A 72,089-nucleotide genomic window follows, 5' to 3' on the forward strand; every position below is an offset into this window, starting at 1 on the left:
TCTTTTCTTTATTTATAAAGTGAAACAAGTTAGCAAAAATGGAGAGAAGAGTAAATGTCGACTCGGCATCAATTTTCCAAGTTTAGGAACTTTTCCAAGTTGTTGAAGATGACGATAAACAGTTGTATGGTTTGAACTCAGTTTTATTGTCAATTCCTCAACTGATAAAGCAGGATTTCCTTCAAGAACTGCTTCAAGAAACTTATCATCAAACTAAACTGGACGTCCGGTTTGATCTTCATCTTTAAGAGTGAAATCTCTACTTCTGAATTTCGTAACCCATCTTTTGCAAACTCTTTCATAAACACATTCCTTTCCATAATAGAGTTAATATTTCTGATTTAATATTTCTAGTTAGGTTAAACTGAGTTAATATTTCTAGCCACTGAGTTTCCTTTCTTGAACTAATAAAGCATTATATGCCTCAAATGATTCTTAGGGACTTCCGTATTCGTAGGGTTGTAATCAAGCAAATTTAAATTTTATCGGTCTATAACAAAATATAATCAGTTAAAATGCATCTAAACATAAAAATGTAAAAGCAATACGCAATATATACAGTATTTTTTAAGTTTCGTTTAATTTAAGGATGGAATACTGCTGCCATATCTTGGCAGGAGCTGCTAAAAACAGCCTATCCTGCCTTGACAGAGTACAAAATAGACTTCGTGGCTTAGTGGGGAATGCCCTTTTCTCTTCCCTGCAACCTCTCTCCCACAGAAGAGACGTTGCGAGCCTGTCTTTGTTTTACCGTTATTTCCATGGCAAGTGCTCGTCTGAACTCCAATCTCTGGTCCCCCCTCGCCAATCTTTTACGAAAAACACTCGTCTAGCTAAAACCACTGTCAAAAATTTTTCCCACTCTATATCTGTGCCTAAATCAAAACGCAGATTCCATGAACACAGCTTGTTTCTTAGAACAGCACGCCAGTGGATCTCTGTTCCGTCTGCCTGTTTCCCACCTGACTACAACTTGAATATCTTAAAATCCAACGTAAACAAATTCCTGATGGACCGCCCCCTTAAGTAGACACTTTATGAAATCTCAACACTAACGTACAACGTACTGTACATGCAATAACCCTTATCCCTGAGTGGCTTCCGGGCCTTGATAAGTGGTGACTTCCTTGTAAAAAAAAAAAAATTTTTAAACAAAGGTAAAAATTCGTAGAGAATTGTTGGGATGACCGGAAATATAATCACATTGACACACCGGTTTTCGCCAGATCACTGAAGTTAAGCAACGATGAGCATGGCCAGTACAAAACGGGTAACGATTTGGGAAGGATAGATGTTATGTATACCGTGCAGAGTCGTAGAAATTTTCAGATTGGTATCTGGGGTAGCATTAATTCACTGCGAGAAATGCTCAGCCAGTCTTCGTTAAAACATGCATTTAGGAGAAAGAAAACTATAATGTAAAAACCTGTGATCTGCTATATACGCTATCCTGCGGCAGTCATCTGCACCGACAAAGGTTAACAGTAAAACCAAAAATGTGATTAGTTCTACACAAAGCCTTCACCACTATAAACACATTATCTGTGTGGATATCCAGGCAACTTAGTTGTCGCGGCGGGTGCTTATACTCCGAAATCGACGAAGGAGTCCATCATATATATATATATATATATATATATATATATATATATATATATATATATATATATATATATATATATATATACAAGCCTGGATGCCCGGTGTTCGGAGGTGTGTGTTGTTGAGACAAAAAAAAAACAGTGGTAGGAGGCAGGTAGGATCGAACACGTACCGCGAATGAGGAAAAGAGCGTAAAAAACGTGACGTCTTTGCTATTGCGCTCATCGCCAAACCGGAAATGACGTACGTTTAAATTAAGGCTAGACAATCGGGATGACTTTCGAAAATATCGGCGAAAAAAGCGACCCCTCCCTGTAGAAAAGTGTCCAGTGGTGATGAAATAAATATTTTTAACCAATTTTTCGATATGTGTCGCTCGAAGGGTTGTGTTTCAAACCGATTCCGATTTCATGAAAATCCGTCGCCTCTGTCAAAAGTTTTAGGCATACATACATATCTACATACATACATATATACATACATACATATATACATATATACATACACACATACATGCATACATACATACATACCTTTAAACAGACAGGTGAGATTTATAATATAGAATAGCTTGGGTGCCCGGCGTTGCCCAAATGTTTGGAGGTGTATGTTGAGCAAAAAAAAGTGGTAGTAGTAGGCAGGCAGGCTCGAACCCGTGACGCGAAGACGGAAAAGAAAGTGGAGGTGTGTGTAAGGATGTTGGTTGAGCAAACAAAAAAAAGGAGGAAAATTGCTAGTAGGCAGGCAGGCTCAGACCCGTACCGCGAAGGAGGAAAAGAAAGTGAAAAAAAATAAATGACGCTAAACCTGAACTGATGTAGGTTTAAATTAAGGCTAGAAAATCGAAAAGAGGCGATCAAGTAATTAATGTTTTTGGCAAATTTTTCGATATTTGTCGTCCGAAGTGTCGAGCTTCAAAATGATACCGATCGCATGAAAATCCGTCGCCTCTGTTGAAAGTTTTTGAGACACATACATGCATACAAAAATTTACATTTAAACAGACAGGTGAGGTTATATATATATATATATATATATATATATATATATATATATATATATATATATATATACACTAGCATTTCAGCCCGGCGTTGCCCGGGTGTTTGGAGGTGTATGTTGAGCAAAAAAAAAAAAAAACGGTCAATTTTTTTTAATTTTGACCCCTATTATGACCCCTTAACATTTATTGTTTTGGGCGCAAATTAAGTTATTAAGTTAGATCCCTGTCGAAGGAACCTATATCTAAAATTTCAAGTGTTTTGCCCCAAAATTGTCGGAGGAGTTTGGTAGAGTTCTAAAAGGTCAAATCGTTGAACTTTGAAATTTCTGGCTGAAAACTGATCCCAAAAATTTTCCCAAATACCTTGTGTATCAAATTTCGAGTCTGTAGACTTAAAATTGAGAGAGTTATTGCGTAGGGAAATGTTCGCGCGCGCACACACACACACACACACACACACACACACACACACACACACACGGGCATGTTCACTTTTATAGATATACTAGCATTTCAGCCCGGCGTTGCCCGGGTATTTGGGTATTTGTATGTTGAGCAAAAACAAAAAGCGGTCAATTTTTTTTTAATTTGACCCCTATTATGACGCCTTAAAATTTATTGTTTTGGGCGCAAATAAAGTTATTAAGTTAGATCCATATCCAAGGAAACTATATCTAAAATTTGAAGTGTGTAGACCCAAAATTGTCGGAGGAGTTCTCAAAGGTCAGATCGTTGAACTTTGACTCATTAATCGCCAAATTTCTGGCCAAAAACCGATCACATCGATTTTCCCAAATCTAAGTACCCTGTATATCAAATTTCGGGTCTGTAGACTAAAAATTGACAAAGTTATTGCGTAGGGATATGTATACAGACAGACAGACACACAGGTACACAGATACACAGACACGTTCACTTTTTTCTTTTTTTTTTACACACTGATCACAACTTATCAAGGCCCGGAAGCCACTCAGGGATAAGGGCTTTTATAGATATACTATCATTTCAGCCCGGCGTTGCCCGGGTGTTTGGATGTGTATGTTGAGCAAAAAAAAAAAAAAAGTGGTAGTGGGAAGGCAGGCTCGAACCCGTACCGCGAAGGAGGAAAAGAACGAGCTAAAAACCTAACGTCAATGCCGTTACGACCACCGCCAAACCGGAAGCCACAGTTTTTTTTTAAAATTAAGCAAGACAATCTAAAGGAGAGAATAACTTTCAAAAATATCGGCGAAAAAAGTGACCCCCCCCCTGTAGAAAATTGCCTAGTTGAAGGGGAAGATATTAATGTTTTTAGCCAATTTTTCGATATTTGTCGTATGAAAGGTCGAACTTCAAAACGATACTGATCTTGGAAAAATCCGTCGCCTCTCTTGAAAGTTTAAGGCAGACACGCAAACAGACATACATACATTTATATATTAGTAACTAAAAATTTTCGACTCAAACTGATGAAAAAGCTTGCCCTATCTCTGAATACCCTTTATGTAAAATTTCAAATATTTAGACCAGAAATTGTCTGAGTAATTTGGAAGAGACCGCAGAGGTCAGTTTTTTTAAAACTTTAACCCCTATTATGACGCCTTAAAATTTATTGTTTTGGCCTCATAAAAAAGTTATTACGTTAGATCCATGTCCAAGGAACCTATATCTAAAATTTCAAATGCGTAGACCCAAAATTGTCTAAGCAGTTTGGTAGAGTTCTAAAAGGTCAAATCGTTGAACTTTGACCCCTTAATCGCCAAATTTCTGGCCGAAAACTGATCACATCGATTTTCCCTAATCTCAGTACCCTGTATATCAAATTTCGAGTCTGTAGACTAAAAATTGACAGAGTTATTGCGTAGGGAAATGTACACGCACAGACACACACATATACAGACACTTTCACTTTTATAGATAGATAGATATGGGTATATATATATATATATATATTTATATATATATATATATATATATATATATATATATATACTATATATGTGTGTGTGTCAATGTCTTTCTATATGTATTTACTATAAAATAAAGGTAAGAGAATCTACTAGAAACTAAAAAACGAAAGTGATCCCAAGTCTGTACGTGTTACCTTTGGTTGCGATGCGGTTCGAACCCACTTAAAATTTTAAATATATCATATTTTGATGAAATATTTATAAAACTCTCCGTCAATACAATGGAAGTGATTCCGCATCTCTAAGGATTCTCCTAAGGACGCCATTAGAAGGGGTAAACCTTCCTTAAAACTGTAAATATATCCCATTTGATATTATATAATATTTATAAAACTCTCCCAGAAGATGAAAGAAGGGGTTTAGAATTTCTACGTGTACCTCCATGCGCTGAATACGTATCTTCCTCCTCAAAATTGCAAATAGGTACATCCGATTTTAAAGAAATTTAAACCCATGTACAGGGTGACCCAATAAAAACGGGTCCCAACTCTAATTATGCCTCATTTCTTAATGTTTTGTCCGAATGAAATGAAACTTTGATCATAACTAGTTTATTATATTCAAAACATCACATCAAAACACTAGGGGCTTTGGCCTTTTTTTCTCCGTGGACTGTAAAATGCTCAGAAAACCAATTGAACGTCCTCTGTTTTTTGGGGACCCCTTGTATAAGAAGCCGATTTCAGAGAGTTTTCTAAAATTGCAGTTTCTTCCGACTATACGAGGGGCGTTCAATAAGTAATGACCCTGACCCACTTCCTATAGCAGTAGAGCAACGAAACTAGGCACAGCTATTAGTCTTTCTCGACATAGGAACCATCCAGAGTTATGCATTTCTCCCATCGTTTGATGTAGCTCAGGAGACCGTTTTTGTAGAACACCCCAGGTTGGTCTTCCAACCACAACGTGACTTCAGAAATCAAGGCTGCACCATCTGGGAAACGCTTTCCTTTCAAAAACAACTTCATGGCTGGGAAGAGGTGGAAGTCAGAGGGTGCAAGGTCAGGAGAGTAGGGAGGATGGGGAAGGATTTCATTACCACACGCCCGTGCTTCTGACCTGGCGACATGCGAGTTGTGGACCGGATCGTTATCCTGCAGGATGAGGGTACCTTTGCTGATCTTGCCCCGCCTCTTAATTTTGATAGCTTCCCTTAATTTCCTCAAAAGTGAAGCATAATAGGCTCCTGTAATCGTGGTACCCTTTGCCAGGAAATCTGTCATCACTACTCCGTCCTCGTCCCAGAAGACTGTGAGCATGACCTTGCCAGCCGAGGGCTGCACCCTTGCCTTCTTTGGAGCGGTGAGTTCAAGTGCTTCCACTGCATTGACTGGGCTTTGGTCTCTGAATCATAATGATGGACCCCGGTTTCATCCTGTGTAATCGGTCTTTTGAAAAACTTTGACTCATCTTCTTGGCACATCTCCAAATTCATCCTTGAGCACTTGACGTGTTCTCGCTTCTGGAATGGTGTGAGCAACCTGGGAATCCATCTGGCAGACACCTTATGCGTATGCAAATGGTCAGGAATGATAGTTTTCACAGACCCTTTACTAATCTTGACATCTTGGGCTATTTGGCGAATAGTAATGCGCTGATCTTCCAAAATGGCAGCTTCAACTTGACGGACAGATGCCTCATCAATGGCAGAAGGGGGGCGACCAGGTCTGGGAGCTGTTTCCACAAATTTCCGGCTATGTTTGAATTCACGATGACAGTGTTTTACAAGGTCATATGATGGGGCATTATCGCCATAAGTTTCTTTCATTTCATCAAATGTTTCCTGTGGTGTGCGTCCTTTCAAATACAAAAATCGAATCACTGCTCGACATTCAACAGACTCCATTTCACACCTGACTCAATTCAAACACCTGTAAAACAGAAACCACAATTAGTTCAGAGCTGTAACCTGTAAAGATATATATCATTGCACATGCAAATTTTCAGCTAGATCAGACAACTGGAAGTGGGTCAGGGGCATTACTTATTGCACGCCCCTCGTATTAGGGGATAATCGAGTCGATGGCTCCGTCCAGTCTCGAAAGACAAAGTGAGCCCCCTGTAGGGGCAGCTGTGCGTGTAATTGTGAGGCAAGGGTTGCGCAATGCCCAACCACACCTCTCCTGATTCGGCACTGCTTGAGTGCAGGGGCAAGGAGAAGTCCAGGACGACTGGAACCAATGCATAGATAAGCGGAGAGCACATTCAGCATCTGAAATGTCAAATGGTCACCCATATGATACTGGCCAGGCTCATTGTTGCTTAATTTTGATCTGGTGGGAACCGATGTGTCAAACGTGATTAGGGGATAATACAGTTGAGATGAATCTTTCAACAAAAAAAAGTAATATATATATATATATATATATATATATATATATATATATAACTACTTCATTTACTCACATAATTGATAGATTGATAGGAAGTGGCGCGGTGGATACTAGAAAGCTGATTGGCTAACTAAAATCCTCAACAGAAGAGGGCCATATAAAAACGAGAAACAACCACAGAATTCGCGCATAAGCCTGACGAATCCTAGAGTGGATGAAACGCCGAATATTCAGTGTAGCTTAATCGCCATATATATTTTATAAATTACTATATATATATGTATATATATATGTGTGTGTGTGTGTGTGTGTGTGTGTGTGTGTGTGTGTGTGTGTGTGTGTGTGTGTGTGTGTGTGTGTGTGTGTGTCACAAAAGTCAGTAGAACCCTCACATTTCTTCAAATATTTAAGTATATCTCTTCATGGGACAACACTTAAAAATGATTTTATATATATATAGTTTTCGTAGTGAAAAAGTGTAACGAATGACCAAGCCGTGACTCGAGCGTAACATTACAGTGGGATCGGAGGGAGAGGAAGGAGGAAAAAAGAGGTAAAAGCGCGTGGCGGAAAAAAAGGATGAAAAGCACTTGGCTGAGAGAGAGAGAGAGAGAGAGAGAGAGAGAGAGAGAGAAAGCGAGAGAGAGAGAGAGAGAGAGAGAGACTTTTAAGCACGTGTTGACCCTACAGAGCGTTTTTAACCAGGTGGCAACACGACAGGAAGTTTTAAACAAGATGCATGATTCATTTATCTTCAGAAATTTTAGCAAGACTTTCGGACGACCGTATATAGTGGAACGAATTACAGACATAATAGCTGATTATAGCTGTAGACTAAGAAATTGTTTATTGACTATGAGAGAAAAATCAGGAATGCGACGATATTGTCGTTGACTTGGGAAATCTGTCAGGCGGCTTGCTGATGCAACGATCGGCAATAAATGCCTTTTCTTTTAACTGTAAAAAAAATCGTGACGAATTTCTTTCTTTTTTTTTTTTTTTTTTTTTTTGCGAGACTTTCAGGAAGACCGTCGGGTCCGTGCTAAAATATAACGACCACATTGGGAAAGCACATAGTAATGTTCCATATTAAATTCCTGGCAACGTCGGATATTTCTACTCGTATGCATATGATTTCGAAAGTTATGAACATCTTTGTATGCTGCTCAGTTGAAATTCGAAGCTATCAAATCAAGTCTTTATCATACAAAGCTGTAATCATTAACAAGAAGATAAATTTAAAAACAAAACAGCAAAAAAAATCAATTCTTAATCGGGCGTGTTTATTAGGAACAAAAGAATGTTTCAAAGAAATCAAGAAATCCGAGTTGAGTTTGATCTTCCTCAGTGTTTGACAATCAAAAGTGTTGGTGCGATTTCATTTGGTTGGTTCTTTAAGTTCGTTATGGACTGACTTTTTTCTTGATGAGTTTCTTCAAATGTAGATGTACAGTTCATTCTATCTGTAACAGAGCGCGGACCCGCGTATGGCAGCTGTATGCAAATGACCGAGACGGGTTCGAGATGACGCCACGGCAAGAAAGAAAGAAAAATATTTTTTAAAAAACTTGTCGGCAGACCGGGAATCACGTCAGAGAAGGGGAGCGGTACTCGAAAAGTTTTCAAGGATCACGTCAAAGAAGAACAAAGATAGATGCGTTACACACGGTAGCTGAGGGCGACAGGAAAAGATCTGCAAATAAATATCTATAAATAAATGTCGATTGTTTCACAAAGGAAAAAAGTGAGTCGTGTTCAATTTCTTGCCTTGGTTCCTTGCGACAGTGTCTACATATTAAACGCGTGTGTAACGTTACATAGCGTTTTGATTGGGCATACGTGAGTAACGTTACATAGCGTTGATTGATTGGGCATATGTTGGAGAATTTGATAGGATATATATATAGTCATCCACATACAGTACTGTTTCGCTGTTTCACAACTCATCAGTGCGGCTAGACAAGCAACTACTTCAAGCCAGGATCGAAACCTGATCGACAGTCGGAACTTCTAGCGATTTCCCTATACGGCTGCTGCTATGCGGGCAGTGAATTAACAATGTTTTGACATTGTCCAAAGTATCTAAGCTCAATTTGTTTTCACAAAGAGCATCGCTTCATACGCTAATGGTAATTTGTATATCACTTCCCAAATGCTCAACCTAAGATAAGGAGCATATATATATATATATATATATATATATATATATATATATATATATATATATATATTGTGTATATTTAGGCAGCATATTCTCCTTTAAGCATATGTTGTTAAACAGCACAGCATTTTCTTGTTTGACAATTTTCCGTTTTATTTTTTCCAGTTTTCGAATAATCCTTCTTGTGTTATATGTAAAATGGTGTAAAAGTGTTCCGTAGTCTGCGAGCGCTTTCGGCGTTTCCGCCATCGTCTGGCTGGTTATATAAAAAGTCGTTTTAAAAAAAAAAAAAAAAAAAAAAAAAACACTGTCCAATAAATTTGTATATAAATAGCCCACATAAGCCAAAAACGATCTTATAGTACGATGTAATTTTAAAACACGACCTTATCATTCGACGTAATTTTAAAACGACTTTTTATATAACCAGCCAGACGATGGCGGAAACGCCGAAAGCGCTCGCAGACTACGGAACACTTTTACACCATTTTACATATAACACAAGAAGGATTATTCGAAAACTGGAAAAAATAAAACGGAAAATTGCCAAACAAGAAAATGCTGTGCTGTTTAACAACATATATATATATATATATATATATACACAACTCCCTATTCTAAAATAGCTATAATTTATTCAAATGATGTAATTGTTTGTGTGTATGTTACTTAATGTGTGTATGTTACTTAATGTGTGTATGTTACTTAATGTGTGTATGTTACTTAATGTGTGTATGTTACTTAATGTGTGTATGTTACTTAATGTATGTATGTTACTTAATGTGTGTATGTTACTTAATGTGTGTATGTTACTTAATGTGTGTATGTTACTTAATGTGTGTATGTTACTTAATGTATGTATGTTACTTAATGTGTGTATGTTACTTAATGTGTGTATGTTACTTAATGTGTGTATGTTACTTAATGTGTGTATGTTACTTAATGTATGTATGTTACTTAATGTGTGTATGTTACTTAATGTGTGTATGTTACTTAATGTGTGTATGTTACTTAATGTGTGATAATTAAGTCTATGCTTTTCTTTTCTTTTCAGATCTGGAATTTGGTTTTTAATCTTGAAGGGAGAATACGTGATTATTAGTTCCATCCCGTAAGAGTTTCTTGTAAAATCAGTTGATGCGGTTTATGGTCGACTTGAAAAGCCGACGGCGAATGGTAGCGCCCATATTGAATTTTAAATTAAAGTCTATGTAAGGTACTTCTCGTATTCATTAATTCGGGGAAATTATACTTCAAAAATAAATTACAGTTATTTTAGAATAGGGAGTTACTTTCGGATCACCCTGTATATCTATATATTGTGTGCATCTATTTAGGCTAGTGTTGGGACGATTGATCGGAATCGGGAATGGCAAAAGTCGGAACTTTTTGGGGTATCGGAATCGGTATCGGATTCGGAAAGATTTTTCCAATGCCAAAACCGTTTCCTTTTTTATCTTTTTTATCTTTTTTATTTCTTGGAGTAATAATAAATATTTATTGATTTAAACTTCCAGTAAAATTAAAATCTCTAGAACGTCTCCTCACAAATGTGTTTTTTACGTTTGAAAAAATATATGCACATTTAAAATGTGTTTTTACAGTAATCGGGACAAAATAAAACTTTTATTATTAAATATTTAGAGGTTTATAAAGAATAGGAATCGGTAATTGTATTGGAATCGGGAATTTAGTACAGAATCTGTAATTGTATTGGAATCAGGAAAAATATTGGAATCGTCCCATCACTAATTTAGGCGGAATATATATATATATATATATATATATATATATATATATATATATATATATGTATATATATATATATATATATAATTTTAGCAAGCATTGTTAAAAATAACATGATCTTTTCTTTTCAGTTTTTCTAATGCTATTTCTTATGTTAACACAAAATAAATCCCAAATTAGTGTATGTTCCATATGCGTTATGAGCGTTTTTGCCTTTTCATCTTCAGGGGCAAAAGCATTGGAGCAAAAAAAAAAATTATAGTAAAAAATATAATTTCAAAATATGGAAAAAAAAAAACGCGTACGTGAAGTCAGTTAGACGCCAAAAGAGCATTAATAATAAACTCCTAAAACCAGCTAAAATTTCAGTTGTTTTTTTTGTTTTGTTTTGTTTTGTTTTTTTGTTGTTTTTTTTGTTTGTTTTTTTAACTAGAACAGCTAATACACGCACTGCTACAAAATAGCCATTCTTAAAGACCTACTAAACCCTGCAAAAGCAATCTCATTGACCGAAAAACACTGTTAACTGAATTAAAAAATATATATATTAATAAAACAATTATTGGCGCTTATGCATTTTTGTTACCGCACTATTTTTTTTCTTTTTTCAGGTTAAATTCAAGTTTCACGATATCTTTTTTTTTATTATTAAATTGTTAAGTGGAGGCACAGAATAGTTACAAAACACCCTCCCCTCCACTTGTTAAAAATGGCTTTCAAAGTAATAACGCTATTATTTCAGCACGGTAACAAAAGTGCATAAGCACCCAATTATTTATTAAAGGAGATTCCATGATAATATAGTCGATAAACAAATAAAATGATCCATTCAGAACTTTAAAATATTACAAATAATAATACCCTACATCACAATATAAACTATATCATATTTCATTGTATTTTCGATCTTTCTATCCTGCGTTAACTATGGAGGCCATTTCATACTTACCTGACGTAAGTCAGGCCCGGGCTTTCGGGGCCTGGGCAACAAGTGTCAAGCAAAGACCAGCAAAGACCTTGGTCAATGTACGGGCAACCCTTCATACCAATTGTCACTATCCAGCTCCCCTACTCCCCCGGGGAGTTGGTCCCCATTTCCCCTTCACTCCTCACTTTAAAAATCGGCCTTGTGCCTAATTTGCTCGGTGGGGGAGCAAATAAATACTTACCTATGGAGGCCATTTTCTGTGATGGCCACGTTGACTGGTACTAAGGTGTGTGTGTGTGTGTGTGTGTGTGTGTGTTTTGAGATATCCCAGTTTTAAAGATGCTTGAGATCATCATCATCATCATCATCACCATCATCATCATCATCATCATCATGTGTTTCATTATATAACTCGAAAAGAGCCGCAAAATAAACAACCCAAATCTCGGAAAGTATTAGTTCGTAAAGGTATATTTAAGTCATAAAAAATATATATATTGGATGCGTGAAAGAACAAAATCAGACCAATATAACTACTTTGGATGAAGCACAGTGGGACTAAGGATGGCATGGAAAGAGAATAATCACCCCTGCCGCTGTTTACACGAAGTTTTAGATATAATAACCACACAACCAGCTCAGCGCCAGGGGACGCTTTCGCTGCTTCACCAAACCGCGTTAATTATGTAAGGTTCCCGTTGTTGTTGTTTTTTTGTTTTGTATTTTTTTGTTTTTTGTTTTGTTTGTTTTTTTTTCAACTTCTCACCTTAACACCATTTTTATTTGTTTATGTTTTGTTTCTCTGCGCGCTGCTGTGACTAATATCTATTTTCCAGCGGTGCAATTTAGTCTCTAAGGAATCCATATTGTTCTATTCCTGGCCCATGTACGTTGGCAGGTAAGAAAGAACATGGTGATGAAGATCTTCAAAGATTTATATCGAGTATATCTCAGGCTATTAGTTAAAAGCCTAAATAAATCAGAATGGCACTCAGATAAGCGCATACCTCCACCAAAGCATATTAGTCACCATTATTTCAAATCAAACGCGTAGTCATGTAAGCATGATTTAAATTTACTAAATTTGTAACACTAACCAAACTGTAATGGCATCCAGTAAAGAGCATTCATCTACCTACGTAAAACTTATTATTCCTAATATTCATAAATGACCTCCCTGATAAAATTGTTTCGGAGATGGGTATATTTGCTAATGATACCACTGTCTATAACAGGCACGAGGGGAAAACAAAGGAACACATATCTAAGGAAATGACAGAAACACGAGAGGATGACCCCCAATCTGTACTGGAATGGGGACAAAAATGTATGGTGACATTCAATGCTATCAAGACTAAGCTTGTTTCCTTCAATAATTACAAAAACCTTCTCTACCACCAATAGCAATGGCCAAGAACACATTACCCGAAAGTACTTCCTTTAAACTCTTCGGCCTAACGTTTACCGGGAACATGAATTGGAATAGATACATTGAAAGCATTGCCAATGCTGCTGCAAAGAAGGTGGGCTCTTTCTACCGTGCTAGAAAGCTACTTACGCCTGACAGTATCGTATACATCTATAAGGCCACCATTCGCCCATGTATGGAGTACTGTTGTCACATCTGGGCTGGTGCATCTGCTGCTTGTCTCTCGCTGCTGGACAGGGTTCAAAAGAGAGTCGCCAACCTGATAGGTCCTGAACTGTCATCTAGGCTCCAGCCTCTGTCCCATAGACGAAATATTGCATTCCTCTGCCTGTTCTACAAGTACTTTAATGGTGAATGCTCTGACGAACTACAAGCACTTGTACCCCCTTGACGTGAATAACCCCGACAAACACAACAAGCATTTAAATCCCACCCCTTCACAGTAGAGATCCCTAGGTGTAAGAAAGCCTTCTACTCCAATAGTTTCTTCCCCAGAACTGCTAGACTTTGGAACTCCTTTCCGGGATTCTGCTTTCCCAACTGTACTGACATGAAGAAGTTTAAGTGTAATGTGAACAAACATCTTGCTACTCATCTCCCTTCATAATACCCTGCAGCTTATGACCCCGATAGTAGCCCCCTACTTCAAAGTGGCACTGTGCTTTGTTTGGGGTGAAAATGGAATTAAAAAAAAAACTTTGTTAATCCAGCCAATTCTATTAGCTTTGTAACAGTCAACAACACTAGGATACCATTATTGGTGTCAAACAGCGACTAGCACTATTATGTTTTGTTTCCTATGCGCAACGATTTTAAATAAATGGGATTGAGTATCTAAGAAAACAGTGTTGAAGGACCGTTTTTGATATATGAACTTTTAAAGGTTCAACTTGAGTTATGTGGCGAAGACCGGGATGGGTATATGAAAGATATTTTTTAGGTAGAAGACCAGTAGCTAGCTGTTATGACTTTGTTTAAGGGCTCGTAGAGAAAAGAGAACACGATAATAGAGTAACAAAATGTATTAAGGGGAATATATAAAAGTGAGGCGGGTTTGTCCAGCCGACGAACAACGTTAGTTAGTTCACCGGGTAGATATTTGTTTGGTGTCCACCATACAAAAGTGTGACACAATGTCGGAAGGTGGAAAATAGGTAAGCTCCCCTAAAGAGGGGGCACTCTTGCCTAAAAAAATTGCCTGTGAACCCCCGTCGGCATTCCTCGGTAGGGGTGCCTCTGGCGACAACAATAAACTTGCCTCACCCGAAAGCCGGGTGGCAAGGTCTGGGAAGGTGGACCTCCTGGGTGAAACCCAAGCGGTGTACCTCAGTCTAACAGGCACAGGGCCGGTTCCCTGCTCCGCACCTGTCAGGATGAGTGTCAAGAACGGATCCTTGATGTGTACTCTACCCAGTCTCCCTCCAGCCAAAGCCGCTAGGAGACTCATCACCATCACGAGTAATGAGGGTATTGGTTGGTTCACTGGGTAGATATTTATTTGCTGCCCACCACAGAAAAATGTGGCACAAGGCCGGAAGGTGGAGAACAGCCAAGCTCCCCTAAAGAAGGGGCACCCTTGCCTCAACAAAAATTGCCTGGACACCCCCGTCGGCATTCTCCCGTATGGGCGCCTCAGGCGACAAGCAATAAACTTGCCCCACCAGAAAGCCCGGTAGCAAGGCCTGGGAGGGTGGACCTCCTAGGTAGTACCCAAACGGTGTACCTCAGTCTGACAGGTGCTGGGCCGGTTCCCGGCCCCTCACCTGTCGAGCTGAGTGTCAAGAACGGATCCTTGACGAGTAATTCTACCCTGTCTCCCTGCAGCCGAAGCCGCTAGGAGACACATCCCATCATACCAGAGTATCGACTCCCGCAATTTGTCTTCCAGTATTTATTATGTATGGACGAGTTCATTCATAGGTAACACAGGTAGTACAGCTTCCTATTATGACACTATTGGTGTCATGAATGCATGTAGCGAGGTGCATATTGCAGTGAGAGGGGGTGTTTGACCGGACGGGGTTATGTGAGGGAGTGCAGAGAGATGCAAAACCTTAGCTAGGAAAATAGGACCAGCTGCCAATGTGTCATTGTAAGCTTGTTAGACGCAAAGCAGATGTTGTGTTGCATCAAAAAAGAAAGACAGATTTGGAATTATCTACATGTCAAAAGAGATGGTCTTGTTTTTCAAATAGAGGAATAGAGGGCAGAAGAGGGGGTGTTGATGTCTGATTGGGACAAAACAGAAATGTCTATGGGATTTTGTCAGAAAGAGAAAAAAAACAAATAATAATAATAGGATAAAAGGGAGAGAGAGAGAGAGGTGCTGAGTGCACAAGACGAAGGGTAAGCTCTAAGAGGAAGAAAGGAAGGGTGTTTGTAACCACTCTCTGAAAGAGGTGGAAAAGGGGGTTGGACTTAGAAAAAGGAATTCTAAAAAGAGAAGAGTCGTAGCCAGCAAACTGAACGGCTGGGCTGGTCCAGCGCTCCCGATTTGGGAGCCCTCGGGGCCTGATGTCATGATGTTAACTAGCCTGTGTTAATGGAAAATCTGTAACTTTACTGGTCTGGTCTTACATCGTTTCACTGCTATAGTCAGTCACCTCAATTTAGACAATAGCTGTTATGAAGTAATGAAAACAATAAATAGTTTGTTATTGTTATAAACCGGAGTTCTGTTTGTTTGTGGTGAGGACTCTTCATTTTGCAGCAAGCCGCAAGGACCAGCAGAGTGATTGATGTACCCGGAGATTACCTACACGGGGTAGGAGACGAATCGATCGAGAGTCAATCCCTCACCATGAAAACACAGTGGATAAGGACGATCAACAGGCCAACTTATGACGTGACAATGTATGATCGAAAGAACACCTGTCACATCGGGTGGAATCCGACGAGGTTAAGGACACCCGGTGGGAATGCTGCGGTATCGGTACCGCGTTATACTATTCCAGTAGCTACTTTCCAAGAAGCACAGGCTTGTGGAACTCGCTTCCTGCTGACTGTTTTCCTTCCTCCTATAGTATTGGTCCTTTTAAGACTAAGGTGAATAAGACACTCTCGTCTTTGCAAAAATCATCTTTCGTTTTTGCTAGCTCTTTATATTATAGCGAATTTCCTTATGCTGTGGCTCGAAACAGGGAAAAAGTTGCAACCAGTTGCCCTGTTGCGACCTTTAAGGCTTTGATGCGTTCAACCTCTCCCACTGCCGAAATGCTAATGCAAAAAAAAAAATACACGCCTCTAATCGTTATTCAGCCGCTTTAAATAGCAAGTGGGGGGTGAGCATAAGGCAAAATCACGTTTACACGTGAATTATGCATGCCCAAGAATTAAAAGATGGCACCTCAGATACCCAGAGAGGTCGACACTTAAAATTATTTTTCACAATCTCAAGTGGCTTCATGCCTTATCTGGAGCGATTTTCATGAGGTGCAGAAACGTATCCGTAACTTGATTAACCCCACGTTTTCTTTTTCTCAACACTCTCTCATAGACGCAATGTTGCTAGTCTCAATTTTTTTATAAATACGATTATAGCACGTGTTCTTGAAAATTGCCTGCTCTATTCTGCGCTTCTTTTATTCCAGCTCGTTTGACTCGTTGATCTAGTGGTCTTCATCAATTCGCTATTCTGATATTCATTGTAATTGTTGTGACCCTGTTTAAGGGCTCGTAGGAAAACAGAATGCGGAAATGGAATAACAAAAATGTATTGGCAGGAACATGTAAAAGTGAGGAAGGTTGTCCAGCCGACAAACAACCTTGATTGGTCCTCCGGATATTGACCTCCACCTTACAATTTTTTCGTCCGATATTTATTGTGTACTAGCGGCCGTGCCCTGCCCGGTGTTGGCCGAGTGTTTGGAGCAAAAAAAAAAAGTGGTAGTAGGCAGGCAGGCTAGAACCCACGATACGAAAGCGGAAAAGAAAATGAAAGAAAACTTGAAATCCTACTGCTATGCTACGATGTGAGAGGAAGTGATAAGCGTTCAAATTTATCGATGTTAATCAAAAAGTTCACTTGCAGAAATAAGTTGAGAATCACGCAGGCGCAGATATGAACGTTGGCTAAAGGCCAGTTAAGCTTTCAGCTTTCTGCCGTATTTTGCTTCCCCACGATGTTGAGGAAAACCAGCTCCTCACAAAAAGGGGGAGTTCTCCAAATGAATAGTAATTGGCTGATATGAAATGTTTTCCCCACATTGATCAAAGCTAATTGCTTTTCTGGAGGTCCCGGCCGGAAAGCCAGGCGATCCACTTTGCTTCGGTTAGTTTCTCTTTATTTATACGAAAAAGACGAACAAACATGCAAAAGGACGGAATAGAGAGAATTTTTAAAAAGTCGGTCAAAATAGATGTAGAGACAACGTCCGTTCGCAAATCGTAGATATTATGATCTAGAAAATATATAAAAAGTTAGATATTATGATCTAGAAAGTATATAAAAAGTTAGATATTATAATCTAGAAAATATATAAAAAGTTAGATATTATGATCTAGAAAATATATAAAAAGTTAGATATTATGATCTAGAAAATATCTAAAAAGTTAGATATTATAATCTAGAAAATATATAAAAAGTAAGATATTATGATCTAGAAAATATATAAAAAGTTAGATATTATAATCTAGAAAATATATAAAAAGTTAGATATTATAATCTAGAAAATATATAAAAAGTTAGATATTATGATCTAGAAAATATATAAAAAGTTAGATATAATAATCTAGAAAATATATAAAAAGTTAGATATTATAATCTAGAAAATATATAAAAAGTAAGATATTATGATCTAGAAAATATATAAAAAGTTAGATATTATGATCTAGAAAATATATAAAAAGTTAGATATTATGATCTAGAAAATATATAAAAAGTTAGATATTATGATCTAGAAAATATATAAAAAGTTAGATATAATAATCTAGAAAATATATAAAAAGTTAGATATTATAATCTAGAAAATATATAAAAAGTTAGATATTATAATCTAGAAAGTATATAAAAAGTTAGATATTATGATCTAGAAAATATGTAAAAAGTTAGATATTATAATCTAGAAAATATATAAAAAGTTAGATATTATAATCTAGAAAATATATAAAAAGTTAGATTTATAATCTAGAAAATATATAAAAAGTTAGATTTATAATCTAGAAAATATATAAAAAGTTAGATATTATGATCTAGAAAATATATAAAAAGTTAGATATTATGATCTAGAAAATATATAAAAAGTTAGATATTATAATCTAGAAAATATATAAAAAATTAGATATTATGATCTAGAAAATATATAAAAAGTTAGATATTATGATCTAGAAAATATATAAAGTTAGATATTATAATCTAGAAAATATATAAAATGTTAGATATTATGATCTAGAAAATATATAAAAAGTTAGATGTTATGATCTAGAAAATATATAAAAAGTTAGATATTATGATCTAGAAAATATATAAAAAGTTAGATATTATGATCTAGAAAATATATAAAAAGTTAGATATTATAATCTAGAAAATATAAGGAAACTTTCAAATAAATGTAACCTCGTCGAGAAACCTGTCGAAAATAAACCCTTTCTTGGACATACAAAAACGCGCGCAGCCGTTTTGCGCTTTATATATATAGATGGACCAGTTCATTTGTAAGAAATACAGGTAGTTCGCAACAACACTAGCTGGAATTGAACCAAGAAGAATGTAGAATTGAAGGGTATAGTGTCGGCATCGACTATTATCACACTTGATAGTTGAGAAAGATCGAGAAGGATGCGAATAAGGAGGTAAGAAAGCACTAACCAGACCTCCACTGGATGAATGCGAAGAGGACTGGGACCTTGGGGAGGCTTATTGCCACCAAAATTTCAATGGTGACCAATGGCCAGTGACGGCGAGAAGTCAAAGGCAATCACCTGTTGCAATCATTCAAATACATTTGTAAAAGTTATCGAAAGAGGTGAAGAGTACTGGAAATCTGGGGAAACTGTTGTCACTCAGACTCCAGGAAACACCAGCGATTGATGTCAGTGAGCAATCTTTATTATAATAATTATTTTATCTGGTTGTTATTTTTCCCCAAAAAAAATTTACAAAAAGAGGAAGCTAGTTATGAATATTTGGCTTCGTTTTACTATCATAGAAGATGATTTTTTACACCATGCATATAAAAAGTTAATCTATTTACCATTTTTTTACAACAAAATTATAGAAAGCGCATATCAACAAGGCGTATAATATTAATAATAGACCACGCCTTTATATTATGGATTCATTCGAAGCTCCTCCCACGTGTGTTAACTTAATATTTTGATCAACTGACCAATCGTAAAATAGTATAAAAAATGCGAAATAATCTGTGGTTGGTTAGCCATTCGGAAGAGTCGCTTCGAGTGACAATTCACTATGAAAGAACTTTTGCAGTTCAGGAAAAGAGAAATCCGCGATCGATCGAAAACAAGGAAGTAAAAGATTAACAAGAAAATTTCTCCAATTCAATTTCAAAAGCACAAAGAAGATTCCAGTTCCTCAGCCCAGGATTAGCACCATTCAGATTCCTCAGCTCATCTTTTTCCCCCAGTCAAAAGCGTCATAAGCTTTATTTTGTATTTCTTATTGTGAAATAACTAGTTTAATGTATAATTATTATTAATGGCAAGTTTGTATTGTTTGGGAGTTTCCGACCGAATCGACCAATTACTCATGTCTCCGTCCAATTTTCGTCAATTGATCTGTTCACCACAGCGTGAACTCAGCCGTGTCCGTCATAAATACAAAGCCGTTACACTATAGTCACGTGGCCTGTTGACGTCACATAATAAGGATATATAGACGACTATTACGCAGGATGGTCATTTTCTGTTTCAATTCTGTTTCAATTCTCAGAGATTGCCGAGAAGTTTATAAAACAAGTCCAGAAATGATTGTATTTTTTTCGAATGATAAAGAATTATTTTGCATTTGGACACTTTTAATTAAAAGTAATGTTGCTGCAGAGAGTCGAAAGGCGTGTGAAGGAGCCACTCGACCGTACAACTAATGAAATACACACGCAGCAAAGAATTAACGGCAATAGAAAAAAAATATGACAAACGCAGATATTTGGTAAAAGACGATATGAATCGCGTTTTTTTTTCTTCTTTTTTTCACCAAGAAATAAATGGTAAAATGTTTAACGAACACGGACGTCTCGCAAGGTCGGGATGTTTGGGTCCTTGAGATAGGAACTTGTAGACGGACGTCATTGGGCATTGGAGCAGGTAACAAGACATCAGTGAGCATTGGAACGGATAGATGGACGTCAGTAACACTGGAGCATGTAACCGAACATCAGTGAGCACTGAAACAGGTAGCTAGACATCAATGAGAAGTGCTGGAAGCTGCAAGAGTAAGCCAGAGTCTCTGGAACCTACAGGAGTGAGCTGGAGGCGTAATAAGCTGCAGAAACTGTCCCGTTAGTTTTTTACGAGGGGTGTGAAATAAGCAGTGCCCCTGATCCACTTCCCATAGGAGTAGAGCAACGAAACTTGGCACAGTTATTAGTCTTTCTCTACATAGGAACCACCCAGAGTTACACATTTCTCCCATCGTTTGATGCAGCTCTGGAGACCGTTTTTGTAGAACACTTCAGGTTGGTCCTCCAACCACGACGTGACTTCAGAAATCAAGGCTGCATCATCTGGGAAACGCTTTCCTTTCAAAAACAACTTCATGGCTGGGAAGAGGTGAAAGTCAGAGGGTGCAAGGTCAGGAGAGTAGGGAGGATGGGGAAGGATTTCATAACCACACGCCCGTGCTTCTGATCTGGCGACATGTGAGTTGTGGACCAGATCGTTGTCCTGCAGGAGGAGGGTACCTTTGCTGATCTTGCCCCGCCTCTTAATTTTGATAGCTTCCCTTAATTTCCTCAAAAATGAAGCATAATAGACTCCTGTAATTGTGGTACCCTTTGCCAGGAAATCTGTCATCACTACTCCGTCCTCGTCCCAGAAGACTGTGAGCATGACCTTGCCAGCCGAGGGCTGCATGCTTGCCTTCTTTGGAGGTGGTGAGTCCAAGTGCTTCCATTGCATTGACTGGGCTTTGGTCTCTGGATCATAGTGATGGACCCAGGTTTCATCCTGTGTAATCGGTCTTTTGAAAAACTTTGACTCATCTTCTTGGCACATCTCCAAATTCATCCTCGGGCACTCGACGCGTTCTCGCTTCTGGAATGGTGTGAGCAACCTGGGAATCCATCTGGCAGACACCTTATGCATATGCAAATGGTCATGAATGATAGTTTTCACAGACCCTGTACTAATCTTGACATCTTGGGCTATTTGGCGAATAGTAATGCGCTGATCTTCCAAAATGGCAGTCTCAACTTGACGGACAGATGCCTCAGCAATGGGAGCTGTTTCCACAGACTTCTGGCCATGTTTGAATTTACGATGCTAGCGTTTTACAGGGTCATATGATGGGGCATTATCGCCATAAGTTTCTTTCATTTCATCAAAAGTCTCCTGTGGTGTGTGTCCTTTCAAATACAAAAACCGGATCACTGCTCGACATTCAACAGGCTCCAGTTCACGCCTGACTCAGTTCAAACAACTGTAAAACAGAAATCACAATTAGTTCAGAGCTGTAATTTGCCACATAACCCGTAAACATATAAATCATTGCATTTGCAAAATTTCAGCTAGATCAGACAACTGGAAGTGGGTCAGGGGCATTACTTATTGCACGCCCCTCGTAATATTCTTTTAGTGACTTGAAGTAACGATGGGAGTGAGTTATTATACAGATTATTGATAATTATATGTTTCTTTCACATGTTCATTAGTGAATAAGCTTTTTACATTAAGGGATGCAATGATTTCTATAGTTTGCAGAAGTTCTTATGTTAACTTTACGCTATATTCACTGGATAGATGCGCAGTAAGTTTATTTTGGGGTTTTTTGTTAATGAATATATGAGGATAGTAATTTGGAATGATAAGTTGGAGAGGAGAATTAGGTTTATGTATCTTAACTGTTCCGCGTATGTATACACGCATAAAAATATATATATTTAAAAATCTTAGAAAAAAATATATATTTGAAAATCCTAGAAACCATTTTTATTACGTTCGTGAAAGCTTCTCTTTGCAAACAAAAAGAAAAGCGATTAGGACTTAATGTGATTTCTACGTGATTCATTTCCCCGTTTATTTATTTAATAATACTTTTTTTCTCCCGCCATATTTACGACATTTTTTAATCGTAATGTTTCCTCGATTTAACTCTGTTGGGCGATGAACGAAGCCTGGTAAGCTAGCCCTTTTTATTTTTTAAATCCATCATGTCAATTGGTCTTTATTCCACTTTTTTTTTAATCCATCATGTCAATTGGTCTTTATTCCACCATTATAAATTTTGTGGCCAAAAACATATATATAGAGAGAGAGTCATCCACATACAGTACTGTTTCGCTGTTTCACAGTTCACCAGTCGGCTAGGCAGGTAACTACCTCAAGCCAGGATTGAAACCCGACCGCCTGTACGAAAATCGAGGCTCCTAACCATTAGGCATTATATATATATATATATATATATATATATATATATATATATATATATATATATATATATATATATATATATATATTACAAAAAGTCTGTATTCCTAATTCGCAGATGTTCATCTTACCATTTTTTCTGTCAGCATGTTAAAATGTTCAATACTTTACAGCACCTGTTTGATAGCGCAGAAACAATCGTATAATCATCATGTCAAATTTTTAATAAAGATTGTTTCTGAGCTACGAAACAAGTACTGTCAAGAATTGAACATTTTAACATGCTAAAAGAAATAAAGGATAAGGTTAACATCTTGGAAACTCAAATATATATTTTTTTTAATTATTTTTTTGTATATGCTCTGTAGTGATATTTAACAAACATCGAGCTTCATAAATAAAAGGATTGGTATAAATAAATGGTGAAATATGATTGAATAAGCATATTATTCCCGTAAACACACACGCGCGCGTGCGCACACACACACACACACACACACACACACACACATATATATATATATATATATATATATTAATGCTCAATTATGAAATGTGATAATTTTGTAGCTTACTCCTTAAGTCAACAATTTTTGGCTTAAAACCCATTGGTGTATGAAAATTTACTGAATTACACGAACTCAGTATATATATATATATATATATATATATATATATATATATATATATATATATATATATATATATATATATATATATACTTCGTTAAATTGAATAGACGTTTTTATCTATTAATTTTACATTGGATTCTTTCCAATTTTCGTATTGTAGTCTTTACTTTAGGTGGGAACTGGCTGGTGTAATAACCATAACTCTGATTTGTCCAAGTACTTTCAAATCCTTAATTAAACTGGTTGGACTTTTACTATTTATATTTATGCATGCTAAATTTTTATTGGTTAATAAACTATTAATTTTTTTTTGTTTTTATTTTTGTTTAATAAACTATTAATTGTTTTTGTTTTTATTTTGCTTCTGTTTTTTTTTTGTTGTCTTTTATAAACACTTAAAAAGATTAAGGCTGTTAGTAAAGTTTATTTTGCTAATGTTAGTTTTTTTTTAGTTTTTATTAGTATAGCTTCGAGTATTTTTAGTTTACGTTTATTGTTACATAGTATAAGAATGTTAGTGTTATCAACTAGATTTCTAAACTGAGACAAGGGAACGTAATACTGGTTTGTCAGGTGTTATACATGCATATATATATATATATATATATATATATACATACATATATATATACATATATATATACATATATATATATATATACGTTTTATTATACATATATATATGTATATATATATATATATATATATATATATATATATATATATATATATACATACATATATATATACATATATATATACATATATATATATATATACGTTTTATTATACATATATATATGTATATATATATATATATATATATATATATATATATATATATATATAAATATATAAAGCCGTTCCAAAAGCAATGCCTCCTATATTTTAATTGTAGTTGGACTGACGTATGACCAATATCTTCATTTGTTTCCCTGATCGATATATTTTGGTTCCATTAAATACCGAGTGTCTTCCGTCCGGTCCCTTACTGGTCCATAACACTATAAACACAATTGCTTTACATTAAGCTCTCTAAAAATGTGATAGTGTATTAATAATGACTTTCATATGTTCGATCCTTCTCTGTTTGAGACGAATAATAAGGCGACTATTATTCTTCAGCCTCGCAAAAAAAACATTCATTTCCTGCCCCCCCCCACGTTCATAGAAAGAAGAAACGGTCAAAAAAGAATTTCTTGTTTAATGACAATTTTGTTTCTTACGTTTTATTTTTATTTTTTTTTTATTTTTAAAGGTAATTGTGTTTATCATCTTACAATGAACATTTTTCCTGTTTGAGCTGGTCAGGTTTGAAAAGGTCCATTCCTAAATCGTCACCGCGCAAGATAATCCCTATGTCGAAGCGTTTTGTCCCATTTGGAGTTTATATGTTAATTATCAAAGATATATTCTTTTATTCGCAGAGTTTCTAAAACAACTATAGCAATCATTATTCCGCTTTCGTTTGGCTGGTTTTCGGCAAAGTCCATCAGTTTGGCTTTTTAGCGGAAAATAACAAAGAAAAACGATGAGGAAAAATAAGATAAAAAAAAACACACGAACGATAACAATACATCATGGCTACTTGTAATTACGCAACAAAATACTACAAATGCTACTCAGACTATTCTGTTAGAGTTAATATGTTCACCGCAGTGCTGCGGCGCAGCACTTTTTGAATACGAACGATATAGAGAAGGATGCATGTTTTTTTATTACTTTTGGTAACCCTAAACAAGGCATATTAGACCTAAGGAGTTACTATTTAAGACAATGTCTTCAGGGGACTATGTAAGAAGATGAGCGAGATGTTTGTTCACATTACATTTAAGCTTCTGCATGTTAGTACATTCAGGGAAGCAGGTAGGGATTTCCAAAGGCTAGCAGTACAAAAAAGAAGCTAGTAGAGTAGAAGGTTTTCCAAAAGCTAGCAACCTCAACAGTGAAAGGGTGGGATTTTGTTGCTAAACGGGTTTGTCGATGAGACACAAGTGCTATGAGTTCATCAGAGCACATTGCATTAAACACCTTATAAAACAGGCACAGGGGTACAACATTACGGCGATGGGTCAGGGGATGGAGCTTAGTTGATAGTTTGGAACCTTTTAGTTTGGAGATTCACATTGCATTTAAACTTTTACATGTCAAAGAAGCAGGAAACATGAGGGAATTCCGAAGTCTAGCAGTCCAAAGGCAGAAACAATTCGAGAAAAAGATTTTCTGGAATATAGGAACGGACCTCTACAGTGAAGGGGTGGAAATTTCTCTGTTAGACGAGTTTGCCGTGTGTACTTACGTTGACAAGTGCAATGAGTTCGTCATAGCACGTACCAACAACGTAAGTGTAAAACAACCACAGGGATGCGACATTACGGCGATGGGACAGAGGTTGGAGCTTGATGAATAGTGCGGAACCTATTAGCTGAAGACTCTATTTTGGATCCTGTTTAAGAGTGAGAGACTGGTGGTAGAAGAACTAGCCCAGATGTGGCAAGAATACTCCATGCACGGGCAACTGTAGTTTTGTAGAGATAAGGTGTGCATAATTTTCGAGCACGGTAGAGGGAGCTTACCTTTTTAGGCAATTCATGTGGCCTGTGAATGTTAAGCCGAGAAGTTTGAACGATGAGCTCTCAGGTAGTGTGTTATTAGTCATGGCTATCGGTGGTTGAGAAGGTTTCTTGTAATTGTTAAAGGAAAAGAGGTTTTGGCTTAATAGCATTAAATGTTACCATTCATTTACGGGTTTATTCCATTACAGACTGGGGGTCGTTTCCTAGGGTTCCTACCATCGCTTTAGATATGTGTATATTCGTTTTTCCCTCATAACTATTACAGGGTGTTGTGTCATCAGCAAATATATCTGTTTCAGGATGGATTTAATCGTGAGAGAAGAGGAGAGAGAGAGGGTGGGGGTGGGGGAAGAACTAAACTCTTAAATGTTGAAGTGAATGTAGCGAAGAAATCGGCGGAACAAGGTTTAATGGCTTGAAGAGACAATGCCGAAACTAATTTAATAAAATCAAGATTTCGTTGCAGTCATGATTTTGATAGTGTTTTTGTTTATACAAATAACTAGTCTGTATGGATCGATACTTTCATCATCGATACTTTCGTAATCGATACTTTCATATAGTTAATAAATTCACCTTTTGTTTCATTTTTCTTCAAGCGAAGTACTCAGAAATCAAGGGTCCTCATTCTCTAGGGGCTAATGCTTGATCTCTACATGCGATACATAGATATTCGAATATTCCATTAACAATCTGTTTTACATCTTAAACATCTCAAACATTGAATTAGTAAAGAAGTTGAGAACATACTTTTTCTCTCTCCATAACTGGAAGTGACGATTGTTTAAATTAAGGCTAGTCAATCGAAAAGAGGGGATGACTTTCGAAAATATCGGCGAAACAAGCGACCCCTCTCTGTAGAAAAGTGTCCAGTTGAGGGTGAAGTAATTAATGTTTTTAGCCAATTTTTCGATATTTGTTATAGTATCAAGAATTCATCTAGACCGGTGGAGTATCCAGCTTCATGCTGTTACTTAAGATAACATCACTTGGAGAAGGTGCACCATTCCTCGTAAAAGCCAGTGTGGAAAGCCATACCGAGATCTTATTTGAGCGGCGAATACTATGTGATTTTGTTTGACTTGATTTCAGGATAAGAATTATTTTAGTCTGGTGGAGTATCCACCTTCGTGCTGTTAATTGAGTTAACATCACTTGTAAAATGTCCACCGTTCTTTGTAAAAGCCAATGTGGGTTAGCCATACCAAGTATATCTTATTTCTGATTACCCTCGTGCCAGGTTATCTTGACAAACCCAAGTAAACTACAAGATAGGGTCTAGTAAACATTAAAAAATCGATGTTTTTCATGAAATAAAAGAGGTTTTAAAAATGATCAATGATCATTTTAGAAGACTAATATGTGAGTTTCTCTCTAAGATGGCGTTAAATTATTCACTAAATATGTTTTTTTTTCAAGATTTTCTTTTTGTTTATTAATTTGGTTTATTGTAAAAAAAAAAACGTGATTAAGTTAGGACACGTATTTAGGACATACATTAACAGAATTTTAAAAAATGGTATGTGATGTATTGAAGTGGCTTTATGGGGACGAAAGTACGGTGTACATACTTCCGGGGTTTCTTATCTCTTTTTCTCTATTCTCTATATAATAAAATGAAGTCATTTTTCCCCTCCGAGTTTGACCTTAAAAGGATTAAAACTCAAGACATTTCATGCAAATGTAATGTGCACAGACTGCAGCACATTATCTGAGGTGTTATATAGGCCTATTACCCTTACACTTCCTCGATAACCGTACATTCCTATATTTTTTCTGGTGATAGTTCACTGCCAAAACCTGTAAGAATCAATGGAAGTGGTAAAATCTTTTCTCTCTATTACATTCATACTCCCCCGCGACCACTTAACACCGTCCAGAGGGGAATTTGGGAGGAAACACCGGTTTGAGTTCTTAGTTGCTTAAAAAAAGGAATGGCATTTTAACATCGGCTGAAACGCAACTTTCGATTACATCTATTACATGGGTTACTTATACCATTTATTTTATTTCTTCTTTTTTTCTTTTTTTCCCATTTTTTATTTTTTCCTTTTTATTGGGGGGGGCTGCGATTCGATGGGTCTCTTAAACGAAACGAACTAACCTTGGATTCAAGGTTATACAACAAACTATAACAGTCAGGCGCTAGCGTTCTTCAAATGTTCAAACGATTACTAGATTTATATATTTTATTTACTGTATTTTTCCTTATATTATGTTTTCAGTGATTTTATACGTGATACTACAGGGGAGAGCTAACTTCTTATTTTCGTATTAGTTACTCATTCATTATTTATTTCTGTACATTGAATTTCTGGTAGTTTCATAAGTCCAATTACTATTACGCTATCTATATGGAACCAGACGACATTCCAATTGGTAAAAAGCGACAACAAAGAAAATAATACAAAAAGAAAACAAAACAAAACACATAACAAACCGTTATACTTACACCTAGCAATTATACGGTTAAAAATACTTGTTTTGCATAAAACAAACCAACAATAAAACAAAAAATTATGACTAAAATCTATTAAACATTTATTCGTTATACATGGTCAGTTTTCTGGTTTTATTTATGTTCTTTCTTTTTCCATTTGTACTTTTTCCCTGTTTGTTTCGTTTCTTTGATTTTATTGCAGAAAAAAACAACAAAAAATAACAACAAGATAAAATAAAATAAAATAAACATAATTGCATTTTACACGGTAGGTTTTCTGGGAGTTTTTTTTTCATTTGTATTCATACTGCCGGTCAATGCTTGACGGGAATTCGCGAGAATTAGGGTCAAATTATGCAGGACTACCTTCATTTTTTCCTTTTCTTTTTTTCGCTTTTTATTGGACCCTAAACACAGACAAATGATTTCTTAATGCCCTTTCTTACATTTTTTTCCCAGTTTTTGCCATTAATTATTTCAATTTTACGCGCATAAAAATAACATTATACATATTTGGGCCCTTTGGCTTACCAGGGGGGGGGCAAATACAGTTTCATTTCTAACAGAACAAATTCAACATAAATCATTACGGGTTTATTTCGTTTCGTTTGTTTGCATTTACAGAAAATTTATTCCCGTCAGATATTAGCTTAACCAGGGGGGCATCTATAAATATAAAAGCGAAAATGTGTGTGTGTGTGTGTGTGTGTGTGTGTGTGTGTGTGTGTGTGTGTGTGTGTGTGTGTGTTCGTTTCTTCTTGTGTATGTCCGCGAATGCTTTGGCTTGCAGCGGAAAAATAGGTCATACTTCCTTGCACCTGTTCATTTCGCTTCATAAACCTTCATATAACGCTCTTATCAGTTCCTCGACATCGTGGCATAGATGGTTAGGTGACTGGCTTTTTCCCCCTTTCGTTTACACCTTCGTGTCAAGGCTTCGGGGTTCAATCCGACCTTCCGACCAAAGTTTTTTTTTCATTTACACCTCTTTTTAACACACACCTCCAAACACCCGGGTAACGCCGGGTACCCCCCGCTAGTTTTAAATAATAGAACAGACAGAAACGAAATTATTAATCGACGCATGATGAAAACTGCGATATATTTTTTTAGAAAACGAGACGAACACATGTGTTTTCAAAATACCTATTATTAGACGGTGTATCCCTATGTATCCGTGGCCCAATAATGTACCTGATATATTATAACAAGCATCTGCATTTTGGATAGAAACGTGTTCGTGTTAATTTGGTATAATTCACGACGATCCAGCCATAGACACGCCCCAATAGTAATCACTCACGAGAGACGTACCCAGCCCAGCAGAACAGAATCTACGATTCGGCCAAGTAAGCTTTATTCTTTATCTATTCGCCTCCAGAGATGATGATGATGATGATCATCATCATCATCACCACCACCAATATCATCATCATTTTCTTCGCAAGCTCCGAAATTCTAGACGGTATGCAACAAATATATTAATACGAGAAAAAAAATGTAATACATTTGGTCGCCTATTGAGCTTGGATTAAATTGTTTGGATTTGAAAAAGTGACTTTGCAAAACCAATTAAATATAAAATGTAAGAAGACACAATCTAAAATTACTCTCTCTCTCTCTCTCTCTCTCTCTCTCTCTCTCTCTCTCTCTCTCTCTATCCCTCTCGCTCTCTCTCTTTCTCTCTCTCCTTCTGTTGCATTGTCTTAAAAGACAAATTTTTTTGTACTTGAAAATGCAAATGTATTTTTTTTATTTGTGTTTCTTTTAGAAGTAAAAACATTTTTCACGCAAAATAATTCCAGAAACATTTATTTGTGTTTTATTTCGTTGGTCCAACAACACATAATTAATCAACGTTTACACTATAATACTACAAGAAAAAAGAAAAGAAAAACTAAAACAAAAGAAAGAAAAAAACTTCATTTTCTATCTATTTTATTGCTCTTATATTTGTACATTATATTTTGTTTATGTTTTATTGTTCGGAAAAACAAATATTTTATCAAGAATGTTTATTTGGTTTTTATTTCTTACTTGTAAATATTATGGCTGTTTGAATAATTTGGCGGGAAATGTAAGAGACGATGCGTCTGTCTGTGTGTGTGTGTGTGTGTGTGTGTGTGTGTGTGTGTGTGTGTGTGTGTGTGTGTGTGTGTGTGTGTGTGTGTGTGTGTTTTACTGTTTTGTTTTTGCTAGCAATTTTTTCGGCACTAAAACAAAACAACAATGTGTAAAAGAGAATTGTAATTTAGATTCATAATGTTGAAAAAAATTCTTTCAGCCTGAACAGTACAACATGAAAAAGGAAACACAGCAGATTAAGAAAAAAAAAACACAATATTCTGTTCAATTTATATGCAATGAGAACTTATATATAAATGTGTTTTATTTATATTCTGCAAAAAAAATCACATGTCAATGAATTGGTCTCATGTATGATCTGGAATCTTGGGCAGATATCAATCATACCAGTTATGATAGGTGCTACAGGGCTAAGGAAGAAGAACCTGAAGTCCTACCTAACTAATATTCCTGGTGAACCAAGGGCAAAAGAGATCTAGCTACGGTATAACTGATCCCCATCTGGCATCAATTGTGATGGATGGCTCTCGTCTGGGTGAGGCCCCGTGTTTTGACATGCTTCTGGGTTTGACCTTTACTCCTGATCTGAAATGGAACACGTACATCAAGTCTGTTGCCAAGGTCGCTGGAAAGATGGTGGGATCCTTCTACCGCTCCAGAAGATATCTCACTACTGATGCAATTCTCTATCTATATAAAAGCCAAGTACGTCCAAGGATGGAATACTGTTGCCATATCTGGGCAGGAGCTGCTAAAAACAGCCTATCCTGCCTTGACAGAGTACAAAATAGACAACGTGGCTTAGTGGGGGATGCCCTTTTCTCTACCCTGCAACCTCTCTCCCACAGAAGACACGTTGCGAGCCTATCCTTGTTTTATCGTTATTTCCATGGCAGGTGCTCGTCTGAACTCCAATCTCTGGTCCCCCCTCGACAATCTTTCACGAAAAACACCCGTCTAGCTGAATCCACTGTGAACAATTTCCCCCACTCTATATCTGTGCCTAAATCAAAACGTGGATTCCATGAACAAAGCTTCTTTCTTAGAACTGCACACCTGTGGAACTCTGTTCTGTCTGCCTGCTTCCCACCGGACTACAACTTGGATGTCTTCAAGTCCAACGTTAACAAATTCCTAATGAACCGCCCCCTTAAGTAAACACTTCATCAAATCTACACACTAACGTAATGTACTTGCAATAACCCTTATCCCTGAGTGGCTTCCGGGCCTTGATAAGTGGTGATCACTGTGTAAAAAAAAAAAAAGACAATTGCACTTAAGGGAACAGTGAGGATACTAAAAGGAGCTCTTGGTTAATTTCAATAAAAAGCAGGGAAATGTTGGCAGCTGGCTTGACTGTCCCATACCCAGCATTACAATCTTCAAAGAAAGAAAAATAAATAAATGAAATAGGAGCATTCTGAGTGGGGAATTATGCACTAATATTCACGTCTTGGATGTTATTCTCACAACGTTTCGGTCAATGTAACCTCCGACGTTATTAAGGTGAATCTTATCGGACTCGGGAATCTGTACGGAATTTAGAACAGACCCCTTTATTTAATTCGTAGGTGTAGCTTCCGTCAGTCATGACAAGAAGCATCTGAAGCAAGTCGGAGATTATATCTGCCAAAATATTGTAAGAATAGCGAAAACAGAACAATACTTCGAATAATCCAAATAATCCAAATTATCAATATATATATATATATATGTATATATATATATATATATATATATATATATAGATATATATTTCTGTATAAATATATTTTCTTATAATATATACGAATCCTTATTTTAAAAAAATGGAAGAGAAGCTGCAAATAGCTTTTAATATGATTTCATTACGCCATTTAAAAAATTTGTTTAATTCTCTTCCAATGTTCAGATTTTAATCATGTCAAATCGCACTTTATTTCCTGTTGACGGATTAATTGCTATTTCTTCTGATGAGTTAAGGGCATTGTTGTGAAAATGTATGACGAAAGGAGATTGAAGACAAAGTTTATATTTATATAGCTTGTGTTAAGCTTTATTCAACTAAAAAGAGCGCCGACAGAAAAACACAAGGAAAGCAACATGGCCGATCATTGTTACTGCTGTCTCACACAGGGAGAGAAAAACAGGGGACGTAATTCAGGGGCAGGAAAGAAAAGAAGGGTTCTTTTATTTTTAGGTCATTCTCCGCTGCCTAAGAAAATCCAGTATTCCAAGTTTCTTCCAGGACGTATTTTCTGACAACTTCTGAAAAGAAAGGAGGTAATTTAAAGCTAATAATTTTCAGCTAAATACGGAGGTTTGCGACGAACTCGAGACGAGCGTTTGAGATTTATTACATCAGCATCTCCAAGGAAAGTTCTTTGCGAATCATCCAAATGTAAGGGGTGAGGAAATGTAGGCGTGCCGGTTTCAGGGGCATAGTTTTCGATGTCCGCTAGAGTATCAATAGCAAAGTCTTTGATGACGCTTGGCAGAGGAGGATGAAAAGGATAGACTTGATGGGGTCCTTCGTAGCATCAAGTTCAGGCTGTGAATAGTTATTTTCGTCATCAAGTTGTGCAATATGGCGTAGAGACACCGTTGTTTCTCGTCCATTATTAAGTCGCACATGAGCATAGTTCGGATTGACGTTCAGAATTGCCACTGTCTCAACTAAGTAAGGGTTCATATTTACTTCCTCGTACATGGCGCCTCAGGAGCGCAGATTTTGATTTGGCTAACCAAGTCGGTATAGAATCGCCAAAAGCAGATTTCATTTGGAAATTAAACAGACGTTCATGAGGAGTACAGTTAGAGGCGGTAGAAAGCAACGAGCGAATGCAGTGTAGTGCTACATCTAGCACCTTTTCCCAACTAGTTATGGGGGAGATTGTTTGATAGTAGAACGAGGCTCACTGTAAGCACCTTCCCCATGAATTAGTCGGTTGGAGGTTCGATCCTTTTGTGGATGGATGTCGCACTGAAGCATTGTGATACGGCGAAATTGTCTGTGCATCTCTCTCTCTCTCTCTCTCTCTCTCTCTCTCTCTCTATATATATATATATATATATATATATATATATATATATATATATATATAATGAAAATTACAATTGAATTTACCAAAATGATCCAAGATGGTAAAATTAAAGTAAATTATAAATATCAAAGAATTAATATTTATAAAATTATCTCAGCCAGATATAAAAGCTCGATAAAACCAAATAGGAAATAGAGCTTATTATTCCATGGATTTCTGCCTTTGGATTATTATGGACCATCTTCTTCCAATTACGGGATTTCCTTGGATTTTACTGGTACAAATGGAAATTCTTTTAACTTTCTTGAAGTTTTACATTTGGATTTTACCGTCATTGTATTTTTTATCTTCCGCCAGACTATCCATTCATGTGTAATCCCCTTTTTCTTTACCATATTCTCTCTGCTTAACTTATTTTGTTTTCAAGTAAGATCTTTGACTTACTTGTTGTTTCATCAAATACTTCTGCATGCAAAATCCGATCCCGCATTTTGCTAATTCCTACACCCTGATGAGTAGGAGAGTATTTCTTCGAAACTCCGCGTATTAAGGACTATCCATTTATCTAGTGTTTCCTTTTCAGATTAAATATGTTTTTAACTCATTTCAAAGTGTTTTTAACATATTTTATTAACTGTTTGCTCATATATATATATATATATATATATATATATATATATATATATATATATATATATATATATATATATATATATATAAATGTTTGGGGGTACAAAATTTATAAAAAGATTTAAATAATATGTGCGGAAATTTCTTGAGAGGTCTTTTGGCTATCATCTCTTCAGGAAAAAATCGATAGCATACAAAATGATATTACTGGCGAAATTAAAGAGAGCGAGCTACGGGGGAATTTGGATGTGACAAAATTAAGGAAAAAAACGATTAAAAGAAAAATTTACTCTGTAAATATGGCGTTTAAAAGCGACTAAAACTGGACACAACGAGGGAGAAAAAAGAGAAGGAGAAAAGGAATCAAAGTTCCCTAAAGAGAAATAATGCTTTTGTTGTCTCCTTTTGCCGGCATAAAGTTTGCCTTACACACAAATTCGTAATATTGTTTATCAATTTAAATTCCAGTGCGATGCTGGTTATGTCGGGCGAACATCTTTGCATTTGCTAACTCTTATAAACCAGCACGTTCCATCTAAAATCAGACAGGGGAGGGGAGGATCTGGTAGTCTCCCTCCTTCTGCAGCCTTGGATTCTGCTATTGGCCAACATTTGGTTGACAATCCATTGTGTGCCGACAAATATAAAATAGAGTGGTTCGAGGTGTTACACAGAGCAGATTCCAAAACCCATTTAAAGATTTTGGAGTCTGCCTCTATTGCGGCAAAAGGAGATAACAAAAGCATCAGAATGGATGGACTTTCAAGACGGGAGCCTTTATTATTTATGTATCGGAAATTGGAAATATTACGTTAGGTCTATGTATGTATGAGCCAGTCACGGTCGGTGTAATCACAGAATCTGTGAAACGTATTGAATTCGTCCCGGTGACAACTAGTAGCAGTGATAGGACTAAATATTTAGAGATAAAAATAGAGACTCTTTCCTCTAAAGATGTTGCGATTGTGATGATGTTGCTCGTATGATTCAATGTAGTATCTTATTATCATGACTGAATGAGTTTAAAATGGTGTTCAAAAGCTACATAAGATAGTGGCTATTAGCCTAGCTGTATTGAATTGGTATGTGCCATCTGTTATTGCAAACCTACGATACTTTTGTCCAGAGGGGAATTTCTGCGGATACTTTCTTAATATAGAGACGATATAAACATGCACACCAACGCACACACACACATATTTATACATACATACATACATATATAAATACATATAAATGACAAAAGTCTATATTCCAAATTTCAAGATTTTGACTATCTTACCGTTTATTTCTTTAAGTAAGTATTCTTTCAGAATTTTGCATGATAACTTAAAAAATAAACGGGAAGTTCCTCAACATCTTGAAATTCTGTTACTGAAATGACATAATTAGAGAATTCGTTATTAATTAGGAATAAGAATTGCTTTATATTTTTAATCCAATAAATAGCGTTTTCATGAAGAAATTAGTTTCGCAAGGTTTAGTTTACCGATAACTATTTGGCGCATTCGATTTTGTAATTTAAAAGACTACGCTTTACGCTATTATTATACTGGAATATTATTATCTCATAGATATCGATGAAGTTCTCCAGGATAATTAAAGATAATAGGAATTATAAATATGAATTAGAAAAAAAGCACGACGAAGATTAAATGTGGGATGACGTAATTGTATCATTTAAAAGAATCGATTAACATAACAACAATGGACACATTTCTCTTAGAGAGAATTATCAATTAGTGGAACACGTTTTCAAAATGTGAATTTCCTTGCCGTGACAATAGATAAAAAGTTAAGCGGTTCGATGTAAGAATCTATTATAGTAGAAGAATTTTTCGACATCTATGGACCACTGTTGAGAAGGGTTTGATTTTGCTGCCAGTTGGCTGAGGAAAATTAAATGCAGTATGTTCACCGGGGTCCATTGCGTGGAAGTACTTGCAAAACAAGCACAGAGACGCAATACTGAGCTCATAATAAAAAAATAAGTTTGTATTTAGTGTTTCTTATGATAAATAAAACTTTACAAGACGACAAAACATGGAGTATCCTATACATATACAAAATCACAGTTCACCCATGCATGGAGTATTGTTACCACACCTGGACTCAAATCTAACAGGTCTCATAATATCACCCATCTCTAACCTCTGTTATATCGCCGCAATGTCTCATTCCTGCTTCTGTTTTACAAGTACTTTAATGGAAAGTGTTCTTTTTATAATCTTTTTATTTTTCCTTGCCGTGACGTCACTTCGCATCCGGTTCAACATTTGCATACAGTCGCCATACGTACGTCCGCTTTCTATTACATTATTACTGTTGCCACATCTGGACTCAAATCTAACAGGTCCCGTACTATCGACCATCTCTGACCGCTGTCATATCGCCGCAATGTCTCATTCTTGTATCTGTTTTACAAGTACTTTAATGGAATGTGTTCTGATGAACTCATAATACTTGTTCCCCTTCAACGTACACATGTAATTCTCACATTCTAGCAACGTTTCACACAGAAAAAGGACTATGCTAACACCGAGCGATAAAGCACCGAGGCCTCGACTAGTCATCATCAAGACTGACGGACTGCATCCTGATGATGATGACATATGTAATAGAGCGCGAGTGTGCGTATAGCAACTGTATGCAAATGCTGAACCAGGTGCGAAGTGACGTCAGGGCAAGGAAAAATAAAAAGACTATAAAAAGAATGTATGCTTAGACCAACGAATCACGTTCGGGAGGACAGAGGTCAGAAAGAAGGAGCACGATCTGGTTTTATTCAGGAAAACACCTGAAAATAAACGTCGTTGTTTCAACGGAAAAAAAGTACGTGGAGTAATTACTTGTCTTCTATTCCTTGCGATGTACTCTGTTACAACATGATGGGTCCCGAGTGTCTACATGCCAAAGCGTGTGTAAACGTGTGTAACATAACACGTACTCTTGCCTAACCTGATAAGCAACAAAATCCCACTTCTTTACTGTCGAGGTCTCTAGATACAGAAAAGTATTCTACTCTAATAGTTTTTGCTCTGTGACTGCTAGACTTTAAAATTACATTCCTGTTTCCAGCTTCCCCGACTATACTGATATGCAGAAATTTCAAAGTAAAATGAACAGATACCTCACTGCTCAATTACCAACAGGTCTCAGTTAGACAATCCCAAATAGTGGGTCCTTGTATTCCTGGTGCATATATATATATATATATATATATATGTATATATGTGTGTGTGTGTGTGTGTGTGTGTGTGTGTGTCCCAAAATTTAGTCTACCTGTTGTCCTGTAAAAACTGTAATTTACAATACGTAGGTGAAACTGTAATGCCTCTAAATAAACGCATGAATTTGCATAGGACTAGCACTAGGGGATGTATTCATGTTGTTAAGCATTTTAAAGAAATCTGTAGTCAGTCGTCTTTTTCTGTACAAATAATTGAAAAAAGTTTAAAGTAATGGATATAATAGTTTAGGTAATGTAGATAACGATATACTAAAGATGCGTCAGGATAAGGAAGACGACATAATTAAAAAATGCGAGTAATTTACCCATATGGTTTGAATATTAAAGTTAAAAAAAAATAACCTACAAGATTCTGAAATCATAGGAAGATTATATCCAGCTTTGCCTCGCTATGGTATTAGAGATAGAATTTATGTTAATAGAAATAATAGAGAATCAGTTATTTCATGCGATAATTTTTTTAGTAAAATTACAGATATTATTATTAATCAAATTTATGAGTCGTTCAATTATATAAGAAAATTGCTTAATCAAACAAAAAAGAAATTTTTGAAGGAAATAGCAGTGAGGAAATGTTTAAAAGTAGGGGGTGAATGTTGTTGTTATTGCTATCGTTCTTCATTTTCACACACACAAAATTATTTTATTTATTTATTTTTTACTTGTGAAGTTTTGAATTCAGACTATGATCAATCATCTGTCGTGTAAAATCAGAACTTGCACCTGCAAATAATAATAATAAAAAAGATGCAATATATTATTTCAAAGAGAAAGATGAATACGTGTTTGAAAAGATGAAAGTAACATCATAACATTTTATCGATATTTGTAAAGAATAAAATTTTAGTCCGTTTTTTTTTTTAAAGGATTTTAATCTCATTGGTTGACGACCATCAGTTTTCTTTATGTTGTTACTTCTTTGTACGTCGAGACTTAAAACATTTTGATATTTCTTGTTGTAAAAGATAATCACAGCTTGGTTAAAGTACAAGATCAAATACTTAGGCGAATTTATACGAAAAGAAATTAGTTGTAAAAGAGTTTTAAGTTTTACTCTGATTAGCCTACTTATATAAGTCAAGTAAATTTAATTATCTCAGTAATTCGATTTTTTTTTCATTTTAAAAAGGAAACGTAGCAATAATCTTTATGTTTTAAAAAGGAAACGTAACAATAATCTTTATGTTTTCAAAAGGAAACGTAACAATGATCTTTATGTTTTAAAAATAAACGTAACAATTATCTTTATGTTTTAAAAAGAAACGTAACAATAATCTTTATGTTTTAAAAAGGAAACGTAACAATAATCTTTATGTTTTAAAAAGGAAACGTAACAATAATCTTTATGTTTTAAAAAGAAACGTAATACAAACCATTGTTTTTCAAACGGAACGTAACATTGACCACTACTTTTCAAACACAAACGTCACAGTAACAATCATTTTTAAAAGAAATCTTAACGTTAACAATTATTTTTCGAACACAAACGTCACAGTAATATTTAAAAAAAAAAAAAAAGAAGAAACGTAACACCATTATTTTTCGGACCGAAATGTCGCACTAACAATTATTTTTAGAACACAAACGTCACAGTAAAAATTATTTTTAAAAGGAAACGTAACAACATTATTTTTTTAAAATGAAATGTAACACTAACCACTACTTTCAAACACAGACGTCACAGTAACAATTATTTTCTCATTAGTTGTCGGGCGAAAACGTACCACTAATCATTCGATTTGAAAAGAAAACATAGTTCTAACCACTATGATTTTAAAGGAAACTTAACATTAACTATTATATTCCGAAATGAAAAGTAACACTAGCCTTTATTTTTTAAAAGAAATAACCGCAATTTCTCAAACAGGAAGACAACATGCACGATTATTCTTCAAAAGGAAACGCCATATTATTATATTTCAAAGGGGGACATAAAACGTAACACTTAACATTAATAGTTTATTTTTGTTTGTTTTGTTTTTGTTTTTGTTTCTTTGGGGGGGACTGAAAGCTAAAACATTAACATATTATATTAATGTCACCGTTACAATTCAGTTGTTTCTCTTAAATTGAAACGCAACATTTTCCTCTAAAATGTTCTCAATCATTTAAACAGTTCATGTATTTTTTCTTGTGAAAAATGAAAATGAATACTATAACCATTAAAATTATTCTTTTTTTTCTCTTAAAACTTAAACGAAACATCAAAAGAGTAATGGAACTATGAAGCTTCTCTCACAACGGAAACGTAACGCTACCCTCTCCAAATGTAACACCTTTTGCCCAAATACAAACGTAACACTAACAAAATAAAGTAATCTCAAATGTTTCCCTTTCTGAAAAGAAAATGTAACACAAAGGACATAATTGAATCCATTATTTCATATCTACAACTGAAATGGTTTCTTTTATTTATTTTTATTTTGCCAATGAAAATTAACAAAAAACAAAATTAGGCACAAGTCTAATAAAAAAAAATGGGAAGGTGGGGAGGTCTATGGTCATCCTCATCACTTTATCTTTTATTGGTCTATGCTAACCGTAGCTAAATTTCTCATTCACCACAATATCACAAACACACCAGGCGTCATCCTATGTAATATTTCCAAATCAAATCGTTTTTATTAGGTTGGTGCAAAATAATGTCGTTTTTTGACGTTCAACTATATATACATTATTTTTGCACCAACCTATTAATTATATATGGTCTGTAAAAAATAGAAATTTATAAAAAGTCGTTTTATTATTATTAGAGATAAAATTTCATTGGGGTGGGGAAGTTCAAAAAATAAACGAAAAGTGTTAGTAAGGCCCTCCCAACCTTTTCTAGATAGTAGACAGCCACTGTTACCCGGCTTGATGGGGGTCGAAAACAAGCAAATCGATCTTTAAATGGGGCTGAATTCTAGACGGGAACAAAGAAAAAATGAGGTGGGGAAGTTTGGGTTTGGGGCGTAAACGTCGCTTTTACTTACGTTTGTTCGGGCAATCCAAAAACGTAAAAAGTTGGTGTTATTGTTTTGTTTTGTTGTTTTGTTTTATTATTTGTTTATTTCTTTGTTTGCAAAAAAGGGGACAAAACTTTAAGAAAATAATCAATTCAGGTGATATAAAAAGTTGTGACAATCAAAAATGTAATCAATTGTGATTTTTTTTCTATGAGCAAATTTATTATTTTAAAGCTCTATCTGAAATCATATTGAGTACTTCATATGTGCAATGGTTTTGACGTCTGAACAAGCGTTTTTTTTTTTTGCAATAATGATTTTTATATTATTGTTATATTTCTTTTCATATACGTTTAGAATGGAGGTTTTACGAGGGGCGTGCAATAAGTAATGCCCCTGGCCCACTTCCCATAGCCGTAGAGCAAAGAACCTTAGCACATTTATTTGTCTTTCTCTACATAGGAACCACCCAGAGTTATGCATTTCTCCCATCGTTTGATGAAGCTCTGGAGACCGTTTTTGTAGAACACCCCAAGTTGGTCCACCAACCACAACGTGACTTCAGAAATAAAGGCTGCATCATCTAGGAAACGCCTTCCTTTCAAAAACAACTTCATTGCTGGGTGAGGTGAAAGTCAGAGGGTGCAAGGTCTGGAGAGTAGGGAGGATGGGGAGTATTTCATAACCACACGCCCGTGCTTCTGATCTGACGACATGCGAGTTATGGACTGGAGCGGTGTCCTGCAGGAGGAGGGTACCTTTGCTGATCTTGCCCCGCCTCTTGATTTTGATAGCTTCCCTTAATTTCCTCAAAAGTGAAGCATAATAGGCTCCTATAATTTTGGTACCCTTTGCCAGGAAATCTGTCATCACTACTCCGTCCTGGTCTCAAAAGACTGTGAGCATGACGTTGCCAGCGGAGGGCTGCACCCTTGCCTTCTTTGGAGGTGGTGAGTCCAAGTGCTTCCACTGCATTGACTGGTTTCTGGATCATAGTGATGGACCCAGGTTTCATCCTGTGTAATCAGTCTTTTGAAAAACTTTGACTAATTTTCTTGGCACATCTCCAAATTCATCCTCGAGCACTCGACGCGTTCTCGCTTCTGGAATGGTGTGAGCAACCTGGTAATCCATCTGGCAGACACCTTATGCATATGCAAATGGTCATAAATGATAGTTTCCACAGACCCTGTACTAATCTTGACATCTTGGGCTATTTGGCGAATAGTAATGCGCCGATCTTCCAAAATGGCAGCCTCAACTTGACGGACAGATGCCTCAGCAATGGCAGCAGGGGGGCGACCAGGTCTGGGAGCTGTTTCCACAGACTTCCGGCCATGTTTAAATTCACGATGCCAGCGTTTTACAAGATCATATGATGGGGCATTATCATCATAAGTTTCTTTCATTTCATCAAAAGTCTCCTGTGGTGTGCGTCCTTTCAAATACAAAACCGGATCACTGCTCAACATTCAACAGGCTCCATTTCACACCTGACTCAGTTCAAACACCTGTAAAACAGACACTACAATTAGTTCAGAGCTGTTATTTACCACATAATCCGTAGAGATATAAATCATTGCACATGCAAAATTTCAGCTAGATCAGACACCTGGAAGTGGGTCAGGGGCATTACTTATTGCACGCCCCTCATATATTTGCATTTTTAAAGATTATCACATCTAGACATTAATATTATAAGTTTCGTTCAATTAATTTTAAAAATATTTTCTCTCGTGTGTTTGTCGGATTTTGTTACTGTCATTTTTCGATACCCTTATAATTGATAGGCATCGTATTAAATCAAAATAGGACACCGAAACAGGTCTTATATTACATATGAATTTTTATAGTCTGAAATTTGTTGAAAACTATAATTGATGTGATTGCTTTTATTGCTTAAGATCAATTCACAAATACTTTTCGAGAATACAGAATTGTGTTGCTCTTTTTAAATATCTAATGATCGTGATCTGGTAATAAAACATTTCGAGGTACAGACCTTGGAATTTCTGTGGGTCCATCCGTTGTCTAGAATGTCTGCAATGGATGTGTTAAGGGTTTTTCGATGCCGTGATTTGTAAAATTTGATATCACTGTTTCATCTGTAGAGTGCAATTTCATTTAACATCACGCATTAAGTCATAGCAACCGGCTTGTATGTCTCTCACAGTGTAAGGTGTTCCCTCAAAAACAAACCTGTTTTGCCGTCTAGGTGCGGTTTATTAATTGTTTGTTACCAAATATTATCTGTGAGTATTTACACCACCTGGATAAGTTGGCTTTAACATTGCTGGTTGCCTTTCTTGGCTCATTCTATCATCTTGTTTCTGTGCTACGATATTTTTATTTCTACAATGTGATATTTTGTACCGGGGTTCAACCCATGCCTTGGGGTCCTCAAGTCAAAAAGTTTGAAAATCCCTGCATCATCAAATACATCTGTCGGGTTAAGGTATAGTTCTGGGTATTTCTAGGAGATCCAAACTCCCTGGGTTTAATCCATATCTCAGATCCAACACCCATTCTTTTCATCCGATGTTTATTTAACATTAATTTTGGATTATTTGTTTTGACTTCTTTCTGGTAGAAGTTTTGAATCCGTTCCCTCGTTGTTTTAGTCCAACCTGTTCTGAGAAGCCGGTGTAGCTGTCCATCGAGAAACCCAACAGCCTATACATAAATTGGTTCAAAAGACATAAATTGATTGAAAAGACATAAATTGGTTCAAAAGACATAAATTGGTTCAAAATACATAAATTGGTTCGATTGGTTTATTTATCTCTGAAGATATTCGTGGAATTGTTTATATTTTATCGACTTTTTTTAATTTATGACCTTCAACTCGGTCAAAACATAAATGAATGCTATGAAAATTTTTGAATTAAATCCAATGATCTTTGTTCAGCCCAAAAACGTAAATGAAACCAGTTCAATGTCGCTAACCCGACAGGTGTTTATGATGTATCATATGCACGTCACCTGATCTCTTAATGGAATCACTTCACGCAGGCCTGTCATTCTCTTTTTTTTCTTTTTTCTTTTTTTTTTGTATGAACGTTCCCCTTCATCCTGACAACAGAATGCCTCATTTCCATAATTTCAAACAATCAAAAGATTCTGTGGTCTGAAAGTCTACCAAGGGCAAAATAAGCTGCTCGACTGTTATTAACTACTTTTAAAAAAAAAAAACTGTGTACAAACCTGTTTATGTGCAGTCTGTAGAGTCCCGTGCAGACAATAAAAAAATGAAGAAAAAATGGCTGCCTTTTCTCTTTATATGCTTGGGATATTGTCACCTAATATGCAAATGAGATGCTTTCGGTTATATATATATATATATATATATATATATATATATATATATATATATATATATATATATATAAACATCATTTTTCAGAGATTGTGTTGATTTTGAATTTGGGTGTCAGAGTAGCAAGCGTTGACAGCAGTACGTCGTGTTCTAGAGTTGAGTTGTGACATTAGAGTGTTGAGACTTGGAGTTGAGTTTTGACAAACCGAGTGTGGAGAGGTGGGGGAAGAGGAATCAAAACAACAGTTCAGCCCGGGGGGAGAGAGGTGTTAAAAAAGTCATAGTAGCAGGGGGGATCAAAACAACAGTAGGCAGCCTGGGGGAGAGGGGTGTAAAATTTAAGAACTATTTTAATATAAAAATATGTTAAGTTGTGTTTGTACTGTAATTGCTCGTGGTATTACCGTTGTGAATTTTTGATTAAAGAAAATAATCATTTTATACCAAACACTTAGTTTAAAGCAAACTTAGTTAATAAAAAAGTTTTTATTTGAAGTTTTATTATTTAAAGTGATTTGAGTTAAATTCAAATGCTTTTTTTTATTTCGACGAAAAATTATGAAGTTTAATTAAAGTACCGTAATATTCCAGTGTTATATTGCTAAAAACAGATAGATATTTTAAAAATATACACACACGTAAATTTTCCAATCCTTTAAATAAACTTCTTTCCGGTTAACGAAAAAAACATTAAGAAATTTATGTGCGGAATTGAACCTATAGACCACGTCATGCAAAAAAAAAAAATAAATAAATAAATAAAAATGAAACACGTAAATTTTCAAGTATTATAAGATTCTTTGCAGTTAATTAAAAAAAATTAAGATATTTACGTGTGGAGTTTGAATCTACAGACCACGTCTTGCAATAAAAAAAAACATGCTATCAACTTACCCACAGTAGAATTTTCACGGCCCGTTGTTCTATTATTGTTGCGAAGCGACGACATGGAAAAAATGGATAAATTAAAATAGCTGTTATCGGTAATTATCGGGGGTATTCTGAGACAAAATTAACTAAGAGCACTCTCAGACTTATACACTAAATTCTGTAAATTTTAAAGAAAATCTGTTCAGCCGTTTCGGAGTTTATAAAAACGAACTCACTCACAGATAAAGTTGCATTTATATATATATATATATATATATATATATATATATATATATATATATATATATATATATATATATATATATATGAACAAATGATTAATAAAATATGTTAAAAGACATCTTGAAAAGCTCTATTTCCTTTTCGGTTTTATTGAGCTTTTTATATCTGGCTGAGTTTATTTTACTTGTAAATATTAACTCTTTAATATTTATAATATATTTTAAGTTTACCATTTTGATTACCTTAGTAAACTTATTGTAACTTTTATTATATATATATATATATATATATATATATATATATATATATATAATACTGGTTTTATTTCTATCTCTGTCTACATGGAAAGAAAAATTAAATTCTGAACATTTGATGTGCTTGGTACGGTTAGAAAAATCGTGTTTATACATAAAATACATAAAATACGTCACTGGGTCATTCCGCTGTCTTTTAACGTGAAACTGGTTCGCGATTTGGTAAAGTGCTTAAGTTTGTTTTTGTTTGTTTTTTGTTTTTTTGTTTTTTTAACGAATGCCATCCTAAATTTAATCAGATGAAGTAGACAACATTTGCTGGTGCGAAAATAAAAACGAGTACAAAAGTAAACAAAAGACAAACGAAATTAGGTGAGAAAATAGAAACAAATCTTTCAATAGGTTTTAGTAGATTGTATGTGAGTACATTCGGTCGAATAATAACAATCACTTTTCTTCGTTCACAGTAAGGAAAGAGCACTACGCTGTCAGCGGTTTAATTAAACTCGGTGTCTCTAGCTTACAATAAGAATAGCATTACGTACAAGCCGCAAGTGCATTAAAATACTCTCTCTCTCTCTCTCTCTCTCTCTCTCTCTCTCTCTCTCTCTCTCTCTCTCTCTCTTTCCTTCTGTGTGTGTGTGTGTGTGCATATATATATATATGATGATTGCAACGTCTTGTCAGACGAGTGTCACTCCCTCAGACATTTAAAATCCATGAGCCCAAATGTCTGAGGGAGTATCTATACAAAGATGATGTTACAGAGTCTTAGCTTTGTACGACAGCTAAGTCTCTCTCTCGGTTCAAAATGTTGAGATCCAGAAACAAGCAAGAGCAAGATAGCCAGCAACAAATTAAACTGCAGACCAGCTTAATGCGGGTACTGGTCTTCCGCTTTATGGTTTTTTTAAATCAGAGATTTGCTTCTCCTAGAAAGGTTGCCTTCACCACAACTTACGGGAGCCCTCTCTACCCCAATACACATATACACACACACAAATATACACGGTGCTAGTTGGCCGTTGACCCAGAAAAAGAGTGCATTCGCCCTATATATATATATATATATATATATATATATATATATATATATATATATATATATATATATATATACTAGCAGATAGACCCGAAATTGTCCGGGATTAAGTGATAATCAATGAATGCTCCACATTCCCAAATTTTTATTGTCATCGAAATTAGGGAAATCGCCTATTTTTCAATCAAATTGACTGATTGCCTGCTCTTGTTGGGGACCCATCGCGGTGCACCGAGTGAAAGCTTCATATGCCTCCCCAAAGTGATTTAGTTCACAATACATGTCAGTAAACATTGCATTGTAGAAAACCTGTTCTTGATTTTATAAAATTATTATTATATATAATGGCTTGAATTAAAGTTTAAAATGCAAAAGTTAAGTATCATGGTTCAATACTCTAAACAGAAAAATTTATTTCGAACGCGCCTCTATCATATCAAAAAACCTACTATTGATTTTATATGCCTGACCTTAGTGGTTGTGCGATAATATTGGCTTGAATTTAAGTTTAAAATGAAAGAGTCATATATCATGTTTATAGTGTGCTTTAAACAGAAACATTCATTTCGAACGCGCCCCTGTCATATCAAAAAACCTACTGTTGATTTTATACAACGGTCCTTTCGGTTTGTGCCGTAATAAAACTTCTCAAATGAACTTATGATGTTAGGCTGCGTAAGGTGTTAACTTTGGTCAAAATCGTCTGTTCCTTCTTTCATCGGATACTTCGATTATCGATACTTATCGAAGACAGTTCGATAGAAAGCCCATCAAAGAACACTGCTAAGCATATGAAGTACCTTCGTGTGAAATTTCATAAAAAATGGCCCGGCTGTTTTCGAGTCCATAGGGAACAAATCCACACTCACAAAGTTCCTTTTAAATAATAGCATTGGGTTGGTGCGGAAATAATGTCATTTTTTGACGTTCAACTTCAAAAGATCACAAATCCTTTCATAATGAATTTTATTAATCGAAATAAGAACCATTAGAATCGACACATTTTTGCCAACGAGAAATAAGTTTATTTATTTCATTAACATGGAAATCCGGAGTTCTGGAGACGATGAAGTTATTGAAGGCCGATTCAGCATCATCTTGGCTTTTGAAGCATTTTTCGCACAGGAAGTTCTCAAGATGCTTGAAAAAGTGATAATCGGTGGGCGAGAGGTCGTTGAATATGGCGGATGAGGCAGAGTCTCATAGCCCAGTTTGTTCAGCTTGTGCAAGATAATTTGAGCATCATACGGTTGAGCGTTGTCATGGAGGAGAATTAGTCCTTTCATATCGACCAATCTCTACGTTGGAGCTTCTGGTGCATTTCGTCAATTTGTCGGCAGTATTTTTCCGCCGTAATCGTTCGCCCGGATTCAAGAAGCTGTGATGAATGACACCGGTCGCAGACCACCAAGCAGTCACCATAACCTTTTTTAGTGCAATTTCGGCTTTGCGAAAGTGTTGTGGAGCTTCTCCAGCATCCAACCACTGTGTCGAACGTCACCGGTTGTCGTAGAGGATCCACTTTTCATCACACGTCGCAATCCGCTCGAGAAATGGGTCGGTTTTGTTGCTCAGAAGGAGCATAGAAGTCACCTCAAAACGACGATTTTTTTTTTTTTTTTATTATTATAGTTCAATTCATGCGGTACACATTTATCCAACTTTTTTTACTTCTCTATTTGCTTTAAATGGCGAACACCTGTTGAGTGGTCGACCTCGAGTTCAACAGCAACTTCTCGTGTTGTTTTGTGAGAATCGGCTTCAATTAAGACTTTCAAATGTTCGTTATCAACCTCAGTCGGCCAGCACGGACCGTCTTCATCTCCGAGGCTCTCGTTACCATTACGAAATTTCTTTAACCACCGTTGTGCCACACGTTCGTTGGTGGTTTCTGGGCCAAACGCATCATTCATATCACGAACTGTCTCGGCAGCTTTTCGACCTAGTTTGAACTGGAACAAGAAAATCGTGCGGATTTGAATTTTGTCCATGCTGTCGAAAAACCTGCAAAAACATAAATGAAGAGATTAGGAATAGTAACAAATAACATGATTCAATACAACGAAAAACGCTCTTCAAAATGATATATAACATGGCTATATATATATATCAATGAATTGATCCAAAAATTATATATAAAAGTAACATATGTGAGAAAACGATATTTTTGCATCAAATGTGTGTGTGTGTGTGTGTGTGTGTGTGTGTGTGTGTGTGTGTGTGTGTGTGTGTGTGTGTGTGTGTGTGTTTCAAATACGGAGTGAAGACGTATTTTTGATATCCATGAAGAAAGAAAAGAGAAAAAAGAAAAAAAGAGCCAGCTGATCAGTTTCGTCCTCACTCTACTAGAGCTGAATCGAGGGATCTTATTTATAATTAAAAGGGAAAGGGACACGATGGAAGCTATGCGGATTAAAATGAATTAGCGTTATGATCTACTTACAGGGGGAAAAGGCAAAGGAGACTCAATATATTTAAAATAAAGCCGCGCCATGATGTATGTACAACGCTGGAATATACTTGAGGTTAATCGCGTTCAAACCCAAAGAAACATTCTTTCTGTTTACAAAGAAAACGTCTCTTTAAAAAAAACGTAAATAGTCTCCAAGATCTTCGGATGAACGTTTGAATGGGCACGAAAAAAATCGAAAATGAGTCAATGCTGAAGTTTGTAGCGCATGACGGGTTTTTAAGCAGATGATCAGCTATGGAAGACCTGGATGTGTTACTTAGAACGTCTGTTGGTAGGTAGGTCCCATTTCTGATTCTGCTTGCTATGTGTTTTTGGGGTCTACTATTCAATCTTAATGTTGTTCGACCCACGTATTCGGCACCACAACTACATTTAAATTGATAAATTACAATGTTATAATGCTGAAGAATAGAACATCTTTTCGAAAGGATGCTATTAACAGTTTCCTAGAGAACACAACACGTACATTGGAAGCAAAGTAGCATTTTTCTACTGTTAAGCTGATTTGCTTGGTGAATTTCTCATTTGCTGACCCTAACCACGGTACACGGATATAAATTGGATATTTAACCACCGTATTAACTTTTATTTGGGAAAATTCACTTATTTTTCTTTCGATCCCTGGCCTAATCACATAGAGATGGTGCCATTATTGAATAAAATATCAGTAATTGTTCCCAATTCTCCATCCAATTTTTTTGGGGGGGCTGGGGGGGGGAGGGGGGACAGATCATAAGGGCATGATGTGCTAAATTAACGCTTGTGTTATACGGCAAAAACGAATCCCATCGTGAAGGCTATCCTGTGACCGTGGGTTTACGATATATTGCTGTAAGGTTACTCGATGGAGTTTTTGTTACTAGTAGAAAAAGGAAAACTAAAATAGAGTTGTTGTTTTTTATTACAAGGGAATCACCACTTATCAAGGCCCGAAAGCTACTCTAGGATGTTAATGAATGTAAGATGCCAGTGTAGTAATCGTTAATGGTGCAAATTGGATACAATTACGCTCTCCTTCGCAAGTGTATGTTATTAACTAAGGAGAAACATTTCATTTGTTTTCGCTTGGCCATTAAAGATGTGTCGCCTACACATCTAAAGGTTTTATGGGCTCAAATAATAATTGTTTCTCATAGGAACCCACAAAAATGTTCGACATTATTGTCCCCAGGGCTGAGCCCATGGATACCTCATCTATTTGCTTATATATTAGATCGTTAAAACTAAATTCAAAGGATGTAGTGGCAAATTCCATCAACTCAACAAATATACTTTCAGGAATGGGAGGAGTTGATAATGGCTAAAAGAAAAATCAGCACATATGCCCATTGTTTCTAAGATAGGGGAGCAAGTGAGTAGATTACAAAGATTATAAGAACACATAAATAACCTTAGAATTTTTGAATAAAATTCGCAAAATAAAACGAATCTTTTGGGCAGCATTTACTATACTGCTCTAATACTGGCTGTAGAATGTTAAAGATCCATTTTGCAACCTTGTGTTGGGATGATTCTACCATAGACAGAATGGACCTTAAATGGATATTCACTTTATGAGTCTAGATAGTTCATATAAACTTCGGGCAGATAAAGTCTGAGAGTCTAATTTCATTCGCTATATTCGAAAGGAATGCACCACTTTTCACGCATTTGGCTAATTGCTTTTGGAATTTGGTTTCTAAGAAAGCCGTTGTACAATGAGTTTCAACAGGGCCTAATTTTACAAATTTTTCTCTGTCATTCAATATAACTAACATTTTGTCGACGTAATCCTCGTGATTTACTACAACTCCTGGACGTATATCCGGTTTGGTTATTCCAAGATATTTATTTTGTCGTAAAGTTTTAATGAGAAGAAAATGTTCTCTACGCCATTTAAACTCTGGATGGGATACTGGCGTAGTCGCCAAGCTGTGAACGATGTCATTTAATTTTGCTTTTTAAGTTTTTCACTTTAATCTCACAAACAGATGAAAGTCTCACAGCTATGCGATTACGCCAGTAACTCATTCAAATGGCGCAAAGAACATATTGCTGTCATTAAAACTCTACGACAAAGTAAATCTGTAGTAATAATCAAACTGGATAAAGGTTCAGAGATTGTTGAATTAAAGGTGCTCGACTGAGCTTCAATCTATTCCCTCTTTCCCTGCAAAATATTCGCAACAAATACGTCGTCTAGCTACAACAATTGTCAATAATTTCACTTACTCTCTACTAGTGCCTAAAATTAATCAGTAAATTTCCTTAAAAAAAGTTTATTTCCGTTGGTGGAACACAATACCGCGGGGCTGCTTCCCAGGTGACTTTAAAATGATCGTTTCTAAATCTAATATAGACAAGTTCTTGTTGAGTTGTCGTTTTAAAAAATCAGACTCTACACAAATACCGCCATTACAAATCATCAAGGTGTTGGTTCACAGACTATCCAAAACTCATTAACCCTTATCGTCGAGTGGTCCTTGGGCCTTGATAACCAGTGAACCCCTAATCTAAAAAAAAAAGTGAGATTAAGGAATTCTATGTTTAATTTAGAGTTGGACAATGATTGAGGAATCCGTGACTTATACACTTCAAAATTAGCAAAGAAAAACATCTTGGTATCAAGCATGTAAACACCAAAATGTTTTTCTTTGCTAATTTTGAAGTGTATAAGATCATACACTAGTAAATTAGGGCGTTTTGTTTGTGACTCTGTTGTTGTTGTTGTTGTTGTTGTTGTTGTTGTTGTTGTTGTTGTTGTTGTTGTCGTCGTCGTCGTCGTCGTCGTCGTCGTCGTCGTCGTCGTCGTCGTCGTCGTCGTCGTCGTCGTCGTTGTTGTTGTTGTTGTTGTTGTTGTTGTTGCTGTTGTTTAATATCGAGGTTTTCTGTTTGGCTTCTTTAGTTGTTGTTGTTGTCTTTCTTTCTGTCTGTCTGCCTGTCTGTCTGTCTGTTTAATATCGAGGTTTTCTGTTTGGCTTCTTTGGTTGTTGTTGTTGTCTTTCTGTCTGTCTGTCTGTCTGTCTGTCTGTTTGTTTATTATCGAGGTCTTCTGTTTGGCTACTTTAGTTGTTGTTGTTGTTGTTGTCTGTCTGTTTGTCTGTCCGTCTGTCTATTTAATATCGATTTTTTTCTGTTTGGCTAGTTACTATATAGAAACTGCTTGATAGTCAACTCATATTAGTATTGTATTTGGAAAGACTATAACAAATGTACGCAAGAACAAATGGCTGATACCTGGCATTATTGACATGATTACTCTGACTATTTCCAGGTTTGCTGTGTAGAGATCATCGAGGATAGGGATGTATGAATGAGAGTATTCGAGTGTTGGTTCAATAATATCCTGGCAACTATTTATGCCTTAAAACTTAATCAATCTTGGTGATCATGCATCGATATAAAGATAATGTCGCCAATAAATCTATAGTGGCAGGTGCTTTTAAGGGATAGTTTGTGTAATAAGTTTCTGTTGTGTACGCGCATGAACACGTTGATATATCTGTGCCTAAATCTATATCTGTGCCTAAATCAAAACGCGGATTTCATGAACAAGGCTTCTTTCTTAGAACTGCACGCCTGTGGAACTCTGTTCCGTCTGCCTGCTTCCCTCCGGACTACAACTTGGATGTCTTCAAGACTAATGTTAACAAATTCCTAATGAACCGCCCCCTTAAGTAAACACTTCATCAAATCTCCTCACTAACGTAATGTACTTGCAATAACCCTTATCCCTGAGTGGCTTCCGGGCCTTGATAAGTGGTGATCTCTGTGTAAAAAAAAAAAAAAAAAATGTAATTGGGAGTCATTTTTTTTTCTTAGATAGCTTTTTTACCAATCAAGCATTGCAAGTAAAACAAAATAATATAGAAAATGCTTACATGTGTGCTCATTTCATTCTACACAAAGTAGGCGGCTTCTTTTTTTGCAACTGGCATCTTACATTCACCAAAGATGTGAGTCTATCTCTGCTCTATCCTTATTTTCATGGCAAGTGCTCAACTGGACATCATTTTATGGTCTCCCCTTTGCAAAGAATTCACAACACTCGTCTAGCTACAACCACTATCAACAATTTCTCCTACTCTCTGTCTTTGGCTAAAACTAAACGCAAATTCAATGAACAAAGTTTCTTTTCTAGATCTGTCTGCCTGCGGGGTTGCTTTTCAGCTGATTATGACACAGTCCAATATAAACAAGTATTTGTTGAGCCGTCCTCTTACGTCCTCTTATATATATATATATATATATATATATATATATATATATATATATATATATATATATATATATTCTTTTAACATCATTCAGAGTGATATATATATATATGTGTATATATATATATATATATATATATATATATAAAAGGAACAGTATGTGTGTATATATATAATGAAGTTTAAGACAAAATACATATCGATGTATGTGAATTTATTTGTCAGTTCAATAAGGAAAACCCTCATAGAGAAAGAGGGTTATAAATGCTCTTCATACCTAGGCATTTTTAAGCTTAATGCTTCTCATCAGAAAAGGAGAAGGGAGCAAGGTTACAAATATAGGGAAATCCGACATCTAGATAAGGTTACATTAAAAAGGAAATGTAAAATAGAAACTAAGGGAGGGGAGGGGTATATTGTGTTTAACATTTTTACCAGTGAATCATGTTTCACCAAAGGGTTATACAAAGGAAAAGAGTAGGTTATATGAGAGGGAGGGGGTTGGTGATAGTCATATTTCAATATAGCTGGGTGGAAATCTTAAGAGTAGGAATCATTTGGGATATGGGATATATTAGGCATTGGAAGGGGGCGTTTAAATGCAAGTTATGTATAGCGACGCTATCTGCTGTTTAAAATAATAACTTTGAGTTCAGGGAGGTCGTTAGAATGGAAAATTGGTAGGAATGGGTTGTTACTGGATTAAAAGTGAATAGGCGAAGAGATATCTATCTAAATTCAATGGGAGTTTATTTTAGGTAGGTTAACAACATGGCGCAGGGACCAAGGTGCAGTGCTCATACAGGGAAAAGAGCTGGGTCAGGTCTAGTGGTGTTCATGTACATATATGAGGATGACAACTTAAATATGTTAGCCAGTTGAAGTTAAATTAATATAAAATTACGTTAAATAACTTCTGACCAGGTTAAATCAATGAACGTTAAGATATTGAAATATGATCATTGAGGGTTGTATAGAGGGAAGGTCTGTGCAGATAGATTTAAGAGCGTGAATATGTTTGAAGGGGTTAGAATTGAGTGCCTAATGCTTATTGGAAGAGAAAATGGCATACCCCATTGGATTTCGAAGTTGGTTTTGTACCCTGTCCAGCTCTGAGCTGTTCTACGGCAGATGTAGCAACATTACTCCGTTTTGGGATGCATTTGGTTCTTGTATGGCTAGAGGATTGCATCGGGAGAGAAATACGTTTCTGGAGTGGTAGAATGATCCAACCAATTAAAATAATAACCTCTGCTTCTTTCACAGTGTGAAAATTTAATAAAAAAAAAGCAGAATTTGCCAGGTGAAGGTCGAACAATGGCATTACGAATATGCATTCGTAACAAGAGCCAGATACGTCCAAGGATGGAATACTGTTGCCACATATGGGCAAGAGCTGCTAGAAAAGACTTTTCCTGCCTTGATAGGGCTCAAAATAGACTTTGCCTGGTGGGAGATGTCCTTTTCTCTTCGCTGCAACCTCTATCTCACAGAAGAGATGTTGCGAGTTTTTCTCTGCTGTACCGTTATTTTCATGGAAAGTGTTCGACTGAGTTTCAATCTATGCCCCCCCGCCAAACTTTCACAAGCAACACTCGTCTAGCTGAAAACACTATCAATAATTTCCCACACTCTTTATCTGTGCCTAAACCTAAACATAGATTCCATGATCAAAGCTTCTTTCTTAGAACTGCACGCCTGTGGAATTGTCTTCCGTTTTCCTGCTTTCCAGCTGTCTATAATATGGTTGTCTTCAAGTCCAACGTGAACAAGTTTCTAATGAGCCGTTCCACTTAAGTTAACAAATTTACCGAACTTCCATTACTATCGATTACTATATTGTCCTTTTGACTACTCTACACTCTTTAACCCTTATCCTTGAGTGATAAGAGAATATTCAGACCTGTAATAATACAAAGAGGGGGTTGCAAAAATGAGTTGTGGTGTAAGAAGAAATGTGATAAGTGGTGACGCCTATGTAAAAAAAATACCTTTTGGTTCATGTTTTAATATTTGGTATTTCAGCAAACATGTCTTCATAGCTCAAGCATTAACGTCAAAGGAAAAAGTAAATCGTAAGTTAAACGTTTTCGCAACAAAATGTACATTACAGAAAATAAATTCAAGGTATTTTTTTATTCAATTTAAATTAAATTTGTATACCTTACTTTGTAAAATTTATAAAAGTACCCTTTGAATATAAATAAATTTCAAATTGAATCTTGTAGCTTTATTTTTAAAGTCTATAGTAAAAACATTTTGTTCAACAATTTTCATGCCTTGGATGAAATGCTTTTCTAACTTGTATCTTATTTTTTTAAGATTATATTTTATTTATTTTATTATTATGTAAGAGAGAAGGACAGTTTAAAAACTCTCCTGCTCTCTATTTTAGTTTGTATTTCTTCTTACACCACAACTCATTTTTGCAACCCCCTCTTTGTATTATTACAGGTCTGAATATTCTCTCTGTTTCAGTTTGTATTTCTCCTCACACTAAAACTCACTTTTTGCAACCCCCTCTTTGTAATACAGGTCTGAATGATGAGAAAATCTGAATTTTTTAACAAAAACTTTATAACTTTTTTAGATTAAATTTTTTCAAACTTATATCAGAATAGAAAATGTTTAAAATTTAATAAGGAACATATTTCATATAGGTTTCCTTAAACAATATTCAGTACACAACGAGAAAAATAGAGATGAAAATTTCAAAAGGGCTCTATAACTGGTTACGGTCAATAGTAGTCCTCGCCAGCGAAAGTCTTTGTTATTATTATTATTATTATTATTATTATTATTATTATTATTATTATTATTATTATTATTATTATTATTATTTAAAACATTTTTGTCCTGCTCTTTCACGCAAGGACTAATATATATATATATATATATATATATATATATATATATATATATATATATATATATATATATATATATATATATAAGATATATATATCTATAATATAAAGCTGAATGTCTGTGTGTGTATGTGTGCGTGTGTGTCTGGTCACGAACAGGCTCCTATATAGTTGACTATTTTTAAAAACTGATTACATATAATGATAGAAAATTATCGAGACACAGGAATGGGTATGTTTGATCTGGCAGAACAGTGGTTCATTAAAATTGTGGGGTCTGCGTTCGCGCCTGGTCCACAAAGTATGCAAATAAAAAATTTTAAAATTAAAATAAAAACGTTTACAAGTGTTTTTGATATAGATGTACATAATAATACTTTGATAAGTATGTTTTAACTTAAATAGAAGGGGTATAATAAAATTGTGTGCTCTACGTTCGCGCCTGACCTCCATAGAATGGAAATAGGCACAAACTTTAATAAAGACTTTTCATATCTATCTGCGTAAGTATACTTCTATAATTATGTTTCAGTTTGAAGAAATATGGTATAATAAAATTATGGGGTGTTCGTTCGTACCCCCAAATTCGAAGCTATCTCTTTACAGCCCTTCCTTTTCATAACCTATCATAATTTCATAAATCAGAGTCCATTTTCTGTACGCTGTTTTTGAACCCAGTCAACGACCGGTACTTTGCTAGTAAGATATATATATAATATATATATATATATATATATATATATACAAGATATATATATACAAGATATATATATATATATATATATATATATATATATATATATATATATATATATATATATAGATATAGATATAGATTTAAGATAAATATATATAGGAATGGGTATGTTTGATCTGGCATAATGATGATTCATTAAAATTGTGGGGTCTGCATACGCGCCTCGTCCACAAAGTATGGAAATAAAAAATTTAAAAATAAAACGTTTACAAGTGGTTTTGATATAGATGTACATAATAATATTTTGATAAGTATGTTTTAACTTAACTAGGGATGGTATAATAACGGCCTCCATAGAATGGAAATAGGCACAAACTTTAATAAAGACTTTTCATATCTATCTGCGTAAGTATACTTTGATAATTATGTTTCAGTTTGAAAAAATATGGTATAATAAAATTATGGGGTGTTCGTTTGCGCCTGATCTCCATAGAGTGGAAATATATCACAAAGTTTAACAAGGTTTTTTAATATATATCCACATAATAATGTGATAAGTGTTTCAGTGTGAACAGGTATGGTATAATAAATTATGGGGTTTACCTATTTTATTTTTACTTTCATCATATTTTGCTTTGGTTTTGATACCCCCAAATTCGAAGCTATCTCTTTACAACCCTTCCTTTTCATAACCTATCATACTTTCATAAATCAAAGTCCATTTTCTGTAGGCTGTTTTTGAACCCAGTCAACGACGGATACTTTTGCTAGTATATATATAAGATATATATATATATATATATATATATATATATATATATATATATATATATATATATATATCTTAAAACATTATCACATTTATTCGGAAAGAATAATCTCCGTTTTCAAATAATCATTTCTAATAGAAAAGAATAATGTCTATTTAAAAATAATCACTTTTCGTAGAAAAAAAGAATAACCTCTACGAATCCGTCAATTCTTACAGCACTTTGCTTTACCATGTCTCATAAATACATAGATTGTGTAAGCCTTTGACTGGATTTAAAATCTAGTTGTCCGCTGTTGCTAACTGGTAAAACTGTCAGGCGATACAACACCAAGTAATGGCGCTACTCAGATATGCGAAAAAAAATGCATCCATCTCCCTCGTATGCGTTGCGATCTATCTAAGAGTATTATCTACCAATCGCAAAGTAGAGATAAAAGGAGAATATCGCATGAGGTGAAACATCCATTTTGAAATTGGTCATATGCCTTTGTATCTCAAAACGTCACCCCCGGGGCTTCTACTATACCACCCACCAACCCACATATGAAAAGTCAAAGTTTCAAACTGACTTCTAAGTAAAAGAGAAAAGAACTGTCTTAGAGCATCAAAGAAAATTATCGCTGCAGACAGGTGATCGATCACCGTGATAGTAATAAAAATATGAATACGTAAAAATATCAGATCCGCTAAAACATCCTTTATAACCTCATAACACACACATTTTATGAATATATATATATATATATATATATATATATATATATATATATATATATATATATATATATATATAGAGAGAGAGAGAGAGAGAGAGAGAGAGAAATTTAGGTTTTTTGGATTTTTTTTTTTATTTAAAAAGAAAATACAACTTCGTTATAGATCGGTCGTGGAATTGCATTCAACTGCAAAAGATCTATAACTAATTTGTATATTCTTTTAAACATTTATTTTAATTAATTCCCTATTAGTTTTTTCGGTTTTCTCATGGGATGATCATCTTTAGTTAACTATTATGTGTAATTGTATTCATGCAGATAGTTTACATGATTTATACTTGCGTAATATTTGAGTAAGAAGTTTATAGTAAAAACAAACCTCTTTCTATATATATTTATGAATGCGTATATATATTTGCTTTAAAAATTGTGCCTAACAAACTCCTCTTTCATTTTTTTTTTTTTTTTTTGTCTGCACACATGAAACTTAATATATAAGGTATTCGAACCGATGCGAAACTTTATATTTGGGGGAAATCGGTGCAAAGTGTAAACATTAAAAAAATGAATTTTGCCAGGTGAAGGTTGAACAACGACATTACGAATATGCATGCGTAACGTAATAGCTATTGGTTCATGTTTTAATTTTTAGCCTTGCACCAAAAATGTCTTCAGAGCGAAAGCATTAACGTCAAAGAAAATAGTAAATCGTAAGTTAAACGTTTTGGTTTCGATTGTCGATGGTGGCACACGAGTTATTTTTATGTTTTTATTTTTTTTATATTTTAACTTTTTAAACTATTATTACATATTGGGTCCAATATAATATAATAATAAATACGTCATCTGCATTAATCAAAATACATGTTAAAGCGTATTTTACGACCGAGCAATGCCGGGCGGCCAGCTAGTATATATATATATATATATATATATATATATATATATATATATATATATATATATATATATATATATAAGCTGGCAGCCAGGCGTTGCCCAGTCATGCAATATGTTTCAACATGATATTTTGATTTATGCAGATTTCGTATGTATTATTATAGAATCAACCCTCTATTGATTATTATATATTACAAAGAATAATTTGCCCGGTGGACTAATTCGCAAAAAAAAATTAAAAAATAATAATGATAGTGTCGTTCATCAAATTACGTCTGCGTTTGTTTACAATATCACGTCAGCTGATATTTGGGCCTGACGATGAATGCCCTGAAAAAGTCACTTCTGATCAATGTTTAGTTTTAAAATATGCAAATAAAGAAATGATTTGCAGTGATTTTAAATGGTACCTCTTTTTTTTTATAGTAAACTGAACTCATTAAAAGGAAAAACTTAAAATGAAATGGTGAGGCAAACCCGGGCTTGAACAGAGGATCATTCAATCTGTAGTCGAATGCTCTACCACATCGCTATATCTCCAGATTATAATAAATCTGGGTTTTTAAGAAGAAATGATTTGCTGTAATTTCATTATTTCCCTTGGTCGGTGTAACGTAAAATATTCCCCTGTAAAAATTCTTTTTCATCTATAAGAGAAAAAAGCTATTTTTAAGATCGATTTTCTTCGATTTTCAATTCTTATCAGATGAATTTCTGTACAAAACATATCTAAGAACACTGCCAGATATATAAATTAACTTTGTGTGAAATTTGCAAGAGATAGGCTCAGCCGTTTCGGAACTTCCAAAAACCCATCGAAGCACAGAAATTAGGAACCCGTGACTTCTGGAAAATCTACAACAGTGTAGTAAATAATGGGCAATCAACAATATCCGCACTATCCAACAATCATGAGTTTGTTTGCTCAACAACCGAGACCGCTAACATGCTTGCCAGTCGGTTTGCCTCCAACTCCACATTGAACCCTGTTAACCACCCCCTTCCAGACTTTCCTTTGCGGACAGACGCCACACTAGACGATTTGAAAATCGCCCCTTCTCAGGTGCATGCTATCATAAAAAATCTTGACACTTCAAAAGCATGTGGACCTGATCTCTGTGCTATTAAAAAGTGCTTCGCCGAAGTAGCTCCAGTTCTCTCCAAACTTTACAACAAATGCCTTAATAAATTTTGCTTTCCTACCTGCTGGAAAACTGCTTCTGTGGTACCAGTTTTCAAGAATTTTGGCGAAAGAACTGACCCAGTAAATTATCACCCCATTAGCCTCCTCCCACTTTTCGCCAAAATATTTGAGTCCATAATTAACCAAGCTCTAGTCCATCACTTTACAGATGCTAAACTTCTGACCGTACAACAATACGGATTTAGGCAAGCCCATTACACAACCGACATCCTAATTGTAATCTCTGACCGTATATACCATTCACTGGACAAAACAGGGTAGAGCGGTAGCTCTAGATATATGTAAGGCTTTTGACAGGGTATGGCATGAAGGTTTTCTCAGGAAAATCAGATCATACGGTATCACTGGAAGAATACTTAACATAATTAAATCCTTCTTAGATAAGAAAAAAATCCAGGTTGTCCTCGACGTTCGTACATCTAAACAATATGATATAAATGCAGGAGTGCCTCAGGCGTCTATTCTTAGACTTCTATTATTCCTAATATGCATAAATGACCTCCCTGACAAAATTATCAGTGAGATGGGCATATATGCTGATGACACCACGCTCTATAACAGACATAACAGCAAAACAAATGAACACATATCAAAAGAAATGGCAGAAACACTAGAGGATGACCTCCAATCTGTAGTGGAATGGGGATAAAATGGATGGTCACATTCAATGCTGCCAAGACTAAACTTGTTTCCTTCAATAATTACCACCAATAGCAATGGCTAAAGACTCTTTATCTGAAAGTACATCTTTTAAACTCCTCAGCCTAACGTTCAGAAGAAACATGAGTTGGAACAATTACATTGAGAACATTGCCAGGAAAAAGGTAGGTTCTCTATACCATGCTAGAAAGCTACTAACGCCCAAAAGTATCCTGTACCTCTATAAGGCCGCCATTCGCTCATGTATGGAGTATTGTTGTCATATTTGCGCTGATGCAGCTGCTACTACTCTCTCGCTCCTAAACAAGGTTCAAAAGAGAGTCGCCAACCTGATAGGTCCTGAAATGTCATCTAAGCTTCAGCCTCTGTCCCATCGACAAAATGTAACATCCCTCTGCCTGTTCTACAAGTACTTTAACAGTGAATGCTCCAACGAACTGCAAGCACTCGTACCCCCTCGATATAAATACCCCCAACAAACTCGAAAAGCAGCTAAATCTCACCCCTTCACAGAAGGAGATCCCTAGATGTAAGAGAGCCTTCTACTCCAGTAGTTTCTTCCCCAGAACCACTAGACTTTGGAATTCCCTTCCGGGTTCCGGGTTCCGGGTTCCGGGTTCTGGCTTCCCCAACTATACTGACATGCAGAAGTTCAAATGTAACGTGAACCGACATCTTACTGCCCAACTCCCCACATAGTAGCACTGTAGATTATGTTCCTGATAGTAGCCCGCTATATCAAAGTGGCAATGTGCCTTGTTTGGAGTGAAAATGTTATAAAAAAAAATTAAAATAAAAAACCTATGAGAAAGGAACTCACACACACACAGTGACTTTTATATAATAGTATGTGTGTGTGTGTGTGTGCGTGTGTGTGTGTGTGTGTGAAGATGTGTTTATAAGTGTTGTACATTTATTTGTGATCACACAAATGTATATAAGTTTAAAATTACTATTTTATCTATGTGTATCTATACTATATTTCTCTTTGTCTGTCTGTCTGTCTGTCTGTCTGTCTGTTTTTCCGTTCAGCCTTTTCTCGGAAACTACTGGATCGATCTGGTTAATATTTTGTTTGGACTTTATATGATAAGTTGTAAAAAACTAAGTATTATTGTATCTATTCGATGCACAGTAATAGATCAATACGGATTAGTATTACAATATTACATTTACTCTATAGTTTTCTCGGAAACTTCTCCAGCGATTTAACTGAAATTTTGTATGGGTCTTTGTTATGATAAAGAGTAGCGAACTAATATTATGGTATCCGTTTGATGCACAATATATATATATATATATATATATATATATATATATATATATATATATATATATATATATATACGTTTTATTTTTTATTACCGTATCTTTCTGTTAAGTTACATTATTGTTTCAGCTACCCGGCTGTTTTTTTTTTTTTTTGGCCGTCTGTAGCTTTTCAGACTTTTTTTGGCCGTCTGTAGCTTCCTCAGACTTTTACAGAAATCCTTTCTGTAAAAGTCTGAGGAAGCTACAGACGGCTAAAAAAACGGCCGGGTAGCTGAAACAATAATGTAACTGAACAGAAAGATACGGTAATAAAAAATAAAACGCATATTTGCTCTACAACAGTATTAAGCACTTTCCGCAGTTTTTATTAATTACCATTTCTACTAAATATATATATATATATATATATATATATATATATATATATATATATATATATATATAAAGAGAGAGCGTTTATCAAAATGATTAAACTACATTATAAATTGGTGTTTTTAGCATGCACTATATATTTTTCGGAAATATTCTGCTTAAAATATTTTTGAAAATACACCCAAAAAAACCTAAAGTGTACAGATTTAACCAACAGGATGTACATTAAATTTTAATGACCGGAATCTGAAGAAAACATCTTATTATGCCTGGATATAATGATAATACCGTGATTGTAAAAAGCAGTTTATAATCCAAATTTAAACAAATCTGTCAGATTTATTGAAGAGATTTTTAAATGTGTCGGGAGGTGGCGGTAATCGGTTACTAGTTATTATCGTTTGTTAATTTTTATATTAGCAAAAAGGAAAGAATTATGATATACTGTGAGCGAAGCAAAATTGTGAACGTGAAACATGTCGCCATTCACACACAGTAATCGTAACTGACTTAAATAGAAGTAAGAATGATGTCATAACGAAAGCATTGGATTAATAGAGATTAATAGGATTAGTATTTAATGCAAATATGGGTATAAATTTAATCATATTCAGCCATCAATTTGGCATATAGCATTCATTCGAAATCAACGGCAAATAACTTTTGCCCTCTTTTTAACGGGTTAGCTTAATGAATGAATAGCATGAAACTTAACTTCAATCATCAAAACTCTTAAAATGAGATAACATAAGATAACTGGCCTTTCGGATCAAGATCACGGTATGGTATCTGTTCTAATGTTACACTTCATCTTTTCTGTCCTCGGTCGGTGGAGGAGAGGTTCTCATGACTTAGACAATTTTTATTTTTTTGTTCCTATCCAGAGTACCCGTTCTTGCGGAGCTGGATTTTCCCTACATTAAAACTTGACCTTATGTCTAACTCTGCCCTCGTGGGGAGGCAAGAAAATAGGAACTAACAAGGAGAATTCTTGAGTTTGTTGTATTTTCTGTTTTCTTAACCTGAGACACAGTACATCAAAGAACAGCTTTGCATTCTACTATAAACAAACATTTTCCACAAACAATACTGTAATTAATGCCTCTTCTCCAGATTTGCTTCTGAACATGTAAATATTTATATACTATTATTATTTCTATATACAACATAATCATGTTAACGCATCGGTCCCCCTTTAGATTACCGAAGTTAAGCAACGTTGAACTTGGTTAGCCCTAAAATGAGTGACCATTTTGGGAATTCCAAGTGCTGTACATGCTCTCCGGTTTTTTTTTTTTTTTTTTTTTTTTTTTCAGCATTATTTCCAGTCGTCCTGGACTTCTCTTTGCCACTGGACTCAAGCAGTGCCGATTCAGGAGACGTGTGGTTAGAGATTGCGCAACTTTTGCCTCACAATTACACCTGCAGCTACCCGTACAGGCCTATCCATTGTCTTTCGAGGCTGAGCAGAGGCGATATTATCATGTCTTATGTTTTTATACTTGTCAAACACTTTGAATATACCAAGATATATTTTTATGTATGTTTACGCAAACGCATAAATACGCACACTTGAACTCACACACACACGCACACGCACACACACACACATACACACACACACAAATAATTTTCGAAGACTATTAGTGAAAATGAAGTTTTGCTAAATTGGTCAAAGATTTTCAGTTTTCAGAAAATATTTACCTCACTTTTGTTACGATTAGAGCTCTCTGGTTTCTTTTATGAAAATCTCAATTTTCACTGTCTTTGAAAATTATTTCCATTTATAATTAATTTTCTACCTTATCGTTTTTCGTAATTCGTATCTATCTTTATTACTGTGACATATAGATATCATTGGTTTAACTTGAAGTTCAATATTTCAATTTTCGAATTTCGTTACAAGAACGAAGAAGAACCAACATTCTGTTGTATTCCTGTTATCCTTCAAAAAACAAAAAACGTAATGGTTAAATAAAATGTATAACTAAATAGTAGATAGAGCTATTTTTTAATAAAATAATTTTTCTTGCGTCTTTTTTTTTTTACAGGGCAAAAACCTTCTTTTAAAGTTCAAAATGCAAAAGTCAAGTATCATGCTTCACTTGTGTTCTAAACCGGAACTTTCCGTTCAAACATGCTTCTGTCATATCAAAGAACCTACTGTTGATTTATATGGTTGGTCTTACTAGTTTTGCAGTGATAATCGATTGAATTTAAGTTGAAAATGTAAAATTCAAGTATTATTGTGAAATTGTACTTTAAACAGAAACATTCATTTTGAATGCGTCCCTGCTATATCAAAAACCCTACTGTTGATTTTATACGTCGAGCCTTTCAGCTTGTGTGATAATAAAACTTTTCAAATGCACTTGTGATGTTAGGTTGTGTAAGGTGTTAAATTTGGTCAAAATCGTCTGTTCCTCTTTCATTGAATTATTTTGATTATCGATACTTATCAAAGACATTCTGATACAAAACCTATCTAAGAACACTGCTAGGTACATAAAGTACCATTGTGTGAAATTTCATAAAAATCGGCCCAGCCGTTTTCGAGTCTATAGGGAACGAACTCACACACACATACACACACACACAAAGTTCCATTTATATAATATCTCTAGTATTATATAAAAGTCACTTCGTGTGTGTGTGTGTGTGTGTGTGTGTGTGTGTGTGTGTGTGTGTGTGTGTGTGTGTGTGTGTGTGTGTGTGTGTGTGTGTGTGTGTGTGTGTGTGTGTGTGTGTGTGTGTGCGTGCGTGTGTTCCTTCCTCACAGGTTCTGAAACGGCTGAGCCTATCTTTTGCAAATTTTACACAAAGCTAATTTATTTGTCTGGCAGTGTTCTTAGATATTTTTTGTACAGAAATTCATCCGATAAGTATCGAAAATCAGAAAAAATCCGATCCTAAAATAGTCTTTCTTTCTTACAGATAAAAAAGAATTTTTACAGGGGAATATTTTACGTTACAATGACCAAAGGAGATAATAAAATCTCAACAAATAACTTCTTAGAAAAACACAGATTAGTTGACATCTTGTAAGATAGCTCAGTGGTAAAGCATTCAAGTACAGATCGAATGATCCTGTGTTCAATTCCGGGTGTGCCTCACCGTTTTATTTTAATTTTTTTTTCTTATTAATGAATTCAATTTACGATAAAAGAATTTTTTTTACCATTTAAAATTACTGCAAATCATTTCTTTGTTTGCATATTTTAAAACTAAACATTGATAAGAAGTAAGTTTCCAGGGCATTCATTGTTAAGCCCAATATCAGCTTACATAATATTGTTAATAAACACAGACAGAATTTGATGAACTACATTATCTATATATTAATAGTGTGTGTTATTTATTTTGTGTGTCACACTTATATTCGAGTGACTGTCGTTTAATTGTTATGGACTTCCATTTCTTGTAATAAATAATTTTACCAAGAATTCTTCATAAGTTTTGGTTTCAGTTTCGATTATAGCTGAAGGAACTCAAGTTATATATATATATATATATATATATATATATATATATATATATATATATATATATATATATATATATATATTCATAAGTTTTGGTTTTGGTTTCAATTCAAGCTAATGCACCCAAGTCATATGGATATATTCTTTTATTTTTGAAATCGCAACTTTATAATATATATATAAATCGATAGAATATTAACTCTATAATAATATATACGAAATCTGCAAGAATTAAAATATCATATTTAAGCATACTTTATGACCGGGCTACGCCGGGCGTCCTTGCTAGCTTAGATAAATATTTTTGCAGTTTTAACAAAAGAGCTACAATAAAATCAGAGTGTCTCCATTGACGCTAGACATCTACAGAATGCCAACATATTACATATGAATGCTAATATATTACATATGAATAAGTCCCCTGTGGAATTTTCACAGGTCCCACCAGTAATTATTTTTTATTTTATTTTTTATTTTTTTGCGAATTAGTCACCTGGGCAAATTATTCCTCGTAATATATAATATTCAGTAGACGATTGATTCTATAATAATACATACGCACTCTGCATAAATTAAAATATCATGTTTAAGCGTATTGTACGACCGGGCAACGCCGGGCGTCCAGCTAGTTTGAGATTAAAATGGCAACGGCAATACTTCTGAAAATATAGCCAAGAGTCATTGAAGTTGCTTTTTCGGAACATAATGAGGAAACCAATGTGTTTTCAGTATCCGCAATATCTGACAAAGTTGGAGAAGTCAGGAATGTTCATATATCCTATAACAAAGGTCTTCACTAATAAACATCAACAGATCGAACCTCTGCTATACATAACACATAAAAACAATTTCTATTATAACATGTAGTTGAATAAAATGTCAGCTTCCCATAAAAGTCCTTTGCCATTGTAACATTACACACTTTACACATGAGTTAACATATAGACACCAGGGATCCAACACATTGTAGACTCAGTCGCAAAGGAGACAAAGAATAGGAAAGAACTTCAACTCATGTTTTAGGCTTTAAGAAAAGTCCTCTATTCCTTTTTCTCCCGTCATGTGTGACCTCGTTACGGCTGTGATGTCACTTACGTCACTAACGTGATTATCTACACTGACGTGATCTCTCTCCTTTTTATAGTCTCTTTTTTTTTCTTATCATGGCGTCATTTCGCAGACGGCTCGGCATTTGTTAAACCATCACACTTGCCCACAACTCACCTATGTTGTTCACACACACACACACACACACACACACACACACACACGCACACACACACCTGAGCATGTGCACGAAAACCTATTTATAAAGTAAACACGGTGTAAAAAATAATCATTAGGAACTTACCTAATATGCCTGATTAGTACTCCTGGAAAAATAATCACTTTTAATTTTTTTATTTTTGTGACCGGTTACTTCTGACTCGCCTTATAACTTATGCATATAACATTACAAATATTTGGATCATTTGAATTAAGGTTCTTAACTTGGGTGTTATTTTCAGCAGATGTATTCTCCTATCTTGTTCAAACTCGAGAATCTTTCTGTCAAACTCGGGAATCTGCATCGAATTCTGAATGGAGCCCTTTATTTAATCCACAGTAGCATGCTCTCGTTCTGTCAGCCATGACCAAGTAGAAGTCATGGCTAATGAAATAAGAGCATGCTACCTCCATTCAAAATTCTACATAGATTATTGAGTTCAACAGAAAGTTGAGCAAAATCAAAATAATTCAAATAATAGGAAGGAGTTCTCAAATCAGATATAGCCCTTTATTTAATTCACAGGGGTAGCATGTTCTCGTTCCATCAGTCATGACTTGGTTTTAAAGTATTCACAATTGTATTTTTCATATCGCTTGCACTAAGCATTGAACTTTCAGCCTTCAGAAGAGTGGGAGCCTAAAACCGATTCTTGCTTTTAGATGTACAGTCTAAGTACTTAAGCACACTTTCTGGGTACAATAAGATACACCCGAAGAAGGTTGAAGGTTAGATCGATCGAAACATTGCGTGATGAGAACAGTAGCCCAAATCATCCAAATAATATGGATTATCCATCCTCATCTCAAAATTCCAGAAACAAGATACAAAAAGTTCTAATGACTTTCAAATCTATATAAATAAAACAGAATATATTTTGTCTGCAAATATTTAACCAATCTTTCAATTCATTTCTCCAAGTCATTTAATTTTAAATCTTTCTTACCTATATACCGATAGCTACATCGGTTGGAGATGCGGCTGGTGTAATAAATGTTTTGGTTTCAATTCTAGCTGATGGCACTCAAGTCACTTTTTTTTAACTTTTGAAACCAGGACTATTATATTATATTATTATGTATGTAAAAAAAAAAAAAAAAATTTTATATATAATTGCTTGCATTAAAGTTTAAAATACAAACGTCCAGTATCATGCTTCAGTTGTGCTCTAAACACAAACATTCATTTCAAACGCACTCCTATCATATTAAACAATCTACTGTTGATTTTATATGCCTGGCGTTACTGCTTGTGCGGTGATAATGGCTTGAGTTGAAGTTTAAAATGAAAAAGTCAAGTATCATGGTGCAATTGTGCTTTAAACAGAAACATTCATTTCAAGCGCGCTCCTGTCATATCAAAGAACCTATTGTTGACTTTCTATATTGGGTCTTTCGGCTTGTGTGATAATAAAACTTCTCAAATGCACTTGTGATGTTAGGCTGTGTAAGGTGTTAACTTTGATCAGAATCGTCTGTTCTGTCTTTCATTGGATTATTTTGATTATTAGTTATCAATACTTGTCAATGACATTCCAATACAAAACCTATACGGATAAAAGTACTAAGTATAATCAGTTATAAATGACAGTTCTCTGGAAGTTGAAGATTCAATGCAATATTCAGAATAAAAATTAAGAATCACTTAACTTTTACCCAGCCATGGCTAATAGAATAAGAACAAGCTATCCCCACCCCCCATGGATAAAATAAATTATCCACAAATTCTCAAGTTCAGGATGTGAAGAAGGTCGGCGGCTACATCCACCAAAACTCAAAACATCGTGAAAATAACACAATAAGCATAGTAATCAGCATAAATTCAAATAATACAATGCAATTATACTGCATAATCATGCTAACACACTCGTTCCTGTTAGATCACAAAAGTTAAGCAACATTGAGTGTGGTCAGTACTAGATCGAGGCCTCTGTTCAGTCTCAAGAAGCAATGGATACTTCCTGTAATGGTAGCTGCACATTGTGAGACAACGGTTGCACAACCACACCTCTCCTGAATTGGTACTGCTTAAGTCTAGCAGCAAGATGTCCAGGTCAACTGGAAACAATGTTGAGATAAATGAAGAGCACATACTGCATCTGGAAATGATAAATGGTCACCCATTTTAGTACTGACCAGGCTCAATGTTGCTTAACTTCAATGATCTGACAGGAATCGGTGTGTCAACAGGATTATGCAGTTGATTATGCCATACCAGATAGGTGACCAATTTGGCAATACCAGATGGGTGACCAATTTAAAAATACCAGGTAGGTGACCAATTTGAAAATTACAGATGTGTGATCAATTTGGGAATACCAGGTGCTCTATGTAGGGGAATGTCAATGGACGAGTTACAAAAACCTAACTGCGCTATTTCCTTAACAGGGATATGCTTGCAACTGTGGACTGCTTGTGAATTTCATACTTTCATAAAAGTTCCTCCTTTGGAGGAAGCTGGTTAAATCTGCTTTGGAGTTAATGCTGCAGTTTCATATAAAGCTATTAAACCTACTGTCTAGATTCCTTATTCCAAATTTGGAATAAAATCTATTATATGATTTTTATTTTAGAAAGTGTCTAAAATTTAAGGCTTAAACGTGTAAGGTCTTCAAAACTCATAAAAAATCAAGGAATTTTGCTTAATTGATGACTAATGATTATGGATCAATACAAATCTAAAATAATTAAAATAAAAATGTTCAAATTATGCTTCCTAAAACCCATAAATTGTTAATTAAAATACTCACAAAAAAATGAAATTTGGAGGATATTTATTAATTAAGTGTACCTATTATTAAAATTTTTAATTTTACACACACACACACACACACATATATATATATATATATATATATATATATATATATATATATATATATATATATATATATATATATATATATATATAAAGGAGATTAGAACAATAGTCTAAAGAGCAGAGTGTATTTTAATGTAATAGGGCAATTACTAGTTTAATTAAAATACAGGAAAGAAAAAGTGCTTTTTATTATCAATCAATCACATTACTAAATATATATATATATATATATATATATTGCAATTTGTTTCTGAGAATGTTATTTATTATGCAGCTTCTTTTTTTGGGGGGGTGCTAATATTTATGCAGGTAATATCACTGATAAAATATAAGAAACTGCTATATATTCTGTCTCTACACACATATATCTAATATACATACATACATACATACATACATGCATGCATACATACATACATACATACATACATACATACATATCCATGCATATATATATATATGCATATATGCGCACAAATATATATATATATATACACACACACACACACACATATATATACACACACACGCGCACATATATATATATATATATATATATATATGTATGCGTTCTTAATCATTGTCAAACAACTGTTATTTCATAATGTTTTGAATGCTTGACATAGCACTAAACATCCTCAGGACTCATGAGGTGTCCGTGACACAGGGATATGTAAAGGGCAGAATGCTTTCTAAGTCAAAAAAGTTTGGGCAGGACTTGCCCTCTCTGGTTAGTTACCTCCCTTTAACTGTTATGTAACCAATACTTATACAAGCAACTCTTACATAACCCTGCTTAGTTTTGCCACTACAACTTAGAAAGAGTGAGAGAGAAAGAGAGAACGTGCAAGGGAGAGACAGACAGATAGAGAACGATAATGAAATTACTTCCCCGGCTGAGTGAGTTAAGAGGGTTTGGGTTGGTTGTTGTTGTTTTTTTTTTTATTTTACCTCAACCTAGACTGATGATTTAGACAACTATGACAACAATCATTGGTAGTTATATTTGTCACCAAGGGTTGCATCATTCACTTTAGAAATCTGGAGGCGGAGAGAGGGGGATCAGGTCAGGTCAAGGGTAATGGAATGACATTTTGCTGAGGTACAGAGTAAAGAATGGCACTGCTTGTTAGGAGTTCACCTAAAAACAAGTAAAAAGGCTTAAACATATCAGACTCTGCGAGGGTAAGCCGCATAAAATTCCAGCAAACAAGACTTTTGTTTTTTTTTTTAAACTTTTTGTAGAATTTACACTGGAAATTTTTTATTATTTGCAGTAATCAGAATTTTTGGATGGAACAAAAAAAATATGGCAAAATAATCGACCTTGACATTTGCGCGGAACTCCAGGTTAAGATGTCTTCGGAAATAGTTACAAATTGACCAACTGACCTCAATAAAAAATATAGATGTTGCAACATTTACTTTTTTTTTTTTTTTCAAATAAAAACTTTTCTGTCTGGGTGATCATACTTGATGTAGGGCCTCAGTTTAAATTTTTATCTGTTTTCAATTTTATATTTACAGCAAATTATATAGATGAAAAGTTTACGGGCTGTAGTCGTACTTTCTTTTGACAGAAACAAACAGATTACGGTTACTTCAAGCTTGCTATTACTGGCCCAAAGAAAGTTGGTTTGGTCACATTAATAATTTTCTGCAGGTTCAATCCTTATTTAAATGTGTTTATGTCTGGGTTTTTATAAACCCTAAGTTGGCCTACACTACTTCTTTGAATTAATAAATCGCAGTATCGTTTCCTCAAAACAAATGCTAGCGTGCGCACACACACACATATTTCTACTCATACATATGTACAAAAACATACATGCATATATATCAGAAATTATATTTATAAATATCTGATTATCAGTTTTGGATTTTGTTTTAGCAAATTCTATTTTAAGGGTCTATGGATCTTTAAGGGTTGTTTCCTGATGTGAAAATTCCAGTGACAAGTTGAATTTGCATTTTTGTGGTAAATTTAATTTATATATATATATATATATATATATATATATATATATATATATATATATATATGTCTCTATATCTATAAAAGTGAAATTGTGTGTGTGTGTGTGTGTGTGTGTGTGTGTGTGCGTGTGTACATTGTCCTACCAAACTACTCTGTCAATTTTCAGTCTCCAGACCCAAGATTTGACATAAAGGGTTTTGAGATTCGGGAAAATCTTTTTAACTAGTTTTCGGCCAGAAATTTGGCTGTCAAGGGGTCAAAGTTCAACAATTTGACCTTTGAAAACTTTACCAAACTCCTCCCCCAATTTTGGGTCTAAAAACTTGAAATTTTAGATGTAGGTTACTTGGATATGGATCAAACTTTTTAATTTGATTTGAGCCCAAAACAAAAAATGTTAAAGTGTC

This window comes from Euprymna scolopes, chromosome 21 (assembly GCF_053919585.1).
Source record: "Euprymna scolopes isolate OS-2025 chromosome 21, ASM5391958v1, whole genome shotgun sequence".
NCBI classification, from domain to species: Eukaryota; Metazoa; Mollusca; class Cephalopoda; order Sepiida; family Sepiolidae; genus Euprymna; species Euprymna scolopes.